Consider the following 72,089-nt stretch of genomic DNA (forward strand, 5'->3'; position numbering starts at 1 on the left):
AATGAAGCAACTGACAAAGGATTAATCTCCAAAATTGACAAGCAGCTCATGCAGCTCAATACCAAAAAAACAAACAACCCAATCCAAAAATGGGCAGAAGACCTAAATCGACATTTCTCCAAAGAAGGTATACAGATTGCCAACAAACACATGAAAGAATGCTCAACATCATTAATCATTAGAGAAATGCAAATCAAAACTACAATGAGATATCATCTCACACCGGTCAGAATGGCCATCATCAAAAAATCTACAAACAATAAATGCTGGAGAGGGTGTGGAGAAAAGGGAACCCTCTTGCACTGTTGGTGGGAATGTAAATTGATACAGCCACTATGGAGAACAGTATGGAGGTTCCTTAAAAAACTAAAAATAGAACTACCATATGACCCAGCAATCCCACTACTGGGCATATACCCTGAGAAAACCATAATTCAAAGAGTCATGTACCACAGTATTCATTGCAGCTCTATTTACAATAGCCAGGACATGGAAGCAACCTAAGTGTCCATCAACAGATGAATGGATAAAGAAGATGTGGCACATATATACAATGGAATATTACTCATCCATGAAAAGGAACGAAATTGAGTTATTTGTAGTGAGGTGGATGGACCTAGAGTCTGTCATACAGAGTGAAGTAAGTCAGGAAGAGAAAAACAAATACCGTATGCTAACACATATATATGGAATCTAAAAAAAAAAAAAAAAAAAGGTCATGAAGAACCTAGGGGCAGGACGGGAATAAAGACACAGACCTACTAGAGAATGGACTTGAGGACACAGGGAGGGGGAAGGGTAAGCTGGGACAAAGTGAGAGAGTGGCATGGGCATATATACACTACCAAATGTAAAACTGATAGCTAGTGGGAAGCAGCCGCATAGCACAGGGAGATCAGCTGGGTGCTTTGTGACCACCTAGAGGGGTGGGATAGGGAGGGTGGGAGGGAGGGAAACACAAGAGGGAAGAGATATGGAGATATATGTATATGTATAGCTGATTCACTTTGTTATAAAGCAGAAACTAACACACCATTGTAAAGTAATTATACTCCAATAAAGATGTTTAAAAAAAAAAAAGGAAATTAGGAAAATTTAAAGTTTTTTGGTAGTATGTTAATTCCTACATCTTTCTGACAATTTAATCTTGATTAAACTGATGAGTTAATCAAGAATAATATAATTTTAAAATTAGAAATGTGCTTCTCTTAGCTATCTAAAGCATATAGCAGAATAAAAAGGATTTTTCATTCGTGATAGGACACATAATAATTGCACACATAGGGACTTCTCTGGTGGCGCAGTGGTTAAGAATCCACCTACCAATGCAGGGGACATGGGTTCGAGCCCTGGTCTGGGAAGATCCCACATGCCGTGAAGCAACTAAGCCCGTGTGCCACAGCTACTGAGCCTGCGTGCTGCAACTACTGAAACCTGCAAGCCTAGAGCCCATGCTCCGCAACAAGAGAAGCCACTGCAGTGAGAAGACCGCGCACCGCAACGAAGAGTAGCCCCCGCTCGCTGCAACCAGAGAAAGCCCGCGCGCAGCAACGAAGACCCAACGCAGCCAAAAATAAATAAATAAATAAATTTATTTATTTATTAAAAAAGAAATTGCGCACATAAGAAGACACATAATCATTAAAATTTCTTATGTGGTTTTTGGATTTTTTTGTCTTGAATTTCTGTGTACTTTCAATACTGTTGAAAGCTACATTTTCCCCTTGGATATTAAAATTGAATTTCAGTAGATTAGTATCTGCTATTCAACTCTTATATGTGCTGGTGGGATTAGAAATATGATCTGTCTCAAGGGCAGTTCAACAACATGTATCAGAAACCTTTAAATAAATTTATATTCTTTACTTCATCAACTTGAAATCCATGGATTAATCCTAAGGAAATAATTGGCCAAGTGTGTAAAGATTAATGCATAAGGATGTAGCCTTGCTTGTAAAAGTGAAATATTGGAAACAACCTAAATATGCAACAGTTAGGGATTAGTTAAGTAAGGTGTGTTGTATTCATACTGGAATATTATGAAGCTATTAAAATTATCATGTAGATCTATAGTTTTAATTTGGGAAAATTATCATGATGTAGTGTAGATATATTGCCCTGTTGTATCTTTGTTTTGTCTTTATTAAAATTGAATCCCCCTTCCTTGTAATTGAAAGGCACTAGAACCATTTGTCTCTTGAGACCACTCCCATTTTGTTTATTTTAAGCATATAAAATGATATTTTACCTTTCATTATTTACAGCAGGGATGCATATATCTAATTCATTAAAAATATCATTATACCATTAAAATATAAATATATAAAAAGAAGACTGTCTATGATAAATTTCTATTTTGTACTACTTCATGCTGATATTTGATCCACTTATCCTTATTCTGGATGTGGTATTGGACTGTAGAATTTATAAGAGCCTTAAGAGCTGGGGATTTCTAGTAAGCTTTTACTGTTAGAGCCACTTTATTCCCACCAGTGGACTGCTCAGTGCCTGGGCCTTCTGGATCTCCAGCTTTCCAGCAAAAAAGTTGTAGCCTTGTTTCTTGAGAGAGAGCCCGTGTTCATTCTCCCCAGAAGCTAGATTTTCTGGCCTTCAACCCCAGTCTCCATTGATTGGACATTTCATGGCTATAGCCGGACTACTGTGAGGCAGAACACCTGGTCTTCCTAATAAGCATAGATGGATGGGCATTGTTTGAGTCCTTGCCCAGCCCCTCCTTGGCCAGAATCCCTCACTTTTGGGCTGCAAGAGATCTTGTCCTGAGATTAGTGCCTTGCCTGTCTGTTTGATACCCCATTTTGAGGTCTACTTACAGACATGTGTCTGGAGGACTTGCCCCTCCTTGACAGGAGTGTTCTCACACCCTTGGACTCCAGATCCTTGTCTTACCCATGGAGGCCTGGTCTTCTACTACCATCAGTGTTGAAGAGAGCCCAGGGAAGGAAACTGACTTGAAGTGATTGAGTTGGAAAATCCAATATGCAAACTCACATTGGTACAATTTGGATTAGGAGAATAAGAAAGAAGTGAACAAAAAGGTAAGGAAGGAGGATTGAGGCCAAAGTCGCCAGCCCTGCACCACATGCTTAACAAGTGTCGTCATTGTAGTTTGAAACTAAAAGATGGCAAAAGGAGGATCAGGATTGGAATCAGAAGTGGTAGAAAATTAATCTCTTGGGGAAGCCATTTGGTCATGTGAAGAGTAACTCAACACCTGTTATCTGGGCAAGAATGTGCCTGGCATTACCAACCTGCCCTTGATTAATGAACAGAACCTATAAATAAGAAATGAGCTGGAAACCACCAGGAGAAGCCTTAACGTGCTATGCTATAATTGTTACCAATGCAGGGGGGATTATTGCAAGGCTCAGAATATTTGACCTATTCCTGCCTCCATGACCATTCATTCATTCAGCCAACCAGCCAGCCAACCATTCAGCAAATACCTGTCTTGAGGCAGCCAGGGCAGATGGGTCCTGGGGTTATCATGGTGAACAAAATAGACACAGACCCTCCCTCACTGCGCTTGCACCTAAACTGGGAAACAGACAACGATGACTGATACGATATAAATGCTGTGATAGGTGGTCAGGGGCCAGGGTCCTGGAGCAAAGGACATGTACACTGAGATTTGAAGGATTAACAGGAGTTGACTAGAACAAGGGGCTTAGCAATGGCAATTGGTGGTTTAGTGATTGATTTTTCCAAAGAGTGATATTTGTTTCTTCTTTAAATTTCTTTCTAGGATGTTCAGTTCTTCTCCACAATGAATGAGTGTTACTATGATAAGCAGATGGACTTTTTTTATAATAGGAGCAACACTGACACTGCCAATGAGTGGACAGGAACGAAGCTTGTAATTGTTTTGTGTGTTGGAACATTTTTCTGCCTGTTTATCTTTTTTTCTAATTCTCTGGTCATCGCAGCAGTAATCAAAAACAGAAAGTTTCATTTCCCCTTCTACTACCTGTTGGCTAACCTAGCTGCTGCAGATTTCTTTGCTGGAATTGCCTATGTATACCTGATGTTTAACACTGGCCCAGTTTCAAAAACTCTGACTGTCAACCGCTGGTTTCTCCGCCAGGGGCTTCTGGACACTAGCTTAACAGCCTCCCTGACCAATTTGTTGGTTATTGCCGTGGAGAGGCACATGTCAATCATGAGGATGCGAGTCCACAGCAACCTGACCAAAAAGAGAGTGACGCTGCTCATCTTGTTCGTCTGGGCCATTGCCATCTTTATGGGGGCTGTCCCCACACTGGGCTGGAATTGCCTCTGTGACATCTCTGCCTGCTCTTCCCTGGCCCCCATTTATAGCAGGAGTTACCTCATTTTCTGGACTGTGTCCAACCTCATGGCCTTCTTCATTATGGTCGTGGTGTACCTGCGGATCTACATGTACGTAAAGAGGAAAACCAACATCTTATCTCCGCACACAAGTGGGTCCATCAGCCACCGGAGGACACCCATGAAGCTAATGAAGACGGTGATGACTGTCTTAGGTAAGAGGAACCAAGTCAGCCATTATTCCCCTTCATTCAGCAAATATTTGTTGAGCACCTGCTGTATACAAGGCACTTGCTAGGTAGTTGGAATGCAGCAGTGAACAGGAACAGACATAAACCCTCACCTGCCTGGAGCTTATACTCTAATAGGGGAAGACAATATAAGTATTCTAATGGGGGCGAACAAAATAATTTTATAGTACATTTTATTATAAAATTTGTAAAATAAGATGTTGAGTGGTCTAATGGGGAAAAATAAAGCAGGGAAGAGAGATAAGGAGTGCGCTAAGCAGGTACAGTTTGCAATTTTAAAAAGTGTTGTGAGGGACAGCTTCACCTAGAAGGCGACGTTTTAGCCAAGATGGGAAAGTGGTGAGGGAGTGAACCATGTGGGTGTGGGGGGAATGGTGTTCCAGGCAGGAGATGCAGTGAGCGTAGGAGGCTGAACAGCAAGGGGGCCAGTGTGGCTGGAGTGGCGTGGAGAGAGGGGGGGAGGTGATGAGGTCAGAGAGTTGAGGTGGTAGAGGTGGAGTGACTCAGATTCAGTCAGGCTGCACAGTTATCATAAAGCCTTTGCTTTTCTGAGGGAGAGGAGGAGAAGCCTTTGGAAGGTTTTGAACGAGGGAGTGACGTGATCTGACTTGAATTTTAATGGCATCTCTCTGGCTGCTGTTTTGAGGAAGTACTGTAGTGGGGCAAGGGTAAAAACAGAGAACTGCTTAAGAGGGTATTTCGGTACTCAAGAGAGATGGTAATGACTAGGACCAGAGGGCATCTAGAGGTGATGCAACAAGGCTGCATTCTGAATTTTTTTAGATGGTAGAGTCAATAGGATTTGCTGAGCGGTAAGGTATGAAGAAAGGTGGGAGGAGGAGGGGAGGGTGGAGCGCGTCATTTGTGGAGATGCGGAAGACAGAAGAGGAGATTTGGGGGGAAGGTTAGGAGTCTGGCTTTGGACTAGCTAAGTTTAGGATTTTATTAGACAGTGAATTGAATTTCTCCTGTTGAATTGATCCTATTGAATCAAGAGTTGAGGATTTAGGTCTGGGCTGGAGATCTATATTTGAGAGTCGTTTGGGGAAAAAAATGGTATTTTAAACCGCAAGACTGGAGGAGCCCACCATGGAGGTGAGTGTGGATGGAAGAGAGAAGAGGACCGAGGAACAAGCCCTGGGGTCCTCCAACGTAGGGAGGGTGGGAAGGCAGGGAGCAACGTCACAAGAGCCCAGGAAAAGGAGAAGCCTGAAGACCCAGGAGAATACGATGGCCTGGAAGCTGTGAGAAGGAAAGGGTGTATCAGCAATGTTAATACTCCCGAGAGGTGGAGTCAGATGCGGTCTTAGCAGAGTGGTAGTTGTTTGGTGACCTTGAGAAGATCAAAACTAGTGTAGCCAAGAGGCTGATGAGAAGGAAATGAAGAAACGGAGGGAGCAGAGTCTTTAAGACAGAGTTTAAACAGCTCTGAGGAGTTTTGCTCTCCACTGTGAGCCCAGGACCAAGAAGACACTTTTGGGGCAAAGAATTTTCCCTTCATTTTGTTTTCTCTATGGCAGGTAGCCAGTTGTGCCCCAATTCCAGTCCCGGGTTACAGGTAGAATTTGTGATATGTGGGCAAACAAGAACTTTTGTGGCTTCACAGGCCTTGTGTTCTACGTTAGAGAGGTCATTTTCTCACCATGTGTGGTGGCTGCAGCCATGGGGACCATTATTGAGAGAGAGCCAGGAGTATATTCCTTTTAATTCCCAATGTGAAGGAACTATAAAATGAATTCTTGGGAAACAATTCATAACGGAGGATGCAGGGTATATATGGTGTGGTATGGGAACCATCATGATGTCTGCAGGTCCTGAAACTGCTAATAAGATTTGGAGGTCAGCAGACACATAGTGTGATGGTTAAAATAATTTCAAACTGAGGATTTATTTTAGTTAACAAATATTTATGTTGGGTTTAATATGTGTCAAACATTGTCCTAAGTGTTTTACAGATATTAACTTATTTAATTCCCATGGCAACCCTGTGAGGTAGGTGCTACTGTCATCCCCCTACCAGATGAAGAAACTGAGTGGAGAGTTTAAGCAGTATGCCCAAGGTCACTTGTTATTAATGGTGGAACCAAGGCTGACCAGTTGGCCTTTGGAGTCCACATGTTTATTACCACACTCTGTAGCTAGTTTTGCTCTATTTGGACTTTTTACTGGCCTCCTCTTTGTCCTGTCTTCTGCTTTGACCACTGCATTCTCCTTTTAGTGTCTTGACAAGAACATAGACAACAGTAAGAAAAGGAGTAGTCACATTAATCCATTTTTCCACTCTTGAGCTAGAGCTGTTGCTGTTTTTGGTATTTATTGGTAGTGTCAACAAACTCTGCTGCTTTCCCTGCTTAACTTGCAAGCATAATCATTTGCTTGGCTATGTATCTTGAGAAACGACCTGCCTAATTAAAGAGAAAACCTTTTTTCCAGCATGTTCTATATTATATACAGCATGAGATGGAAAAAAAACTTCTGTCATCCTAGGTAGGACTTTTTGTGAGATGGTCATCATGGTCACCAGCTTCAGTGTCATATGTAACTCTGTCTGGAATGTATGGAAGGGCTTAAAATGAAAGAGCTATGTGGTTTGGGCAGGTGTGGTGTTGGATAAGGGCAAAACCAGAAGAAACAGTGAGATTGCCGAGTAGGTTAAGAGAAGTCAGGGCATCAAGATGAAACAACGTTGGGGAATTGGTTAACATCAGGAAGACAGTTTGGTGTGGAGGACCTGGGGAAGTTCCTCAGTGGTGAGACAGAGGGATCTGGTGGAAGACAAGAAGTCTGGGGACAGGGGAAATGAAACTGAAGAACTAGGTGGTATAAGGTTTTTAGGCTTCCAGCTCCTGACTCCTTCAGATAACAGATTTGGGTTTTAGCCCCACCTCTGTGATTTTCTACAGGGGTGATCTGAAGCATGTTAGCTCACCTTTTCTTGGTTAAATTTCCTCATCTGAGGTTGAATAGGTAAACTTTAAATTCTTTCCAAGTTATGAAATTCAGTAATCCTACCATGACAGTAAGTAGCCAAAGCCAACACAGAGTTCGTGGATTGACTGTGTTCAAAGCACAGAGTCCCCTTCCATGAGAGCATCTTTCATGGTGTTCCTTAGGAAGGAAGCCCCTTAGTTGCTCTATCTGGTACATGTAAGAATTTGGTTGCCTAATACAGGAGTCTCTCGTATGATAGTATATGCATTAGAAAAATCAGCAGGGCTGGCAGGACCTACCATCACTGTAGTCATTGGTTCTGAATATATGGAAATTAATAGCTTAATACTAATTTCATTAATGATTACCTGATTTAAATATCTTCATGATAAAATGCTAAACCTTTCTATTTACTCCTTGATATATATTTTGTGGGAAAGGTTAATTTAAGATTAAAGTTTCTTATATACGTAACTTCTTTTAAGTCTTAGAAAGTTAATCAATAAATATATATCAACTGTCTGTTAAGTAGCATCTAAGAGGCAAAGGGCTGCATGTATTCAGTGAGCTTAATCTCATTTCAGAGAAGGAAGAATGGATAATTAGGGGCTGTAGAGTTTGGGGAAGGCTTCTTAGGGAGCTTGGGGTGTGATCTGGAAGGATGGGTGGGATTTGTGTTGGCAGGAGGGAAAGAATTCTATGTAGGAGAAACAGTATAATCAGAAGTGTGATGGCAGAGACATGTACAGCTTGTGCAGTAACACAAGGAAGGCCCCGTGGAACTTAGATGCATGTTGAGGTACAAGGGGAAATAACTCAGCTCTGAGCCAGAAAAGTTTAGTTGGCTGTCCTCTTTGGAAGGAGAGGGGTAGACCAGATGACCTTTGTGTTTCTTTCTGGCTTTAGGATTTTGGTTGAACACAAAAAGCATACAGAGCCGGATGGGGAGCAGATTCTTTCCTGTTTGAGGGAGGTGGTGGTAGTGATGATGGCGATGTGGATTTTAAATCTGTGTGTGACTGGAAAGGCATCTAGGCATTGTGTTCCCATTTCAGCAGCCCTGAGGCAGAATGCTGCTCACTTCTGGGTTATAATGTGTGATGGGCCCTTTACGTGAAAGAAGTTGCTTATTTTTTTATTTTATTTATTTAATTTGTTTATTTATTGGCTGCGTTGGGTCTTCGTTGCTGCGCATGGGCTTTCTCCAGTTGCGGCGAGCCGGGGCCACTCTTCGCTGCGGTGAGCAGGCCTCCCATTGCGGTGGCCTCTCTCGTTGCGGAGCACGGGCTCCAGGAGTGCGGGCCTCTGCAGTTGCAGCACACGGGCTTAGCAGCTGTGGCTCACGGGCTCCAGAGCTCAGGCTCAGCAGCTGTGGCGCACAGGCCCAGCTGCTCCGAGGCACGTGGGATCTTCCCGGACCAGGGCTCGAACCCATGTCCCCTGCATTGGCAGGCAGACTCCCAACCACTGCACCACCAGTTGCTTGTTGAATGTTCTCATCGAAAAGACATTGGAGACATATGATCCTACTTTCCACAGGGCACCAAGACCCTGCCTAAGAGAGACTCCTGTATTTTGAAATCTTACTTGTCAGCCAGCCTAATCAGCCACAGCAACCCCAAACACACAAGATGCCCCATGTGGAAACCTCTTATTTATTGTCAAACAACATACTATGTGAACTGTGCACACATGGATGTTTTATTTTCAAGGAAATAGGCTGGGCTTTCTTTTATTCTGCAGTATCTTAAAATGCAAAAGAAAAGAAAGATTCAAAGGATTTGTGAACCATACCTTTGAAATCGTTCATAAACCTTCCTGTCTCTTAGGATGGTGTTTTTCAAATTGCAAGTTGTGACCTACTAGCAAGTAGTGAACTCAATTAGGAGATTGTAACTGACACTTTTTAAAAAATGACATAAAGTAGAAAAGAAGAGAAAATATCAGAGTGCATTGCATATAGTAGGTATAAGTGTATTTCATAATGTTTGTGTGTGTGTGAGACTGGATTATGGTGTGTGTGTATATATATATATATATATATATATATTTTTTTTTTTTACTATGGGTTATAGTGAAGAACACTTGAAAAGCCATGGTCTTAGGGTCCAGGTTACTTTTTTGGCCAATAAGGATAGAGCTTTTCAAAAATATGAGCAACATTACAGTTAAGGGACTTTGAAAAGGTTTGTGGTCATTGAAACAAAGAGCCGGAATTTTTTATTTCTCCCTTCTACTTTTCCACTCAGATCGACACTGAATCCACTTTGCCTTCTCTCAGGGGAGAGGGGAGGGAGACAAAGCGGTGGTAAGAGAAGAAACAGTACCAGGAGTTCTCATGCTAGGAAATGGGTGAAAATTTAGTGCCATATAAGCTTTGCTAGAGTACTACTAATAACCATACATGACATTTCTGCGACACTATGTCTTTTTCAGTGTTTTAATACATTATTCTCATTTGGTCTCATGGAAATTCTGTACGGTAAGTGGGGAAGATAGCATTATCCTATTTTCTTGCTACTCCCCTAAATGCACCCTCTACTCAGCTATAAGTAATTATTTACAGTTTTTCACTTTGCATTGCTAGGCCTTTGCTTCAGCTGGAATACCTTTCCTCTTGTTCTGCCTGGGAAACTTGCATTCGTCTTGTAAGATTCAACTCAAGGTCTTATCTTCTCTGAATCTTGCGTAGATAAATCTGATCCTACCTCCTTTGGGCCACTCTCTATCTTGTCCATACCTCAATCAGTGTACTTCATTTGTTTACATGCCTTTATCTTGAACTAGGGTGTACACTCTTTGAAGTTGAGGTCTGTACCTTATTTATCTACCTTTGCATATCTAACATGTAGCACGCTGTCTGGAACACACTCGTTGAGGTTATAACAGAAGGAATAAGTGAGGAAATCAAGGTTTAGAGGAGTGGCTTTTCAAAAGCTGGAAATAAAAGTAGAACCCAGGTTTCTTCATGTGCAGCCTGACCTTTGGCAGGCTCTGGCTGTGACATGCCTGTGAGGTAAACAATGGCATGAGGGGAGTGAGTGGGTATCCCATTTCATAGGGTGGGAAACTGAGGTCTCTCTTGGGAAGAGGAAAACAAACGAACATTTTTTAATTGCTTACTATGAGGAGGTCTGCATCTTACACGCTTACAGGATTTTATTTCATTTAACCCTCATAACAACTCTCTGCAGATCTGTTTAATAGATGAGGAAACTCGGATGGACTTAAGCATCTTCCCCATAGACCCATACTGGAAAAAATAATAATAGTTGATATTCACTGTGTGCAGTACATGGTTCTGAGACACGTTTTATTGCATTTAATCTTCATGACAACCCTATGAGGGAGGTTCTGTTATTATTACCAGGAAACTGAGGCCCAGAGAGGTTCAGTGTCTTGCCCAAGATTAGCAGCAGAGCTGAGATTCAAATCCAAGCAGATTGGCTCCAGGAACCAATTTTTCAAGGTTAATTAGCAGCCTCTTGAAAGTGATAGGGCTAGAACAACATCTACCCACGTAATGACGTTTATAACTTGCATCTCCCTTAATTTCTAGTTATGTTTATTTCAGTAAAGGTACTTGATCTCTCGATGTTTACCTTGCTCTTGATTTGTTTTAAAGATTCTGCAGCTTGGTGACAGTTATGACAACATCTCCCAGGAAATGACAGCTCCACATTCTTCAAACTTTATGTTCATTAAAGTAGATGGCAAGAGTAGGGGCTTTGGAATAGGGAGGGAACCAGATTTAAATCCTGGCTTTGCAGCTTCCAAGTTGCGTGACCCTGAGCAATTCACCTGACCTCCCTGTGACTTAGTTTCCCCATCTGTAAAATGGGGATAATATCAGTACCCCTGGCATGGCAAGTTTTTACAGATACAATGAGACAATGCACATAAAACACCTAGTGTAGTGTTTGACACATAGAAAGTACTAAACAATTTACATAGTAAGTACTAAGAAGAGTTAGGTACTCTGAAGAGCCTTGCCCTGTATTCAAGCAGAGTGCTCTTGTTTCCCCAGTAATGTCGCAGGTACTGTGGAGAGGGGGACTAGGGACCTACTGTTGGCGCCATCATAACGGCAGCTTTTGTATTGTGGACATGTAGCCAGGAGGAAGCTAACTGGATGTGCTTTGCAAAGGCTATTCGACAGCAGACCAATGGCACCAGTTCAGTTCCTGAAGACCCAGGCCAATCTGAAAACACGGTCACCACAGATCTGAAAAGCTCTGTCTTGCAATGCTAGTCCCTATAAACCGTCTTCTACCAACACCCCGCCCCCCGCCCCCAGTGCCGGTGAAATTCTGTTAATGATTCCTATCTCTGCCAAATGATCTTTGCATTAATAATTCATTTTGCTTTTGCAACATTTATGAATAAAACATGGTAAGTGAGACCCTGACCATCAAGTGTTAGCTTAATAAGAATCCTGTAATATAGCACCAACATCTTGTGTGTGGATCTGGAAAACATTCCTCATGAGAAACTGTCCCCATCTTGCTAATGAATCCTACCAGGATTCCTAGTTAACCAAGTACTATTACCACCTTTACTAGGATTGGGAAATTTGCCCTTTGTCTGAAAAGAATTGGGAACACACACACACACACACGCACGCACGCATGCACGCACACACACAGAAACCAGGAGTGAAGAGAAACTAACTACAGTCCCCAGGAATTCTGAAACGTTTGTTTTTAGCTTCTGTGACCTTGTAGTGGCTTCTACATCACAGAAGCCTGCTTTCAATGTTTGCTGCCTTGCATGCCTTTGTAATCAAATATCTGTTAAAAAAAAAAAAAAAAGAAAGTTAAAGCTTTGCTTTAAGAAACGCTGAGTGAAACGATCAGATTTTTGGCACTCAAGAGTTTGCTTGTTGCTGTGCAGTCATATCAGAATGACTAATTCTTTTCAGAGTCAAGCCACCCAGGCACCACTACTCAGTACGTCTTGTCCAGGGGTGTTTGTACTTTTGTCTTGAAAACAGCTAATCAAAGGAGCACCTTTGTGGCAGATGCTTTTCCTCTGGGCTTCATGTCATTGCAGCAGGGGCCTTCGGGAGAGGGACCTTTGCTTCCAGGCAAGCTGTAAATGAATGAGGGCAAAAATATCATCGCTTCTCAGGTGCTGCCCCCAACAATACAGTGTGACAGACCCCTCCATTCTGAGGGGGAACGTGGTGATTGAGAAAACCTCAACGTCTGATGTTAGAGGGAAGATAACTTCAAATTTTAAAAAAATCCATCACTCTATGCCTCTCCATCCCACCTTTTCAAATTGTCTGCACTTCTTGATACCTTTTCTTTTTTTTCTTTTTTTTCCAACTTTAGGGTTTCTTTACTGTAGATTCTCACACAATGGTATTCCCTCCATTAATGTAAATAACTCCATTTTTAGTGCTCATCTATTTTTGCGATAATTTGATTCATATCTGTGTATGACATAGTAAGCATTCATTAATGTTTGAAGAGTGGATGTCTTTCTTTTTCTTTTTTAACATCTTTATTGGAGTATAATTGCTTTACAATGGTGTGTTAGTTTCTGCTTTATAACAAAGTGAATCACCTATATATATACGTATATCCCCATATCTCCTCCCTCTTGCGTCTCCCTCCCACCCTCCCTATCCCACCCTTCTAGGTGGTCACATAGCACCGAGCTGATCTCCCTGTGCTATGCGGCTGCTTCCCACTAGCTATTTTACGTTTGGTAGTGTATGTATGTCCATGCCCTCCCCCCTCCCCGTGTCCTCAAGTCCATTCTCTAGTAGGTCTGTGTCTTTATTCCCGTCTTACCCCTAGGTTCTTCATGACCTTTTTTTTTTTTTTCTTAGATTCCATATATGTGCGTTAGCATACGGTATTTGTCTCTCTCTTTCTGACTTACTTCACTCTGTAGGACAGACTCTAGGTCCATCCACCTCACTACAAATAACCCCACATTTTTAGGAGTCTGTTCCTCCCCTTCTGCCGCTGCTGTATGTGGCCCTTTGTTATCTCAAGTCTGGCTTTTGGTTCTTTTTTTATTTTTTTCCTGCTTTACTGTTTCAGATGCCTTCCTTTGCAGTCAGTTCAAAAGTCATTTTACCAAATCTTTGTCGTCGTTTCCAGTGTAATCACTGCTCTGCCTTCTTCCTGCTTCTGTTTCCTCCATATACCCCTTCAGTTCTGTTAATCTAAATCCATTCAGCTTCTTTTATTTCCCTATCACACTCTCTCCTTCAGAATGGTTTTTTTCTGGTTTTTCATCTTTTTAGAAACCTGAAACCTTCCTCTTCAGCCGGAACAATTATTGAATATTTCCTGAGTACAAGGTACAGGAACACTTCTCAAGTTCTACCTCTTTGTTTTTTTTCCCCCAACTTTATTGAGGAATAATTGTCAAATATAATTGTATATTTTTAAAGTATACAACATGATGATTTGATAGACATATACATTGCGGAATGACTACCAAGATCAAGATAATTAACACATTTCATCTGTCACATAGTTAGCTCTGTTCCTTTTTTTGTGGTGAGAATGCTTAAGAGACACTCTCAGAAACTTTCAAGTATACACTACTGTATTATTAACTACAGTCATCATGCTATACATTAGATCCTCAGAACTTACACTTCTTCTAACTGAAAATTTGTACCTTTGACCTACATCTTCCATTCCTCCTCCCCCTGCCTCTGGTACCCACCATTCTGTTTCATTTCCGTGAACTCAGCCTTTTGTTTTTTTTTTTTTTAAAGATTCCACATATATGTGGTGTGTACAGCATTTGTCTTTCTCTGTCTGACTTATTTCACTTAACAGAGAAGTTTCATTACCCAACTACATCCAACTGTCCTGCACCCAGCCTCCTGGAAGGATTAGAGTTCCAGAACTCAGTCATGCCCTCTCTCAGGGCCTTGACTTCTGCCAAAGGAGAATGTGGTTGTTACCTGTCACATCACTTGACTAACTTAACACCTGGAATAGCATGGTATATGTTGATCCATGGTAGAATTTTTACCAAATCCATGTGAACATTGTTTGTACTTTTAAAATGTCCACTGGGGACTGCATTCATTGTGTAGCTAAAGCAAACATTTTGGGGAGGAATTAGGAGTAAAGGGTGTTTGCTGGAATCACAGCCTGTCACAGACCTAGGGGTCAACATGGAAGCTGGTATAAAGCGTGGGCAAACCAGGCAGTATTGGCGGGGGTACACCAGATGGGCAGCCCTTCCCCCTGCTGTAGTCCAGGTACCTGTTCTTTCCCCCTCCTCACCAGACTGGTATCATAGCTCTGCAGAGTGTGAGAAGGAAAGATCCCATTACCTAGAAAATCAATACCTGTTGAGAGATTTATCCAAGTTCATCTTGTAAATCATTGCTAGTGTTGGGGCCAGAGCTCCAGATTTCCTAGTTTCTGCTTCTTCTTGTGGGTCTCTCTTCTTGCTTTGGTGAAATACACCTGTGCTTGGGTGCCTGAGTGGCAGTGATAAACAATAAGTTGTTTATTTCCATCAAGTCAGAGAGTTTACAGTGGGCCTGTTTTATCCTTTACATTTTCTTAACAAGAAGAGATTTCTGCTTTTTATACTTTCTCATCATAAACATTTATTGAGTACCTACTTGATTTTAGGCAGTATACTAACTATAAGACATGGCCTCTGTCCTGAAGGCTACGAATCTGTGCTGCTCTGATGTTTTATGGTTGTCAGGAGATAGCCGTGGTTTGAGTCAACGGTTGGGTTATGTATGAGATAGATTACACAATGGCAGATCTGCTCTGTGTGGCTTTTTGGGCGAATGACTTATAGGGAACCCTATTTATAGGCTTATCTGAGGAACGAAGAAGCTTACCAAAACAAGATAAAAAGAAATATAGAAAAAAGAAATATAGATAAAAAGAAACAAAGAAATATATACAAGAGCCAAGTGAAGGGTCCAGGCAAATAGTGCTGTGGGTTTGGATGGTCTTTGGAGGCCTCCTTGAAGAGAGGGGATATGAGTGGATCTCAGTGTGACAAGTAGAGAGGAGAGGGTAAGGCCTTACTGATAGGGGGAAAGATAGGGTAGGAGACAGGCATACATACATCTAGGGAGACCATGCCAGGGCCGGGACAGGGAGGAGGTGGGGGACAGGGCAGTCAGATTTCTGGAATAAGGGCTTTGCATGGTTTGAGAAGTGACTGGACCAGAGATTGGAAGGCGTTGAATCCTGAGATTGTGTGGACTTTATTGTCAAGTGTCTACAGAGACTGAGTAGAACACGTTGGTGTGTGGATTGGGCCTAGGGTAGGAATAAGGCACTAGGGAGGGGTGGCACCTGTGGCTCACTGGACAGTTCAACTTTTGTTAAAAGCCCTGCAGGCTAAGTTAAATAGGTCTGTGGCCAGTCATAAGCCCATAGCTAAGTTGCCTCATCTGGCAGTGGAGAGCCCCTGTAGGATCTTGGGGTATTGGTGGGTTGAGAAGAAGGTGGGAGTTGCGAGGTGGGCTGGAGAGGGAGAGATCACTTAGGGGACTGCTGGGATTGGCCCAGGGCTCTGTGGGCGGTAAGTAGCTCAGATGCCCGAGAGAGACGGAGCTGGCTCGTCATAGTAGGTACTGCAGGAAAGCACATCTGTCACTAGCAGGCCCAGTCTACACGGGGAGGGAGGAGCAGCCAGGGAGGACCAACGGGGACTGCAGGGGAGCAGAAGGGGAGCAGTCCAGTGGGGCATGAGCTTGTGGAAATCTGGTAGGAGACAAAGGTGGAATAAGCAGTTGGCCAAGGTCAGAGAGATCTGGAAGCAGGAAGCAGGGATCCATCATGGGAACTAGGATTCAGGGGCAGGGGACTGGCAAAAACAAGATTGGACCTAATCAAACTTTTCCCACTTTCCTTGAGGCTTTTGAGCTTTGCCCTTTTCCCCCTCCCAGCTGACTTCTCCTTCCTTGCTTCCTTCTAACCAAGAAGATAGAAGTTACCTGGCATGAATTCCCCTAATTTCCCTCCCTTCACAGGCTTAGCCAACCTACAAAGGCCACCCCCCTGTAACCTTCTAGCTTTTCTGTGAGAGTCATTTCCCACCTCCCCAGGAGCCTCATCCTTATTCTTGCTCTCCTGTGCTCTATTTTTGGTCATTAAAAAATATAACCATTGATCTTACCTCCCTTTTCTAACTACTGCTCTGTCTCCTTCCATTTATTATCCTGTTTTCTTAATACCTTAAACCATGAGAAGCTAGCTCTGCCCCTGCCACTGTACTAAGACCGTGCTGAAGCCACCATCGCCATTCTGTTGCTTAACATTGAGTCTGTCTGGATTCCTTCCTCCATGTTTTCCCTGCCCCAGGCCTTCCTCCATACCACCAGCTCAGGGATCTTCCTAAAAAGCACAATTAACTCTGATCTTTTCTCGCTCCTCCTACATACTACATAAAACTCAAATTCCTTAGTTGGAATTGCAAGGCCGCTTTCACAGCTCTGTTCCCAGTCTTCTTTTCCAAATGCCTCTTCACCCCCACCCCCCAGCCCATGCTTCCGTTGTGTCAGGCTTCTCACCACCCCTCTGGAGGAATGCAGGGACGGCTTGATACTCCTTGTGGTTTTTCTTAGCAGGGCAAATTCCTATCCATCTTTCAGGATCCTCCTCTGTGATATCGTCTGACTCTCTCAGGCAGAGTTAATTATGCAGTGCTTCTATAGCACACTATTTATATGCATAAAGGTATTTAGCTCACTTTATTACAATTTATTTGCTAAATGCCCTTACTTCTTACTAGACTGGGAGCTTGTCAAGGTCAGGACTGTGTCTATCTTCATTCTGCAGTGCCTGGCACACAGTAGGTACTCAACAAATGTTTATATAATGAACTAACAAACATATTTACTGGATGGGTCACTGGGAGGCGGCTGCCCCAGCCTCCATCCTTGTCCTTGTCATAACCACAGGGATGGTCCTACTGTCACTCAGGATCCTTCTTACTAACCTAGGGTATCTTAACATGATTTCTTCCTGGAATGCAGGCCCCCTATGTCCTGCTTCTCACCAGTGGTCTTGTTTTGAGCTGGGGGAAATTTGAAGAGGGTAGCAAGTAAAGCTGGGATGGGAATTGACTTGTGTGAGGAGTGACCCTCAAAGGCATCAAAGGAGATTTCTTTGGGAGGCATGGGACTAGAGGTTGAGGGAGCTCCAGAAAATACCTGGAGTTTATGTTACTTGGGAAGCAATTACATCAGGGCTGCTGACAGGTCCAGCTACGTAATTTGTGGACCTCTTGTAAAAGAGGCAGGAAAGGGGAGGATTGAGAGTGGATTGAGAGTTTAGGGTTAGCAGATGCAACCTATTATATATAGACTGGATAAACAGCAAGGTCCTACTGTATAGCACAGGAAACTATATTCAATATCCTGTGATAAGCCATCATGGAAAAGAATATAAAAAAGAACGTATATATAAGTATAACTGGATCACTTTGCTGTACAGCAGAAATTAACACAACATTGTAAATCAACTATACTTCAATAAAAAAAAATTTTTTTAAATTATAACAAAAAGGCAGGGGAAAGAAGTGCTACTTTCCTTTCTTCTGCACATCTCCTCTACTCACACTCGTGCTCATTGTACCGTCAAACTTCACTTACAAAAAAATAAGTTCAAAGGTACACTTAGGATTTCAAAGCTGCAACAGCAGAGCTTTAAGCCAGGCGCGGGGCCCTTGTGAGTGACTTGTGACTGCACAGGCTTCATGCCCACGAGGCTGGCCCTGGCTGCTGAGTTTGACCCCTTGGCCTTAACTAGCCCAGGACCCAGCTACTGTGATGCACGGCACTTTGAATGACTTAGGTCTCATTTAATTTGCTCCTTCAGTTTTATGAGGACCAGCCATGTGTGTCGTTTCATGATGTCTCCTCGATTGCGAGAGAGGTGTTTTCTTAGAGGCTTCCTTGTCTTCACTAGGGCCTGTGCCTGTTTCCAGGGTGAGGCTCCTTATCGCCAGTCTTGAGCACTGACGGGAGGTGGAGTGGGGCTGCGTGGCTGAGACAGGCCCAGGGCTCCCGCTTAGAGCTTATACGTTACTGGGCTTTCAGATCTGGACTCGCCGATGAGTCAGGGAACGGTCTGTTCCTGCTCTGTATCTGCTCTGAGTTGCCTGTCTGGGTCCAGGGCAAAGCTTATGAGATAAGTGCTGTATTCAGAGCACTCCACCTCATGACTGGGTCACCTCAAGAACCCTGCAAATGGGCCTTGTGCGAAAGGTCAGAACTTGTCACTCGAACAATTCCTCCTTTGAGAGGTCCGTGTTTTCCTCCCCAGGACACGTTCCAAGCTCCTCGATCCTGGGGCTCCTCATCGCTAGGTCTGACGTTCTGTGGAAGGCTCTGGGTTCCAAAGGAGTTGTAGTGAGTTTATTCCTGAGGGTCCAGATGCTGGAAAGCATGTAGCCAAGTTCCTAGGATCTGCATGGCCGCTTAGGTGTCTTGCTGTTTCTCCAGAGACACATGGCAAGCCTTTTTGTTTAGGCTTACAGACACACATTTATTTTCTCACAGTTTGGAGGCTGGAAGTCTAAGATCAAGCAGGGCTGGTTTTTACTGAGACCTGTCTCCTTGGCTTGTAGATGGATGTCTCCTTGCTGTGTCCTCACATGGCCTTTTCTCTAACCATGACATGGCAGACTTTTGAATGCCATCTCCGAGTGGAGTTCAGTGCTGTCACTGAGGCTAGGGAACATAAGGATGTTGAAGTGGCACAGCAGACCTGAGTGGTTCTGGGCGCTCCATTGGCTCTCTGTGCAGCTTGGAAGCTGAAACTGTGTCTCTTCAGTAGCATGGGATGGACCCTCAGAAGGACATTGACGTGGTCCTACAAAAGGTTAATGCTAATTTATGGGGTAATAACTGGACTCCTCATTTGGAGGGGAAATCTTGTTCCTCTGCTTTAAGGCAACTTGCAGTTCAGAGACGGCAGCATTGGCATGAGCCTGGAGAATCTTTAGGATTCCTGATACTTCTTTGTTGGCCTCTGTATAATAAGGGGCCATGTAGACCCTCCTGACTCAGGGAATCTCTCTGAATGCAGTCCCCAAGGACAATGCCAAGAACCAACCCCTGGATTCTGGATTTCTGTCATTTGGGAGAAATATTGGCCAGCCTGGGGGCCCTGCAGGGACAGTCTGGAAGTTCTTAAGTTGAGGGCTTTCTTGGATTCCCTCAATCTCAGGAATGAAGTAACATAGGAGACTTCACTGTTAGGTGGGAGAGTCAGGCCTGAACCTCCCCAGATGGAAAAGTGATGCTTGGGCTCAGCCTGGGGGTGGTCTCAGTGATTATAGAGTGGAGGAGCCGTGGCCTTCAGGATCTGGCAGAGAAGGATGGGGATCTCTAAACCGAGGAGTTCCCTGGGATCTGGCTCTGCAGCCCCTCCAAAGCCCCCAGGTTAGGCTCTGGGAACCTGGGATTTCAGGGCAGCCTCAAGAAGCTTCAGGGTCTCAGGAGAGAGTGGCCTCCTTGGATCGTTTAGAGGCACTGGCCATTCAGAGAACACAGCCAAGCCAGAGCTCATTGGCCAGAGGCAGCCCTGGACAATGGAAAAGAGAGTAGGCTAGGGTCCGAGGGTTCTGTAGGAGAGGCCTCTTTCTCTTAAGGTCCGTTGAAGACTTTCTGGAGCACAGTAATGCCTGTCCCATGTTTGTCAGTCAAGGGCATAGGCTGAGACCACCCTTCCTATGCTGAGCAAGAAAGGCTGGGTGCAAAGCTCGCTGAATTCATGTCTCCATGGGAGATAAAGTTCTCTAGCAGCTGTGGGCTCCTCTGGAGTTTCCTAGGGAGCTCTCTGGGCATTCCCTTGGCATGGGAAATGGATGCCTGGAGACCTGAGAGGACAGATGGCCCCCTGCGGTCCGGTGGCCACCTAGGTGGAGCTTTTCCCACAATTCCAGACCAGGATAGGCAGGAGCCCCCTGTAGGGTTCAGGAAGTAGTGCAGGTGGGGGCTGGCCACGTTCAGGTGGAGCTGCTACTGTCCGAGCTCTGCAGCAGGTGTAGGCTGGGGCGGCTGGCAGGTGGGGGCTGGGCTGTAGGGGTCACAGTGGAGGGAGGGAGCTGGCTCTGGGCAGGCTCACAAAGGCCTGTGCCTGCTGTTAAAGGAGGTACTGAGGGAGTGCCACACAGTAAAGTGTAAAGTGGCGGGTCCTCAGTGACAGCACGGGCCCGAGAATAGTGCCCAGGAGCCACCAAGGAAGGGTTTGGGATCCAGCCAGGAGAGCTGGGGACAACAGATGCCACTTCCTGCAGCAACCAGGTACAGGCAGCCCTCTTGGGAGCAGCAGTTGGAAGTCAGGGTCAGGGAAACCTGGCTGTGGATAACGGGAACCTGATCATCGACCCAGGCCCAGCTGGGATCACGATGGGCGGATGGATGCACGATGGGCGGAGGGCCGGACGGTCCCTGAGAGACTGACAGGAGCTGGGGGGAGGCCCAGCCTCAGCAGACCTTGAGTGTCAGGTCACTATGGAGACCTAATTAGTGGGGCTGGGATATAAGGCAGACACCAGGGTTAAGGCTGAACTGAGGCTTGGGGCTCCTCAGATTCCTCCCGATCAGAGATGGGCTCTAACTGGTTGCAAGTGCTTGGTTTGGAGGGTTGAGGAAAGAGGGCCCAGACAATTCATTACAGAATGTGGTGCTACTTTGCATCAAGATCCCCCGGGGAACATTTTCCACATATGCGGAGCTCTCTCTCCCCTCCTACACACACACACCAGCTTCTACTTCAGTGGTCTGCTGGCACAGCCCTGACATGCATACTTTGAAAAAACTACCAGAGTGTTCTGAATGCCCTCATCCCATGCATAAACACTTCAGAGGCAAGAGTTCCTGTGATAGCAGTGAGAAAAGAAAAGGAAAGATGGAATTAAAAGACATTAAAATGATAGATGTCTCAGAAGGTGGAGACGTATCGGCATGAGGGGAGCAGCAAAAGGATGACTTCAGCTTCAGAATTTTACATTTGGGTGACTGAAAGAACAAAGCAAATGGTGGTTTAGAGATGGAAGAACTTCAGTGAAATAGAGAGACCCAAACCCAAATCTCTGATATAAAATTTCATTTCTTTAAAAGCCTTTAGAAAATACGTGCTCCCCCAAACCCAATCTCTAGGAGAATAACCTGCAGAGTAGACCCTCACAACTTCCAGATACCACATCAAAGCTACATCATTTGCTCTGATAGGACCCATCTATTTAATACATTTCTTCCCTTTTGCCTCTATATCATGGAGACTTAACACATTTTTTGTCCTTGTCTTGTTCTTTTCGCTATAGGAATAAACTATTTTGTTAGGTTGAAATTAGCCAGTGTGAATTTGTGTCAGATCTCATTTGCCCTGACACAAATAACCCCTTTGTGGGTAATGAAAACAATTTAATGGTGTGGTCTAAAGGAGAAGACAATATTACTCAAGCGATTAACACCGGGGGGCTTCTCGCTGACCTCTCACAATGACCTGCAAACTGTGCTTCCAGTATTATTGCACTCTTGAGGAAGTATGGAGTGAAAGCTTGCCCCCAAATATTTTAGAGAATGCTTTATGTGGAAAAAGTCATAAAATAAAGGCAGAGAAAGATAAGTAGCTATAAGTGAGAGGGGAGAAGGGACTTTGGGAATTAACCTGATGACAAGGTCGACTCGTTTGGAGCAGCACGTCTTCAACACCAGTGTGTCTGAATTGGGCACAGGACCCCGTTGCTATAGCATCTTGAAGATAAAAATTGCACGGGGTTCTGCAATATTGCGTTTTGCGATTCTCTAATAGGACTGCAACTTTCAACGAAGTGCAAATTAGGCCTAGCATCTCTAGCCTTAATTATTTTTTTTCTTTTAATATTTCTTTATTTTATTTCTTTATTTTCTTTATTTTTTTGGCTGCATCGGGTCTTAGTTGTGGCACGTGGGATCTTTCATTGTGGCGTGGGTTTCACTGCTCTTCATTGTGGCCTGCGGGCTTCTCTCTAGTTGTGGCGTGAGGGCTCCAGAGCGCGTGGGCTCAGTAGTTGTGGCGCACGGGCTTAGTTGCTCTGCCGCATGTGGGATCTTAGTTCCACCACCAGGTATCGAACCCGCATCCCCTGCATTGGAAGGTGGATTCTTTACCACTGGACCACCAGGGAAGTCCCTAGCCTTAATTCTGAGTGTCGGGTGAACGCCTTTGAGGCAGGGAGTGGTGCCTCTATCTTGTTCATCTTTATATTGTACTGTGAAGTACACACAGTTGGGCTCAAGAAATGTTTGTTGAGTTGAATTATCCAAGCAAAGAAATCTTTAAGAAGACAGTCTTTTCCTGCCTTGAGACATGGATGATACTCCCAAGGAAGAGAGGAATAATAATTATTATTTAAAACTAATGTCTAGGAGCAGTGTAATTGGTAGTTGTCTACTGTTTCAGTTATATAGCTGAAACATCTTTAAAATGCCTGTTTTAACACTTAGGAAACTTTATCTGGGAAGTCTTTTTGACAATCTTTTATGATCAATAAACATACTATCTCAAATTTGGTTTTTAGACCCATAGTAGTGGGAAATTGATAGAACTTCGTAACATTGATTAAAATTTGCTTGCTTAGGCAGAAATAGAGATACAGATGTAGAGAACAAACGTATGGACACCAAGGGGGGAAAGCGGGGTGGGGGGGTGGGATGAATTGGGAGATTGGGATTGATATATATATACTAATATGTATAAAATAGACAACTAATAAGAACCTGCTGTATAAAAAAAATAAAATTCAAAAAAGAGAAAAAGCAGAAAATCTGAATATACCAATAACCATGTAATAAATTGAAACACTTGTAAAAGAGGTATTCTCTGAAAAGGTATGAAGCTCAGATGGTTTTAGCAAGAAGTTCTTCCAAATTCTGAGAAGGAATGATATTTTTGTCCTGTTGAAACTGTTATAAAGCATGGAAGACATGCAAAATGTCACAGTTCATGTTTTCAAATTATGTTGCTGTTCTTTATAGCTACTCTTCCCCACACCCCACTCAGCCCCAAGCTTTATGATTTGTAATCTGCTGCCTCAAGGATTTTTGAATGGTTATCACTCCTCTTTTGCAAAAACTCCACTGAAGAGATCAGTTTAAGTATTTTCATGGTGGAGACCAGTTTTTCCTTAGAGGAAAGCCAAGAAGAAGTTCCCTTGAACTGGTAAGAAAGAAAGATTTATAATTCCCTAAAACATCAGGGACCTGTACTGTGTGCTCTGGCATATTCTAGAAAGCAGTAAAACCTCTGGGGAAAATGGCAGCACAGGGATGTAGGACTGAAGAATAGGTGGCTTGGGAGCAGCTGGGGAGCAGAGATGACTGATGACAAGGGTTTCCTCCAATGCCTTGGTACTTTGTAAGACCCCAGAAACTTTATACTACCTTAGTAATAGGAAGGGGACTCAAGAATAACTGACAGTGAATTTCCTGCCAACCTAGGGGCATATGTGCTTGAAGTTGGAAGTAAATTGATTTAAAAGTAATAAAAACTGTGATATTTCTGTCACAATTGAGTTTGTACATCAAGATCATACCCACTACATACAGATTAAAAATATTTTAAAATATATTTCTGGTGAATTAAATCTGGGGGAATAATAAAAAAAAATCACACTGGGATAATTCTACAAATGTAAGAATGGTTAGGGGGCTTCCCTGGTGGCGCAGTGGTTGAGAGTCTGCCTGCTAATGCGGGGGACACGGGTTCGAGCCCTGGTCTGGGAAGATCCCACATGCCACGGAGCAACTAGGCCCGTGAGCCACAATTACTGAGCCTGCGTGTCTGGAGCCTGTGCTCCGCAGCAAGAGAGGCCGCGATAGTGAGAGGCCCGCGCACCGCGATGAAGCGTGGCCCCCGCTTGCCACAACTAGAGAAAGCCCTCGCACAGAAACAAAGACCCAACACAGCCAAAAATAAATAAATAAATAAATAATAAACTTAAAAAGAATGGTTAAATATTGAAAAAAAAATTTTGCTTGCTTGAGGGAATTCTCTGGCTGTCCAGTGGTTAGGACTCTGCACTTTCACTGTTGAGGGCCCGGGTTCAATCCCCGGTCAGGGAATTAAGATCCTACAAGCCGCACGGCACAGACCAAAAAAAAAAAAAAAAAATGTGCCTGCTTGAAGCTGAGGGAATTGGAGCCCACACACCTTATTTAGAAGTGAGCCCTCTTATTTGAAGCCTTGGCAAGAGTTATAACTTACAGGATGATGGCTGGGTGGGACAGGTAAGACATGTCCCGCCCACTTGTTTGTACACCCTGTTTGTATATAACAGTAGCAGTGCCACAACAAGCAAACCTTCAGAAACTTCCCAGTGACTGAAGTATCCCTTTCTGCAATTTGGTGGAATCAGTGTCCCTGCTTTTTTCCAAGTCTTATTTTTCCTCCAGGTAAATGCATGTTTGAATCAAGACCTACATTTTCTTCTTTTTTAAAATCCTGAATATTTATTCTGAAGAAGTTTTCCTAAACTGCTCTGGTTTTAGGTGCATAAAAGCATTTATTTGAGCATAATTCAAAAGATTAATTGGCCTTGGTGAAGATGGACCAACACACTTTGCAGGAAAAGAAACATACAGGGCTTTTTTTGCTGCAGTTGTATTTTATTTTATAGTTCCAAAGGTGCTTATTACTGCTCCTGACTAGACCCAGTCCCTTTCACCTTGGAGGGAATCATAGTCTACAGAGTCTATTCACCTACCTTCTCTCTGGGTAATGCATGGGATGAAGCGGGGGTTTAACGTCAGAGCATTTGATTCTAGTTCTGCAATCTACGGGGGAAATTTAATTTCTCTCCGCCCAAATTTCTTCACCTAGAAAAGTCATAACACAGATCCTTCCTAGAGCGTATCCTTAGGAATAAATGATAGCATGCTAACAAGAAGCTTAAACAATATACATAATGGCTTCTTGGAATTTAAAATGTTTTTAAAACTCATGCCATCATTTTGATTTAGCTGCCCAATAACCCTGATCAGTAGCCGCATTTTATGGGTCAGGAATAAATAAAGCCTAGAGAGGTGATAGAATTTGTTAATCTGAATGTCGGCGACGAGAGCTCAGAATGTAAATAATTTTATCAATATTAAAGTGCTCCAGCTCCAGAATTTAAATGATGTTTAAAATCTTTATTATTTTTGTTATTAGGAATGTGGCATTTGCTTGTTGCTAAAATGTACACATGACATAAATGTATTATATTTAGAAAGTGAAAGTCCCACTCAGCCCTCTCTTTAGAGCAGTCAGCACCACTGTTAACAGTTTGATGTGTCGTCTTGGAGACATTTTCCCTGCAGATAAAAGTGTGTGATACACACATATAGTGATGATTTTTGTACAGAAAGGTGTTCTTGATACTCATAATAGTTCTCTAGCTTGCTTTGTTCCCTGGACCATAATATCTTGGATTTGTTTTTTTGTTTTTTGGGGGTTTTTTGGTCATGTCAGTATCAACATATGTATCTAATTCTCTTTGATGACTATATAAGATTACATTGTATTCCACACTGAATTGTTGGTATTTTACGGACTACTTCTAATTTTTCACCCTTATCAATAATGCTGCAGTGAGCACCTTGTATATACATCTCCGAGGATTTGTGGGACTATTTTGTGGACTATATTATTTGAGAATTAACAGGTCAAGAAAATACCTGTTTAAAATTTTGTTAGATATTTCTAAATTGTCCTCCAATGGATTATATCAAACCGCACTCCCACAAACGGTGCAGTATTCTTTCTTCTCATGCTTTCCATCAATGCCAGGTTTATATAATTCACATACCTTTAAATGAAGTGTTCCTGCTTTAGCACAAGACGTGTGAAAGGGTGAGAGCTATCCATATCCCAACTCCTGTCAGCAAACCAAGGGCAGAAAGCACAGAGTAAATCAAAGCTGACAGGGAGCTAGAAATGGAGAGACTTGGCTTCCATTCCCATTCATTCATTCAAATAGCCTTTATTGAGGGCCGTTATGGGCCAGGCCCTATTTAGGCCTTGGGAATAGAGTGATAAAAAGACAAAGTACCTACCTTCGTGAACTTACATTCTAGTGGACGTGAACCATAAATCAGAATATTATCTCAAATAGTGTGAAGCTCTCTGATGAAAAATAAAGCAGGGGAAGGGATAAAGAGTGGCAGGGCGGAGGCGGGCGGTGGGGAGAGGGGGTGGTCCTGGAAGTTTCTCTGCTGATGTGATGCCTGAATAGAACCCCCGATGCAGTGAGGGCTGAGCCCTGTGCTGATCAGAGAGGGTCCACCCAGACAGAGCTGGCAGCAGCAAGAGAAAAAGCCCAAGAAAGGAGCAGTTTGGTGGGTTCCAGAAATAGCCCTAAAGCCTCACTGTCTTTTGATCTTCCAGAAGAGGATAAATGAGCTCCTTACTTTCTATATAGAAGGCCATGTTCAGGTGAAGGAACTTGGAAATGCTTATGTCTCTTTAGAAAAGCAGTGCTCTTAGTGTAGACTGGGATTCTAACCACTAAAATCCACCAGCAAGTCTCTGCCAGGGTCCAGCAGATGTGGAGTTTTCACACAGTCTCTCTCCCTAGCAGTAAGACCACCTGTGTTGAAACATAAAAGTGTAAAACGGACCCACTGCCCCTCCAGCCTGGAGAAGTTTAGACCAACACACTTTTATGACTGACATAGCCTTCCTCTTGCCTTCTCGCTTCATAAGAACCCAGTTCTTTGTTAAAGTGTTTTAACACCGCCGGAGAGAAGAAATCACAATCAAAAACCAAGTTTGTTTGGAAGATGGTTGCAGAAAGAAGCTTCCACTCTCCAGGCCTAGGAAGTTACTCCTGTGTCTAAGGATGGATCACCCCCTCCCCCCTTCCTCTGACAAAGGCAAAGGCTGAGGGCGGCAGCCAGGAGATTGAGGGGTAGCTGTGTGGAGCGTGAAAGAGGATGTGCTGAAAGCAAAAAGGCAGCTTTAAATGTGAGGATGAAGGCAGGAGTTAAGAAGAGCCTCCATAGGCACTGAACTTCTGGCTAATCCCTGACACACACCCTAGGCTTGAGTTCCTTTTAGTGATGTGAAGACTGAGACAGGAGTTTACTTCCTCGTCAGCACTTGGTCCCCTCCTTTTAGAGCTCATCTTTTAAAGAAAGGATGAAGCCGCCTGGCCATAAGGCTTATGGGGCCAAAGCCTTGCTTATTGGGTGGTTTATGTTGCCTGCGTCCCAGCTCCTCCATGTCTCAACATGTGGCGAATCTTTTTTTTTTTTCTTTGCCCTTCTCCAAGAGTCTTACGTAAGAAGGCTCAAACAAGAAAAACCTCCCTGTGAACAAAGCAGCACCACTGGAAGATTTTGATATTCATGCCAAATGTGATACTGAACTTGAAATTCAAACATAGGACTGTTATTATTATCTTCTACTTCTAAAAGGAACTCCCAAGTCTACCCTCATTTACCTGCATAAAGAAAAAATGTGCTTACTCAGAAGTGCTTTAACAGATAATTTTTTAAATGACAAGTTGGTAAGAGTGCTATGAATAAACAGACTGATGAGGTGTAAAATCTGCACGAATACTTTGCATTTTATAGGAATGAAAACTAATCTACTTAAGTGCATTTCTTTAATACATCTCTTCAAAGCTCTAACTTATGAAGCTAAAGGAAATGTAGGAAAATAATTTCTGCAAGTTTATTTACATCACTAAAACCACTTGTGTGGCCATACATTATGTTCCCCCCATCCCAAACTCTTTGGGAACTTTTTGGCTTTTGACCAATGACTGAACTCCTTTTGTCTGCGACTCCAAAATTACAGCAAATGATTGATCTGATTGTGGTGGTTATGAAATATCTGGAAGAAACTATATATTTCAGTTTCCAGCCCTATGCTTAAATTTAGAGTTCCATTCATTTATTAACTATCCTCTTAATTGCAAAAACAGGGACCAACTCATGTCAGCTGAAGTGAAAAAGAGAGGAACAGGAGTGCCATAGAACCAAGAATGTGTAGATCACCAGACCTAAGGAATGGCCTGGAACCAGGTCTTGGAAAGCCCTGTGTTCTCCAGGAATTCTATTCCCTTTTCATCTGAGTTTCTCCTATGTGCTTATTTTATTCTTATCTCCCTCTGCAAACTGCTTTTTATTGTGCAGCTACTTCTATCTAGATTGTGCAAAATATAGCAGCCAGTAGCTCCTATGTGTGTATATCAAGGTCTCTCTCTCCTATTGACATATTCTCTGGGATGGGACTCAACTGGCCCAGTTTGAAATCAGATGCCAAACCTTAGACCATTCACATCTGGCCGGAAGCTGGGGTCTATGGATGGGATTTTGATTGATCCAGTCTAGGTCAAGTGTTTCAAAGGAACCAATTTTGGTCAGGAGTAGAATCAGGTATGCCAGGAACCTCACCTGTGTAACCATGTGGATGGAGTGTGTGAAGGAAAGAGAGTGAGAAACAAAGAGAGAATGACAGAGAGAGATAGAGACAGAGAGGGATAAGGGATGTGATACTTAATTACTACAAATCTGAGACACAGACAGAGAGATTAATTGAGAGGGGTATGCAGTCACCAGAGAAGAGGGAATCTTTGACTTGTAGGTGTCCATTTTAATCCCAAAACATGTGCCCTACACACTGCATAACTTGAAAGTGTAGAGGTGGGTACTTGGAGAATGGCAGAAAAGCCACTGAGAATTTCCTAGAATCTTACTGGGGGGGCGGGGGGGGGGGGTTCATCCATTTTTCTTTACCACTAAAGGACAAACTCCACTTCAGTGAAATCTAAGGACTCTCCAGATTTTTAGTTGTAATGCGGTTTTGTTGTTACAAAAATTTTTTATTACATTAATGAATAAAACAAACATTATCTGTCATAAGGCACCCTTGGTTGTTCTTCCAAACCTCTCAGGCAAATAAAGAATTTCATGATTATGCTACATTTTAAGTAGGATTTAATCTCCATCACAAAAATGGGAAATGGAGTTTCAGGAATTCATTTTTGACTTGGGATCTAGAAAGAAAAGATAGGAACCTCAATGAATACTGTATTATTTTCATTGCCAAACATTGGCAAAGAATGGATCATTGTTGAGAACTGAAGGATAACGTTTATAGTAAAAGTTCTGGTTGCTGTTTGTTCACAAGGAAATTCCAGTGAGTATTTAAATGGGTCACGGACGTGAGGACCAAGGCTTTGGATTGCTCAGCAGAGGGTCTACTCTGAATGAAACTTTTCTATATTTATGTGTCTCTTTTGGTGAAAACCAGCCACTGTTTCAGCAAATGGGGTCTCCATTACAGTATTCTCTAAGCAAAGACACTATCCCTAACAAGGGATGCAATACTCAGTTACTCCACAAAATCCTGGCACAGTGTCTATTCCTTTGGTTATATCTTTTCTTAGATCAAATTATTGTTCTAATAAGACATCTGCTTTGTTTTTAAGAGCACACAATTAAATCCCTGTTGAGATCTGAGGATTAAAGTTTTTTCACTGTCAGTGAGTAAATTGTTCAGGAAATTTTCCCCGTAAAATGGAATTTCTTTGGTCCTAACCATTCTCACAAATCTGAGCTTGTCCTATAAGTTAGTCTTAGGAAACATTTCCCAAAAGCTTTCTTATAAATTTGCTCCTCATATGTAGGAGTTTATCTTTTATGTAAGTAAGTGGTGTGCTCTGAAACTTCTAGATCATTTCCTCTTTAGAGTTGGTTAGAGCCGACTCATTCATCTGCTGTTTTTGTTAGTTAGTTGTTTTTGTTGTTTTTTGAAAAGTCTACTGATGAGATTATTTTGTAAGGAATCCATCCTTAAGCTATTTCCTTGATGCTTTGTAACAAGTATTTGGGCAGTGATGTTTAATTCTAGGATGAGCATATTTTTGAGGATTGTCACTTTATGTTGGTTTCTCTTGCCTGTAAAGTTGAACTGATGATGTTCATTACATTTTACAAGTGCTTTTAGTTTCTTCATTAACATGAATGCTAATAATAGCAAACACTTGTACAGTCCTTATATGTTCCAGGAACTCATCCAAGCACTCTACAGCTATCAGCTTATTTAACTCTTACATGAACTGTGTATTATCATTATCCCCATTCTCGGCAGAGAAGTTAAGTAACTTGCTCAAGGTTACACAGTTAGTCATTGGAAGAGCTGAGATCTGAATGCAGATTGCTCCTGGAATGTGCTCCTAACCCTATACCATATTGCCAAGCACTGTCATCACTTATTAATTCAGCAATCATTCACTGAGCTTCATCTAGGAGACCACCAAAAGTCAGACATGTCTTTCCTTCAGGACCTGCAGTCTGCGGCGCAGAAAATTGGGAAAATAGATAATTGTAAGTTTTATGATAAACACAGGGGGCTCTGGGAGCACTTAGAAGAGGCACATAACCCAGCTTTGAGAGATCATGTGATCTCATCTCTAAAAGGGGAACATGATAATCCCTACCTCAAAGGGTTGTTGAGAGGACTCAATGACTGGATGCATAAAAATGCCTTGAACAGAACCACTCATATTAAGTGGAAGCCACTGTTTTTATTAAACGGAGTACTGGAAGCTGTGGAGTTGTGTGAGGAACTGGCTCATGGATCTTTAAAGTGTGCTGGAAGCAGAGGGAGCTTCAGGGACAAAGACCCAGAAACGAAAGACGACATGGCCTGTTCAGGGCACTGCCAGTAACACAGAAGGTAGGAACGAGGGGTGAGGGGAGCAAGGAGGCTGGCGGGTCAGTCAGGGAGAGGTCACCAGGGACCTGCTGGTCAGGCTGTAGACTTTGGACTCGTCCTGAAGATGTCCTAAACAAGGAGACGGCTTTGTCAGACTTGACTCATATAGAGATCGCTGACCACACTTTGCAGAATATAGAGGCGGGAAGGCCATTTGGAAAACTATTAAATTAACCCAGGCTTGGGATGATGGTGATCCGATCTAAGGGAAGCATAGGATGGTTGGAAAGAAACGAATGCATTAGAGGGATATTAATGAGGTAGAATTGACAGTACTTGGTGATCGTTTGCATGCGAAGGTGGGAGAAGGGAAAAGTCCTTTGGGATGACACCCAAGTTCTGGCCTGGACAACTGAGTGGACAGTAGTCCTATTCCCTGGAACTCATGGCATGTAACCCATATATGAGTGCAGGTTCTGGCAGCATTGAGAAAGGGACCATGAGAGATGGTAGAGTACACAGTGAAAGAGGATGACCTATGAAAGAATCCACGATGGATCTGGCGTCAATACTGGGTGGCACAGATTTCTTAACATTTGTACAGAGAGGCTAATAACCAGACTGTTGGCGCAGGGCTGTTGGAAACAGTGATCCTCACCCTCAGCTACCTTTTGCTCTGAGGATCCGCACTGGCCCCCTAGCCTCCAGAGCCTGCCCTAGCAGGAGACGGATGCAACTCGTTTCTCAAGGAGTTGGCCTCATGCTCTTTATGCCCCAATACATGTTAGACCTGTGTGTTATAGAGCTCTGGTGTTCTAGGGGGAATTTTAAAATCACATGCTATTATGCCGGGAGGGACCTCAAAAGCCATCTAGTTCAACCATCCCTGGAGGATATTTCACAAGTAGATGTGATAATACTGAATTAACGTGTATTGTAAGGCTACCGTTTCTGAATCACACCATCTTTCTTCCAGCTCCAAATAAGATTGTTTTCACCCTAGTTTTTGTGCCAATAAGAACATAACTCTCCCCAGCCTCACTACCCTCCTGTTTCTGTATCTTGTTACCTCCATTAGATTTCAGCCTTTCTTTTCAGTGGCAAAGAACCGATATGAATAGTATTTGTGTGTGTGTGTCATATATATGTATATGTATATATACCATATTTCCATGTTTTATGATGAGAAACTCCTGCCTAAGTTTGGCATTTCATATACCCTCTGTTAATTCCGTCAGAGTTGATGTCACTTGGGTTTTTTCTAGACTAGGAAAGGACCTCAGATTCTCCTAACTGGCCCCAACCTGGCTCAGAACCTGCAGGAAAGTGTATCTGCTGACCATGTAGAGTCAACCTGGGGCAAGTTTCTGTCTTTCTTTAAATAAAGTGCTATGTTCATATCAAGTGAGTTTTTAAATAAATAAGTTATAAAGTAAATGTTTTTCTTTCAGGGATAGAATTATTTTTTTCTTAAGAATATAGGGCTTTTAATTTGCTAAATAGATCAGCCTTAATTGTATTATTTGCTGGTAAGATTTACTAACCCCTCTGTGTCTCAGTTTCCTCACCTATGAAATGAAGCAATTAGAAAGCACAGAAATGACTGTTTATTTTGAGACCTGTGGTTTTAAGATTTTGTTCTAATTTTCTAAATAAAGTCCCAAATGAGCAATTATGGTTGACTGTAAATGAAATGTTATTATTCTTCCCTAGGATGCAGTGTATATGTGGAAAAAAATAACAGTTTTGAACTTCAAAATTTTAAATTTCATTTTTCTGACCACCTTTACAAGATCTTTGAGTATTTTACAAATATGAGTAGTTTTGTATGAAGTCAGAAATAAGTCATGAATTTATATTGCGTAACTACTTTAATGTTTGATGAAGAATCTTACATGCTCAGGAAAATTGTAGAATAGATTTTTAATTAAAAAAATAAGAAGTGGTGCTCATAAAACACCATATAAATTAAATAACAAATTAGCTCAGTTTATAATTTGTGATAAGGTTGCTAGGAGAGTAGATAAGAGCATGCTATAGATAGTATGTATATGTGGATGTCAAGATGCCCTTTGTTAGTTGGACGTCGTATTCTGGTGATCAAGAGGAAGTGTGGGCAGGATGATAGAATAGTCAGAAGATTCACCAGTACCTGAACAGGTACACCTGAGCCCCGGTGATTAGGGACAGGCTTGATGTCAACCTAGCAAGAATCTCAAGGATGCCAGAGAACTTTGCGCTTGGTCTGTATTTCCCCAGCAAAGTAGCAGCGACTTAGAGAAGATGGAAAAAACATTACTTGCAGGTGTCAAAATATGTAGGTAGCAAAAAGAGAGAAGAATACCTAATATGTTAGGTAGGAGGTTCCTTATTCAAACAGCTGTCAACAGAGTAGAATGATCTGCCAAAGCAAGCGAGAACAGCACTCTATAAGAATAGATATGGTCGTTAGGTTTAGACAAAACACACACACACACACACGCACGCACACACACACACACACACACACACACACACTGCAGTTATACAACCAAAAAGATAAGGAAGATCTTAAAAACAATATATGTATATATGTTTGGGGGGAAAAAAGAACTAAGGGTTTTTACTGACCAGAAGTGCTGTTGTGTCGAGGACATCACACTGTACGATTGTCCCAAAGGGGAGTGTGGTCATAGGCATGCTCATGGAATGTGAAGGATCTATGCTTAGGAAAGAAAGTGTGCTGCTTTCTCTGGATACAAGGACGTCCACAGTGGTACCGTTAAGGCCAGATCTGGACATCACATTTTGAGAGGAATATTGTCAGTGTAGTCAGCACCTACTGGAGAGTGACTGGGGTTTGAAAGGATCCAGAACAGATGAAGGAACTGGAATTGTCACCAAAGAAGAGAAGAAATGAGGACATAACAGTTATTTTAAAACATTTTATGTGTTCAAAAAAAGGAATTATATTTTAGAAGTTTGGAAGTTAAAGCTAGGATCAAGGGGTAGAAATTAGAGAAAGAATATTTTAACTCATTATCAGAAGAATTTTGTAAAAATTAGAGCTGTTCTCCAATGGAGCTGGCTGCCTAGTGTTACGGGTGGGCTTCCCCTTGCTGGAGGTGCTGGGTAACTGATAGATGACTCTCATGTGTAGTGCTACTTAGGGATTCTTACACAACGTGGGAGGATAGATGGACAAACTGTAAGAACGCTTGTGAATCTCAGAGTCTATGACTCTATAAAAAATGTTTGTTAGATTTATTGATAACATTTTTGTGCAGGTATGGGAAGACGACTTGATCTTATTTGAACTGGGAGCAAGCATTAAATACTTTAGTTGGTTGGGTGTATATCATCCACATAAAGCAAAACAATCTTGCCAAAGGCCTCATGCAGTACATTAGCTCTGGCTGGGCTAATTAGAATTGCCAAGCAAATGAGAGGATTCATAATAAAACCTCCACACGGTGAAAACTAGGTTCTGTGAAATTGAGGTTCCAGGCTATAGACGTCACTCCTGTTCATTTATCTTCTCGCTTGCTGTTGGCTCCTACCTGGTGATGCAAGAGTCAGATTCTGCTCTGATAGGATGAAAAGATCTTCTTGTACTTGGACAAATATCTACATATATCTTTAGACCATTCTTTAATTCACTCATTTGACCACTCACTCATTAATAAGTATTGGTTAAGTGCCTGCTTTATGTCAGGCACTCTGCTAAGAACTGGGAATGCAAAAGTAAATTGGCTGTATCTAGTTGTAATCCTTGAGGTACATATGGTCTAGTAGAGAAAACAGGCATGAAAATGAAAAATATTTGCAGCATTGCTAGTGCTGTAACAGAGATGTACTGAATGGATGGGGCTCTGCAGGCTACTTCTGTCACTCAGGTCTTTTCACTTAGTTCCTCCTGTACAGCTATGTTCTAAAAGACTAAATTTTAAAAAATAAAAAATAAAGACTAAATTTATTGAAAAAAATCATTATCCCTATGGGATTACTTAGGAAATAACAACTAGTTACTGCATCTCAAATAACTCTAGTTTCTTAGTATTTTTCCACATCTTCCCACTCTGGAGTTTGATTCTGACCATCTTTAAACCTGGAAAGCAGGGTCAACAGCAAGAATGACTAACACATCATGTCTCACTCAGTGCTGAGCAATGATCTGGATATTTTATGTATAATCAGTCATGTAGCCCTTACAGCAATCCCAGGAGGTGGGCGTCCTTATTATCTCCATGTTACAGATAAGGTAACTGAGGTACAGGTGGGTTAAATAGGTTAAATAAAAATCACCCAAGGGTACCCCAAAGCAAGTGTACATCTGGGATTTGAACCCAGTAGTTTGGCGCTAGGAGCTGAGCTGTTAAAATGCTCCTCTGACCAATGCTGTTTTAGGTTTTCCAAATATCAGATCACAAAAGCAGTACAAGTAAGAGATGCTGATCACGATGATGTCTTTGTGCTAAATGCTGCACTGAAGGGCCTTATATCTGTTCTCCCAACTGGGCCTCACCAACCAATGAGGGGAATTTTAGTGTCTGTTTTACAGATGAGGAAACAAGGCTTAGCAAGTTTAAGTAAATTACCCGAGTTTACCTTACTAGTAAATCCTTCAGTATATGTATATCATTAGGTTAAAAGATCAAATTAGTCATTGTACCCAGTAATAAATAAACACATTTGCTTCAGGAAAATAAAAAGGTATATGTTGAAAGAGGAAGTGTTTAATGTTTTCCTATGGGAGAGGGGCTAAAGGATAAGAAGATGAGCTTTCTGTTATTTGAGTATCACGATGTCTTTAGTTCCACAGTTTGAGTGAGACAGTATCTCAGACTTTATTTATTTGCCCTTTATTGAACTTAGGGTATTTGATGTGCTCAATATCCTGGACCAAGGTAAATAGATGGTCTCTAGTTCAAAGATAGACTCCTTTAAACTTTGAACAATCTTTCTCAGCATCTATATGTATGTGATTTGGATGTTTCGTCTTCACTGATTAACAATTTATAAATTATTTATTGTCGTTTACACATTTTGACTTATTAATATCATTTGATTAATAGGATAGTAAAAGTAACCTTTTAAACAGAGAGCTCTTTCAAGCTATGATATTATATGGCTGAAATGTGTTTGATTAACCCAAATGTGGAAACACATGGACTGTAAGAAGAACCTCAGACTCTTCTGTTCTAGATTATAATAAACCATCCCAAATCAGAAGAGGAGTCCTTGGTTTCCCAGGTACCTGTGATAACATGGTTTATAGTTTCTCTGGGAGAAAAATGCACGGGGAGTTGTCCCAGCTTGCTGGTATTACAGCACCAAGGTACAGTGCCTGATCTCAAAGGTATTGGTATATTTATATGTCATGTGTGTGGTCAGTAGGTTAGGGACATTTCAGCTTTCCTTTCCTGCTTCCTTGAAAACTGAGCAACTACTAAGCATCCAGCCCCAATCAGGTGTCAGGAATCCAAGGTGAATATGGCAGCATCTCTGCCCTTCAGGTGCTCTCAGCCCAGCTGGCCAGATGGAGGGATAATCTACTAATGGTGTCTGATTTGACAGTAAGTATGTGGAGAGCCTATGGAAATGTGGGATGGGGACATTTGGCTCAGCCTGGGAGGAGTGTCTGGGGAAAGCTGCACACAGGAGGTAACAAGGGAGCTGCTTTCAAAGGAGGAGGAGGAGACCATCAGGCCATCAGGTGGCAGAGGGGAGAATGTGAATCAAGCATGGCACCACAACCGGTTTGCCTCCTTCCTTCCTCCCTTTGGCCTGCCCTCTCTCTGGATTGTGTGTGTGTGTGTGTGTGTGTGTGTGTGTGTGTGTGATTAACTAGTATGCCATCATATTTATTTGGATGGAGGAAGTAAAATTACCAAGAGGTTTAGATACTCAATACCTGGCAAATCAAGTTACCATTAGAGGTTGTTTTTTGTACAGAATTGGAACAATAGAGACATCCCAGCCATGAGAAAGGCTGACCTTGACCAAGAACTCTTCTCCTTCTGAAGAACGACTGCATACAGTCGTTCTAGACATCCCTGGCTCTGATGACATTCTTTCTTCTGAGATGTTAGTGCCTTCAGTCAGATTTCAGAAAAGGTGTTGCAGGTCTGGGAACTATAATGTCTCTTTAAGATGACTTTGGTATAGGGCTGAACTCAAAAAAACGACCTTTTTCCTCTCATTTCCAGGTTCTTACAGTATACTTTGTTGGCATCTCCTTGTACTTGGCACTCCTGGCAAGTGCACTCCTGGCACTCCTTGTTTGCAATGTCCATTGTCTCTTTCACTGTTATCTGTTATACATATTCTATTTCTGTCCTCCAACCTTACTTTGCTTTCTTCTCCTTTCATCCTTACTGTATACTTAAGCCACCCATTTCCTCATATTCCTTCTATCAAGCTTTGAAAGTTTGTTCAATGCAAACTGAGAATATGCTTCCAAATAATGGGTTTTTTTCTTTTTCTGATTACATAGTTTGTTCATTAAGTTATTAAGCAGGTTGTGCTTTACCAATAATTTTCTTTTTCTTCAATATGAACCTGATGGAGAATGGCTTTTCTTAAATTCCTGTAGGCTTACACCATTCACTGTCACCAAATTACATTTCACAGGAGTCCACAGAGTATATCCAAATTGAGACTTTTCCTTTTCAGTGGAAGGATCCCCAAGTGGGATGTAAGCAGATATGGTCATCAAACTTTAAGACCTGGGTTTGTATAAAATCCAGCACTTCACACATTCACCCTGAGCATGAGACTCCCTTGGGGCATTGTTAAACATTCAGATTCTTGGGCCCCACTCCAGGCTCCTGGAATCAGACCTCCAGAAGGTAACTAGAAGGCACTGTATACAAGAAAGGTGTTTGTAGGTGAGTTAAATGGGCAAAGGCCTCACTTTCATGTTTTCTGTCCAACTGGGATGATGGGCAATTAGTAAATGAAGCAACCAACCAGTCAACAAATAAACAAGGTAAGTGCAGAGAGTGATATAAGGAAATCAAACAGAATAATATTTTAGGGAATGGCTAGGCTGGGCTACTTTACATGGCACAAAGGAAAAGGTCTCCAAAGGGTACACTTTGAGCTGAACTATGAGAAGGAGCCAGTGAAGTCAGGAACTGGGAAAGAGCTAGTATGTCTCACCTTATTTACCTGTGTCCTGGGTAATTAACACGATTGTTGGCACCTCTTGGGGCTCAATGAATTTTCGTTGGATGATGCATGCAGTCCTGGGATAGCAATGCTTATATCACAAATAGGATACAAGCAGAATTCCTGAAGAAAAAGAGAAAATGAAGAAAAGTGGGTAAAGGAGAGCATCTGGGATGAATAGGACATGGCTGGGGGTTGGGGAGGGTGGCAGCAGGGCAGCTAAGGAGTTGAGGAATAAAGAAAATTAGAAAACAAGGCTATGTTTGCACCTCTAGCATCACTGTATTGCTAGTTAAAAGGTTAATCAGTAATTACTGCCATTTTCTTGGGATTTGAGTACTGTGCTCTGACTAGCATTGCTTTCTAAATTACAAAGTAAACTTTAAAAAGTCTTTAGAAAACAAAGACAGTGTCACATTACATTCCTTTAAAGCAAATTATGGTAAATACCAATTCCAACAAGCTTAGGGACAAGTTACATATGATCAAAAGTAGTAAGTTGAAGGTATTTTGACAGATTCTGAATGGCGCTCTGATTCATACACCTGGCAAGTTGAAACTATAGATGTTTGTCACTTGGATTCTTTTTTTTCCCCACTTGGTAGCAGAAGGCATAACAAACGCAAAATGAGTTATTGGAGAAGCTGGCTATTTAAGAACTAGTGGGGTGTATTTACAGCAGGCTATCTCCACATCTGCATGTGGAGAAGGACGCTGTAGGTGAAACTCAGAATCAGCCAATGTAGGAGCCAGAAGGAAACTTACAGGTCATTATGGTCCAAATCCCTTAATATACAGGTGAAGAAACTGGGGGCAGAGACATAGAATGACCTTTTAAAATTACTCTAGTCCAGGGTCTGGATTCGAATCAAGATCGCTTACTCCTTCATTTAACAAACTTCTATTAAGTACCTATTATGTGTATGGCACATGGCTTCAGCTGGGTATCCCAAGCTGAAGAAGGTACGAAAGGAATCTCCTCTGAGGATGTCAGTGTAGCAGGGTAGCCAAAATAGGATAGAGTGTAACAGATTTGTGTGTGTGTGTGTGTGTGTATGCACACGTGTACACACAGGTGTGGGCCTACGACAGCGACCGAAGCTTTCACACTTCAGCAAGCTTTCACACTTTCACACGACAGCAACACACCAGATGTGTTCATAAATTGCCTGAGGAAGCACAGCAGGGGACGTGTCCGACACCATCTGGGCAGTCAGAGTGAACATTTTCTGAGTGTCTTCTGTGTTAGGCACTCTCCACCCATTATCGCAGTAAATCTCCCCCAAAATCCTGTCAGGTCAGTATCCTTCATGCTCATTCCATAGCTAAGAAGTGGAGGGAGGCTCAGGAAGGTGAACTGATTTGCCTGTGGACATAAACCAGGATTTCAACTCTGGCTCTGCTTGATCTTTAGCCTATGCTCTTTTTTACTATAATAGGGATGGTAAGTGGATGTCATCTCAAGGGCAAATTCCAGCTGATTGCTCGAGGCTGAGCACTGTGCTGTGAAGGCTTCCAGGCCATATCTGGGCTCAGAAGCACATGGTGGATTAATGATGGCGGCCACGGGCATAGGACGGAAAGGGGTAGCCCTGAGTCAGGACTTTGTACTTCCTGAGCTATACCATGCTGTCACTCTTCCAGGCCCAACTCTCTCTAAGTCAAGTCTCCTACATCCTGTTCCCTTCCTCTGAGCTCAAGATGGTATTTTGTGCCATTTGGGTGTCCAGAATCTTGTCTCCTAATCAGGTCAGCTCCCCTGTGCATTGTCCCATGCTGCAACCCTTTTCAACCCCATCAAAGATATCCCTTTTGCATTGCCTCACAACCCTGCTCCGTGCTGATGACAGCTTATGTGATATGTAGATTATTACATGCCTACAGCTTAATATGTTCATGTCTAGGTAAGGTGCAGGCCTTCCTAATTCAAAGGAGTGACTCCAGCAGAAAGAAGTTCAGATCCTTGGGCAGGCTAGCTGGGATCTGTCAGTCTTTAAGATTATACCAGGCAAATAGCTGCTGACCTCACACCTTTTCTTAGATGCTGGAGAGCCCTTGAAATAATAGTTAGTGAGGTACTGAGGTATTGTAGGTCCACGCATATGGTGCTTAAAGAGGAATCTGGAAGTGGAGATGGTGTTTTCTTACTGTTGCAGTTTATGATTTCCAGCTGTTGCCCTGAGTTAGACACTACAATTAGGTCTAGGCTGTGGTTCTAGCTAGTACGCCTCTGCTTTAAATTTTATCTCATAACCCCTTGGCAGCAAAGAATTTCAACTTTCCAGAGCTGGCCACAAATTTGAAACAAGTGTCTAAAAGCAGTTGTTAGAGTCAAAAGATACAGTGGTAGCAACAACCGTGTTAAATGAATCATCTGTGGAATGCTTAACTGCTCACCATCTATTTGAAGTGTCTCAGTGTTTCTTGTTTTCTGCAGTAAAAATAAGTCAGGTTTACTCAAGGTGTATATTTTCATTCCTTTCGCATATGTGACAATCTATTTTCTGAATTATTGGACTTCTAAAACACTGTGGGTAAACGAGTGTGAATTTGAATGCAAACCACATCTGGAGGTGTTATTTTTAAATTATTGAATAAATTCTTTAGTATCATAAGAGCATTTTCACTTGAATATTCTATTAATATGTAACTTATACATTGTAATACTTCTAACCAAGAATAGCTATTAACTTTAAAATTTTACTTTTAAAATTCTTTTCAAATAAGAAGAGAGCTTCCATAGGCTGAGGTTCCTAGCCTGATTTTTATGTAGAGTTGTAATTTTCTATTTTAGTAAATCAGACAGCCCTGTGGCTTAGTAGGTTAGCATTATTGCTGGTGCCCTGCTGTTTTTTCCTGGACTAAAAACAAAGAATAACAGAGTGAACATATTTAAAATATATCCTCTTGTTTGATGAAATGAGTAGCCCGTGTGCCAAAGTGAGACTATTCTGTGTGAGTGATTGCTTTTATCGCTATGGATGTTTTATTTATGTGCCACTCACATGTCAAGTTTTCTTTTTAATTGTATGTGTGAATTTTTAAACAGAGGAAAATAAGGCTAACTAGATGGAATAGAAAAGTATGAGTCCTAAAGAACAGGAGTCATACAACTTGAGGTCTGAATCTTCTATACATCTTGTCTGTCACCTAAACCCCAAGAACTATCTTAAATACACTGCACTGAGGGCCCCTTCTCCCATATGGATGGTATTCTTTCCTATAATGTGTATATCTTCTTTCAAATAATGTAGCCATGAGGTGTTAACCAGAGTATTGTTTGAAATATTTTGAAAACTTCCAAATAAGGGGGGTGGTGGTTGTAGATTATTTCAGCATAATATTGACTAGGGAGTTTGAAAGATTTTTGATTTCACTTGTCACCAATATTTTCAGTTGCAATTGTCTCTTCTAAAGTGTTAGACATTCCTTAACTTGATGTTTCTGATTACCTTAAATTGCAGTCATTAAATATCATTTCAGTACTTAATTGAATATTCTAGTGTATGATTCACTATACTTTAGAAACTTGTATTGAATTCATGATACTGGTTTTTGAGTACAGCAGTGAAACTAGTTGAATTACTAGAGGAAAGCTCAGTGGTAATCTAATTGGACTACTAGTGAGTCTCTTAAACAGGTACAGAAAGAACATAGAATATCATTAAAATAAAAAAATAATTGCTTCTTATCAACATAACTGACCTATCACGTGGCACTAGAAGGATGTTATATTTGTTATTCAAATGTAATCATCTGGAAGACATTCACTCTTAGTAGCTGGCACATGGCAGGTGGTTGCCTAGTAAGTATTTATTAATGAAAGAACATATGGCTTCATTTCCACCTACTGCCGATGACTCCCAAGTTAACATTTCAATTTGGAGCTCTCAGAGTTCTGACCCACATTTCTGGCTGCCTTCTACTTGTCTATGCCTGGAGGAGCCACAGATATTCTAAGTGCCCGATGCCTAAAACTGAATCACCATCTCTTCCTTCTAAACCTGTCCTTCCTTTCTCTCCCGCTTGGTTATCAGAATCCCATGCTACCCAGTCACCCTGGATTCTTTCCTCTCCCTCACTTCCTAGATCCAGTTGTTTATACATCAAGTCTTACAGGTTTTCCTCCTTACCACCTCGCTGACCTGGCTACATCTCTCCAACTCCATCAGATCCTTAGACTTTCCACCTGAATTTTAGCTCATCTTCAGAGGAGTCTCCATGCCTAGATCAGTGGTCCTATACTTCACCCTACTAAAGCATTCCCCAGGGAGCTGGTTAAAACCGGAGATGCCCAGATCATACCTCCATCAGTTTCTCATTTGGTAGGTCTGGGTGGGACCCAGAAATCTGAATTTCAAGCAGTCAGCCCAGGTGATTCTGATGCAGGGGGAGCGTCACATACCTCCATTCCATCCTGAGCACTCAGACACAGCTTTGCTTTAAAATATAAGACTTATCCATGCTCTTGATTAAAAATCTTCAAAGAACTACCATTCTACAGCGGTCATTTTCAAACCTAGGTCAGCGAGGTTCCCAGGGGTTCCTCAGAGGTGCCTCAGTGTATGTATGTGTAGGGGGCGGGGGGAGCACTGTAGTGTGAAGATAGGAATGAATTCTCCATGAAGATCTTTAGTCAACTCCCCCCACCCCATCTCCTTCTTTAGTCAGAGCAGCTCTGATATTGAAGTTTAATAAGAGATTTTCTTTGGGAAGTCATCCTCTACTTAAAAAAAAAAATAATGATCTATAGAAGTAGGTTTCAATTTTTATTTTTTAATCAGGACCCCACAGTGAGAAATAATGTACATTCTCTATCATGACCCAATACATACACATATTTTTGTGTGTAATTGAAACAAGTTTCATGAAACATACCATTACTATACTTGATGTATCCTGATGTTTTCTGTTCTATTTTATTTTTTAGAAAATTGCTGGTTGCAACCTACTAAATTGATTTCACAAGCCACTGATGAGTTGCAACTGAGCCTGAAAAAACCTCAGCTCTTAACCTTTCTCATTAGGTTTCCTTTATGAACCGTGGGACCTAGAAATATTTTCTTAATCCTCCCATGATGCTGTATGACTCATACCATTCTAGGTGCTTGGAAGAGCGGTTAATTCATTACATACCATGGATACCTGAGGGCATTCACCTGATGAACTCCCGGTTGAAAAAGGCTTATGGGGTGTGATCTATACAATAAATCCAAACTCCTGAGAACTGCCCACAGGGCCCTTCCAGGTCTGACCCATGTTCATCTTTCAGACTTCATCTTACTTCCCTAGTCACCTTCCTGGGTTAAAACCATCCTAAACTGTTTGGAATTCCCCAAGTACATCATGCTATTTCTCACCTCTGCACAGTCATTCTTGACCTTCAATACTCAGCTCAACTGAGTGTCATTTCACCTGGCACCTTCCTGGATAGTAATCAGAATCATCACATCCTGTTTCCCTGCCTGTCAGTGCCCGAAGGGCAGGACAGCACACCGTTTGCATCAGCAAGTGCTGCAGCTAATGCGTTACCTGGCCCCGTGTGGGCTCTTAATAAACTTCAGTTATGTTCAATGGACTCATCTTCTCTGCTACTGAGTATGGAGCTCTATACTTCATGCTGAGGACACAGACAGGTATGAGGCACAGCCTACATGCTTAGGAAGCTTGCAACAGGCCCGAGAGACAGGACGTATGTATTAAAAACTACCTCAGAATAGCACAACGCTCAAGAGTTTGCATGGGGGAATTAGGCCTGGGTTCAAATTCTGACTTTTCTATTTGTTGGCTTCTGACTCAACCTAGGACAAACTCTTGAGCTGTTCTGAAGTTCAAATTCATCATATGTGAGACGGAAAATAAGAGTGGCAACTTCACAGGGCCATGAGTTTTAAACAATGGGTGTATGTAAAGCTCTAAGCACACTGCCCAGCCCAGAGCTCTTGGGAAATGTTAAAGTGGAATTAAGCAGGTAATATGCCCAGTGCTGTGTGGATGTTGTAGGTGGAAAATGCCACAGGAGTTGAGAGGAGGGAATGGTCACTGTGGGTTGGACATATGGGAAAGGTCCAGTGGAGGAGCTAAGCTTAGAATGAAAAGTAGACCTTAGATTAGGAGCCAGGAAGCCATTCCTGGCAGGGCGAACCAGAGCGCCAACCAAGGCCAGTGGAGGACAGTATATGCCTTGCCTGTAGACTAGTTTCCCTGCTAGTGTTTGTACATTTCATTTATGCATAAGATGCACTCAAACATTCTTTCCAAATAGAAGCTGAAGGTATTGATCTGAAGGTGATTTTCTTGTTCTAAAGAATTCTGCCCCCTTTCTCTTTTCCATGACTTTTTGCCAAGTGTGTATGGAGTCTACAATTTTGCTGACAGGATCAGCTTGATTAAACCATTTTGGTCAGCATAGAAAAATGGTTTGTAAAACTGGCCATGCATCATAATCATCCAGGGAACTTTTTAGTCCTACAGATTTCCATGTACCACCCCAGAGAGTCTGACCATTGGCTCTGATCTAGGACCAGGGGATCTGCATTATTAAAAAGCTCCCCTGGGAATTTGGTGGCCAGCCAGCTTTGGGAACTGCCAGCTCAGAGAATTCATCTTAATCAGTTTTTAGCCATACTGTCTGATAATGGTGTCTGGGAAACCAATACGTCGAATTTGTTTGAATTTTATGGGGAGTTGGAACTCATAATTTGTAGAATTTAGCAGTTTTCTACTTGGAAAAGAGTTCAGAAGCCACTTAACCCTCTCTCTCTCATTTAGGAAAAATCTCTTCCCTTTGTACATCTCAGGATGATCTGGGCAAAGTAAATACCCTGGCCAAGGGAGGCTCTCTGTCTGCCGAGCAACAAATTCCTCTCCTAATAGCTTCATTTTCTTAAAAAGAAGTCTTACATTCAAATTCTGCCTTTTGGTACTTTTCCATTTGTCTCAGGGTGACCTTCACGATAAGTCATGCTTCTCTCTATGTGATGGCCCTTCAGGTCTTTGGGAACAGTTAACATAATGTGGTTTTCCTTTGCCTTTTCTTTTCCAAGAGAAACATGCTTAATTTCTTCCATCAGTTCCCAGATAGATACCTTTAGATCTGCTCCTATTTGTTAATGCCTGATTTAGGGGGGAAAAAAAAAAGATCCAGGCTTGGCATATGTCTCTTTGAAAGCCTTGTTTGGTCCCAGCTGTCTTGGTCTGAGCATTGAATTTAAATACTCAAAAAACATTCATCTTAGTTTTTTCCTCTAGAATTTTTTGGAAATTGATAAGAGACTGAGTGATACATATTTCTCAGGATGTACCCTCTGCCCCTCTTTTAAGAACTAGGACAGACAGAAACATTTGTATGTTTCTGACATCTCCCACATTCTCCAAGAATTCTCCAAAAAGATGGATTCCCAAGGCCAAAACCATTCCTGACATTTTCTTCTCTTTTAAATGTTTTTGGGGACCTCATATCTGCTGCTGCTGACATACAGTAAAAACCCCCAAGGAATGAGCTGTTTAGATAAGCTGTGCCCCCGCTCTGAGATGTGTTTGGAGGTAGAGCTTGGCCGCCGGTGGAGGAGTTGGGGAGCTGCAGTTTCCCAGGGTTCCTGCTGGGAGTGCAATCATCACCTCAGACAGCACCGCTGAAGCACCCATCAGCAGCGCAGCGTGTGGAGGCTGTTCTGTCAGAGACTTGCCTGTTGTTCTTGGAAACGGTGTAAACAAAAGGTCAGAAGATTTTTTTTTTTAATAAATTTATTTTATTTATTTACTTATTTTTGGCTGCGTTGGGTCTTCGTTGCGGCGCACGGGCTTTCTCTAGTTGTGGCGAGCGGGGGCTACTCTTTGTGGTGCGCGGGCTTCTCATTGCGGTGGCTTCTCTTGTTGCGGAACACGGGCTCTAGGCACGCGGGCTCAGTAGTTGTGGCTCACGGGCTCTAGAGCTCAGGCTCAGTAGTTGTGGCACAGGGGCTTAGTTGCTCAGCGGCACGTGGGATTTTCTCAGACCAGGGCTTGAACCCGTGTCCCCTGCATTGGCAGGCGGATTCTTAACCACTTCGCCACCAGGGAAGCCCCAGTTCAGCAGATTTTTGTTGCTCTTCTTACCTGTATTTTTGTTGAAATTCTTTCTCCTTTCTTTCCTCCCCTTCCCTTCCTTCCTTCTTTCCTTCTTCATCGTTTTCGCTTCCTCCCTCCCTCCCTCCCTCCCTTCCTTCCTTCCTTTGCCAGAAATTCTGTTAGCAAAGCAAAGAATGACTTGGTTGTGATATACTATATGCAGTTTCACAGTCGGATATGATATTCTATGAACGGGACTTTAAAGGTCAGAAGTACCCTCCCCCCTTCCCCATCACTTACTTTAGAAATAGTATCCTTTCCAGCTCACTGCTGAGCAGCCTAGCACTTGAACAGGAGCACAGGCTCTGGGGCCAGGCTGCCTGTTCAAATCCTGGCCCTTCCACTTATCATGGCTTTGAGCAGGTTACCAATTTCTCTGTGGTTCACTTTCCTCAGTTTTAAAATGAGGGTTTTATATATATAAATGAGGGTTATATATATATATATATATATATATATATATATATATGTAATAGTACCTATTTCCAAGGGATGCTATGAGGATTAAATGGTTAATTCATATAAAATGCTTACAACAGTGCCTGGTATATAACCATTGCTCAGTGAAAAGTGTGTCAGTGTTGACTGAATGAATTATTTTATGGAATTCAATTCAAAAGGAAAATGTATGTGAAGTACCACATTATGACAAACAGGGCATCAATTTGAAGATTTATTTAGAATGTTTAGGTCCCCTGATTAATCCAAACTAGAGTTTTATGCTAGGGAAAAAAGCTTTAATGATTTTTAAAAATCCAATTTTAAAAACAGTCTTAAGGAAAACATATTGGCAATTTACTTTTATCCTTTTTTCTGATGTGTGTGTGTGAAATATATCATTCAAACAAAATTATATAAGATATATGTACAGTTTAAAGAATAACACTTAAAAGAATATTAAAAATTTAAAACACCTGTGTACTTGCCACCCAATTTAATAGAACATTATCAGTGTGTTTAGAACCTCCTTTGTGCCCTATCCTGGTGGCCCCCTCTCTCTTGTAGAAATAACCATATTATAAATTTCATGTTAATCATCTTGCTTTTCTTCATGGTTTTATCACATATGGTTATAATGTTAGACATCAAATTATTTAGATTCACTTTTTTAACTATACAATTAACATTGATTTTGATTATTAGTATACCATTGACCCTTGAACAACAGGGGTTTGAACTGAGCGGGTCCATTTATGTGCAGATTTTTTTCAGTAAATACATGCTACAGTGCTACATAATCTGATCTGAGGTTGGTTGTATCTACAGATGTGGAATCATACATACGAGGGCCAAATGTAAAGTTATATACGGATTTTCGACTGTGCAGGGCCCCTAACCCCTGTGTTGTTCAAGGGCCAACTTATCTGGATTCATTTCCAGCATCTTAATTTTTTCTTTATCCCATTTTTCTCTGTTTCCCTCCTTTCTTATGCATTGAGACTTTTTTTTCCTTTCCTTTACTTGCATCCTTCCCCCTCCATTGGTTTGGAAGTTATATACATTATTAAATTTTGACATGCATATTTAACTAAGTATAAAGTTTATCAATATTTCTCCCTCCTACCCATTAACACAAAAACCTTGGAACACTCCCACTAGGATTTCTTTGGAATTCTGCAATCTCATACAGAAAGGACTCTTCACATCAAAGTTGGTAGCTACAGCTTTTGATGTCTGCTTTGTTTAGGTCTCCCCTCCTGACAACATAGTAACCCTGTCTCAGAAATGGCAGAGAGAACAAAAGTGTTACTGTTATGGGAAATACAGACCATTGGAGCTGGATGCGGCCTTAAAGGTTATCTAAATTAGTGTTTTTCAAACTTTTTGACTAATCCCAACAGTCAAAAATAATATTTTATTTTATAACCAATGCACACATAAATATATAAAACTGAAACAAAAGTTCATGAAACAATACTTCTCTTGGTCTGTGTAATATACTCTGAGCTATTCCATTCCATTTGCATTTCCATTCTTTCATTAAAAAAAGAAAGAAACTTTTCCAAATTCATTAAATTGATTGCATACTCACTAAGGTGCCTTGGCCCACAGTTTGAAAAACCCAGAACTTGCCTAACATCCTCAATTTACAGTTTAGAAAGATGAAGCCCAGACCAATGACATGGATCTCCCGGAGTTGTACAGTAAGTGAAGAATTAGGACCCAAATCCCTGATATTTTATCTCTAAGTTCACTTCTTTCTTCACGTATGTCAGCCAAACCAAAAATAATACAGGATGGAGAAAAAAGGGAGCCATTGGAGAGCTGTAGTTATGAAATGGGAAATGAAACCCCCTGAGAACTCCTGCACATCTACTTTTGGCAGATGTCTTTGACAAAGCATCTCATGATAACCACTGCTGAGTGAACCCAACACGGGATTAGACACCACTTTTCATTACCTCTGACTCTTAACAACCACTTCGTAAGTCGGGATCATTATCCTTATTAAATAAGGGAATGGAGGCTCAGAAGAGTAATTTGCCTTACTAGCAGCGTGTAAGGTGAGGAGCTGGGCGTAGCTGTCTGACCCCATAGCTCACAGAGTTTCATGGCCTCATACTGCCTCTTTATAATTCTTGATTGACTTGCTTATTATTATATCTCTCAGAAGGAAGATAAAGCACCAAGAGGAGTACTGTCCAGGTCTGACTCTAACCAGGAAGAGTAACTAGTTGGTGATACGGTTCACAGACTTGCTTGTTCGCTCTATCTCTCCCATTAGCACTTTTGTTCCCGCACCGCATGGTCTTCGCCTCATTCACTGTCTAGTACAGTTCTTGGCACATTGAAACCTCACAATGACTATTTGTTCAGTAGATAAGTAAGGGCCTTCAGAAATCATAAGGACTTTGGGAGAAAGGAACCACGTCCCAGTATGGAGGCAGGTCCCATAGTGGCCCAGTGTACAGCCTGTGGAGGAAGACTGCCTAGGTTCAAAATTCAATGTCCCTTACAAGCTATTTGCCTGTAAGCAAGTTACTGAACTTCTCTTGTGCCTCAGTTTCCTGAGGATGATAATGATGTCTATTTCAGAGTGTGGTTCTATGAGTTAATAAAGGGAAGCGTTGATGTGTTAGCTGTCATCGTTATCTGATGTTACGATGACTAAGTAGGGAAATATTGAACATGTGTCTCATATTTTAGGAAAAACATACCAGAAAGTTTGAGGTAAACTAAGTATGATCATATGGGTAGAGACTCAGTACAGACCCCCCCTTCATGTGCCATTGGTGCTAAAATTATGCTAAATAAATAAATGTGCTAATACAAAGCACATCTCTATCTCATCATGAAAGAGAAAGATTTATTTCTGACAAAAATATCTCAGCCTAGAACAGATTATTAGGCAGATGGCCTATGAATAGGTCAAAAAGAATTTAGTGCTTACTCAGCATCAACATGGATTTGTAAAGAATACAGTTTTTGAGCGGGTGACTTGATTAAAAGACTAGGAGACTCCCATAGATGCAATGCGTCGTATTTTCAGGAAAGCATTTGGAACGTCTGATTTGGAGAACAGCAGAGTGCAGGGTTAAGTGTGTGAGGCTTCCGCACATAGACCCTGGGATTTGGCCTCAGTCTTCTCACCTGCAGAGTGTGGCTAATGACCGCACAGCCTCCTAGTGTGATTCGGAGAACAAACAGAAATGAGGTCCGTGTCGTGCTCAATAAGTAAAAGATACGCGTAAGCCCCTAATTACGGTACCTGGGTAAGCAGATAAGAAGGTGAAGTGGAACGTGGTTAATAGCCTGTTTGCTTCTAACAAGCCCAGTCTCAAATGCTCAGAGGAAGGCTGGAAGTTTGCTTTGCAGTTGTCAGAACAAATCCTCAAGGTCCCTTGACACCACTGACCGAAGACCGGGCGAGAAGAAACCCAAATAATTAGCCTGAGGTCTGAGTGCCTGTTGCTTCCTCTCTCTCCCTCCAGGGGCCTTTGTCGTGTGCTGGACACCAGGTCTGGTGGTTCTGCTGCTTGACGGCCTGAACTGCACGTGGTGCAACGTGCAGCATGTGAAAAGGTGGTTCCTGCTGCTGGCGCTGTTCAACTCCGTCATGAACCCCATCATCTACTCCTACAAGGATGAGGACATGTACAGCACCATGAAGAGGATGCTCTGCTGCTTCTCGCAGGAGAAGAACCCGGAGCGGCGGCCCTCCCACATCCCCTCCATGGTCCTCAGCCGGAGCGACACGGGGGGCAGCCAGTCTATGGAGGATAATAGCGACCGAGGCCAGGTCTGCAACAAGAGCAGCTCCTAGGCTGCAATGCCCCTCTGCCTGGCCCAGCCTCCTCTGGGAGAACTGTTCAGAATGGTTACCTGTCTCCAACTAAGCCCACGTACAGTGTTATTTGAGCTCTGGATGAATCACTGGGAGATTTTTTTACAAATTGTTTTTCATCATTTAAAAGCATGGGCAGGAAAGAGAGGACACAATGCATTTAGAGAAAACGCACAGAAAGAGGGAAGGCAGCGCCGTGGATTCCTGCCTGACATCCTGTGAACCCCTTGGAGCATCGCCCACCAGGCCATGCATCCTGGGCTCTGCCACCATCTTGTAGCCATTCTCTTTGTGTTTCCAAAGGATGCTGTTAAAGGGCTTAGGCCAAAATAAATAAAAATGTTACTTGAGCCACCTTATGTAGCTGCTTGGAAAACCTATGTAGTTCTTTCTGCATACATTTGAAATTTTAAAAAATGCTTCAGCAGTGATGTTTTTCTCCTCAAACAAATCATGGCCAGTAGCTAGGTGTTCAATAGGAATCTCAGAATAACAAATCAGTCAGGGCTCCAGATTAATTAACTTGATTTTTAACTGAAAGAACATTCTGAGGAAAAAGATTTACTTTGAAGTAATAACAAAAAAGGTAAATGTTAAAAACTCTTCTTGCAGGAAAAAAAAAAAAAGAGGCCTTGATGTGGTCCTCTCAGTGTGCGTGCGTGTGTATACACACCTGTATATTTACACACTTCAAATTTGTATTTAAAGACATCACAGACAGTGATGGTGAAATAAATTCACTGACTACCTAGACTTTCCAGTCTAGGACTACAGTTGTAGAAATGACCTGTTGTGCTCTAAAATAGAAAGAGGTGATTTGTTTGAAAACAGACATTCAGCAGAGTAAAAAAGTATATTAGCATGCGGGCTGAGTTCCTTGCATATAGGATCAAACGTGAGCTTAAATGAGTCTTCCTATCCAGTTCCTTCCATGCCACTGGTGACTTGTCAGATTTAGTATTTAGAATAATTTTCACACCTCATATTTTACCCACAATTATTGACATGTTTCCACTACTTGTTTTACTTGTGGACTGAATTTTGATCTGGGTTCTATTTAAAAGTTTTCTCCTTCAAAGACCTAAGCAGGCAACATGAAAGGCAAGTCAGTAAGAAAAAAAAAAAAGTTTTATATACATAGGCTACTGACCAGAGTTTTCTATGTAAAGCATATAGAATATCTTCTGATTCTAAAATGAGAATAACTTCAAGGCAGATATTATAGTATTTATGTAGTTTGCAAAAGAAGTTTACATTTTTTTTTGCTATTGTGGTGTAACATTTATGTGCGAGAACTACTTGTAATAAAAGGATTTGAGAAGTCATGCTTTTAGATATAATGGCCTAAAATAGAGAGTAGTATGATTTGAAGGTATAGATTTCACAAACTGTGTAGTAAGTGGGTCTATCTGAAGCTTATACCAAAGCTACCTATAAAATAAAATAAAAAAAGAGGATCTGTTTTCTATTGTTGGAGGTGCATTATTACTTTGTGTATTTTCTAAGTAAAAATACAGTTTGTGGTAACTATAGCACACGTTTCTATTGCAGAAGAAAAATCAGATTTGCCAGGAAGTACATACTCTCAGTGTTTTATGTAAGCATTTTGAATCTACAGCTGGGCAAAGGGTGGAGAATTGAGATTGAATTCCCATCCCTGAATAGCTACTAAGGGATCTTTAAAGGTTTTATTTTGAGCAAAGCACCATTCTTAGTACCCTGCAGCAGAGTGTCATGTTCAGAATGGTGTCTGGAGGGGATCCAACTATGGAGACTCGGGGTGGAAATATATAGCTTTTGTTTTTATGCACACACATATCTCAGCACTGGTGCAAGAGTAGAGGAGTCATGTATATTTGCAGATGACAAGTGCCAGCCATCACAGGGCTCACCAAGAACACAGCAAACCCATATCTTAGTTGGGAAAAAAAACCAAGAAAAGAATGTTCCTATTCAAATCCTAGGACCCCGAGTTTATCTGCAAGTCATTGTGATGATGGTGCTACAAATTTGATCTAGACCTTTTCAGACCAGCCCTTGACTCAAAGCATGGGCTACTCCCGAGCCAAGCAAGATTTCATTTTCTCCTTAGATTTGTAGCACTGTCCAAGGTGTTCTGTTAAATCTATGTGGGTGAGAGAATTTAGTCCTTCATGAAGACTGCCTGCATGGAAAGAGAGAATTTTTTGGAAGTAAACTGAAGCTTCTTGGTGAAATTTTTTTTTAAGTGACTGGTAGACTTGAGGCCATAATGTAACTTTTAGAAGCCCTAAGCACTGAAATGATTATGCCTCCATTTGTGTAATTCCAAATAAAAACAGTACTTAACCATAGAACAAATGTAAGCCTTGAACAAAACTCTAACTTCCTTCACAGTTAGCACTTTGATGCTTTTTATAAATGTTGACAATCAAAATTTAGCAGTTTCGATGCCCCTGCTGCCCTGGCACCCTGAGTTTGGATGGCCCAGGATCAGGGCCTGGGAGGGCCCAGCAACAGCAGCATCAGGCAGTGGGGGGACCGGGGAGGCATGGGGGGCGCAGCTCTTTTCATCTGCTGGTGCTGCCCCACATAGACTACAAGGCATGCCATGCCCCGTGCTTGTAGACTAACTGTAGGAGGTTGAGAGTGTTTTGTTCTTATTAGCTCATCAATTCTCTCATCATTCAGGGAGTGGGGGCAATAAGAATGCTTGGCCCTCTTTTAATTGATTGACTAGGCATAATGAAAGCAAGCCCCATGAAGACATTCATGAAGGTGACTTAACGACAAACACAAGCCCTGTTAGAACCTGGAGTGAAAATAACCAGAGCGTTGTTCTACACAGTGATGCATCTCACGGCATACTAAAAAGAATTTAAAACACACAAAAACAGATCTGACTTCTGGGATGTTTACCAGAGAATTCTATCCCCTTGGTAGACCACTAAATGTGAGCTTAAATTGGAAACTCCTAGAGCTTCCAACTTTACACACTGTCTTTCAGGCATAGGAGTTGGGGTTAGAATCACTTAAAGACACGAAGGAGCTTTAAGAGAAGATGCATTTTGTGAGGGATGCTCTCCTGAACACATCACATAATTTACAATACTCATAATGTAGGACTGGTTTTCACAGAGGAGTAAACATTAGGATGGGAGATGCTGTTGCTGTAGGGTTGGTTTTTTTTTTTTCTTTCTTTTTGGCCCTAATCCTCTATCTATTTTTACATCATTCTCTCTAGTGCCTTTTAGAGTGTGCTCTCTCCTAAATAAATAGATGGTAAAGTTTTAATGGCAGTGGTTAAGGGTTCAGAGTATTTTATTATATATAACTTCTGAGCTAAAGGTTTATGGTGCAAACAATAGTACAATGGTCACTAAAATCACATGGGGAGATTCCGGTACACGTGAATAAGAGGGTGGGTCATGTTATGCTATATATATAATGCAGTACCTCTGCATGTCAATCCATGAACATGGTTTGCAATTTACTGGGTCAGCCAATTTTGGAATTTGCAGTTCTTGCCAGCTTTTTAGAGAGTTGCAACTTTATAAAAAATTTTCTGTATTAACAACTTCAAGTTTACATAATTCAAATTTCCACAAGCTGCATCTGTATTGTATTTGTTACTGAGATTAGCACTTACACATTCTTTGTTAGTCGTAAGGTCGTATTGAAGAAAAGGGAGTGGCACCTGTCAGAAGTCCATGTTACATCTTTGTGCATATTAGAAAACACTGTCCCTTCCTCAAGACACTTTACCTGCATCTATTGGAAAGCATCTAATACATTTTGTATTAGAACTTTTGTTAGAACTTTACTACTACTTGTCAGACAACTGTCCTAACACATATGATTGTTCACAGTATGATTGGCACACATAGAGTTGTTCAGTTCACCACTCACCCAAATGTAATGACAACCATCTTAAAGAAAGCACAAGATTGAAATTCAGAATACCTAGGTTCTGAGTTCTGTTCTGTTCTGTCCTAAACTATGTATGAAATTCTAGATATGATTGCTGATCTCCTAAATGATAAGCTTAAATGATCTGTAAGGGCCTTTTCAGCTCCAAAATTCTGTCATTCTATACATCAGCTCCCAGATGTGAATCATGGAAAGAACCCCAAGTCTTTGGATTCATTGGGTTTTACTCCTTGCATAGGGATTTCAAATAAAAGGAGCTCTGTTTTTATTTATTGCAGTGGTTCTCAAGCTTTAGTGTATGTAAGGATTACCTAGGGGAGACCATTTAAAATCTATGAGATTGAGGCAGGTGTGAAATGTGTAACTGTAAACCCATCATCAATACAAGAAGGAATTTCTGGAATACAATGGAACTGCTAATCAAAATGGAGAACCTAAGAGACTTGAAGATCTGCTTATGTGTGCTAAAGTGAACTTAAATTCAAAGTGTGTGAGTCAGTGTTTACTCCATCAAGGCAAATGGGAACCCACAAATTTACTTTTACATGTAATTTAACCAAAATCTTTGAATAGTCCCTAGGTGCTAGGGAACAAACAAGCAAAAAGTCCCTGCCATTAAAAGAATGAACAAAATCATAAATTAAACATACACACAAGTAATTGAAGGGAAATAAAATGAAAGGGAGCTGAAAATATTAAGGATGGACATATGTGGAGGTAGCCATCCTCCAGATATCACTTGGAACATTGTTTGATATTGGTGTTGTATTTTTTAGATCCGGCCTCTGTAATATAATTCTTAATATAGAATTCTCCAAGACCTAGGGGAAGAAAAAGAAATCACATAAAGGGGCTACTCTGGGGGTTAAAATCAGTTTACAATTTATGGGTTGGGGATCTGGTACTGATCATCTAAACTAGACTTGTCTTTTTCTTAAGTGGACACCTGACCACAGGTTTATATAAATTAAGAGATGGGATATTTCAGTCAGTCTTCAGTTTGTAAAACAGAAACCGCTCTGGGTACTTGAAGCAGGAAGGTATTTAAAATAGGCAATTAGGTGCTTATAAAATAGTTGGAAAGGCTAGAGGAGCAAAGGTGAGGGAAGCCCATTGTTAGCTCTCAGGTTTGCAGCTAACCTGTAGGGAATTATTGCCACACAGGTCAGGAACTTGTGCAAGCTGCTTCCTGAGGGATACTCAGAGGCCACTGCAAAACCTAGCATCTGCTGCTAGGGGAAGAATATGGCTTCTGCTTCCCTTCTGCCCTCCTCATCTCTTGTCTTTGGCACTGGCAGAATCTAAACTGGGATATTTGCTGGCTTTGTATTCTGGGAAATAGAATTGCCAGGCTTCCAACCTTTCAGATTCAGGGGAGAGCAGAGAAAGGACCAGCAATCCAGCTGACTGCTGGCAGACAATACAGCAGATGGAAAAAGAAAAAAGGAAGGGAGTGGGTCATCTTGGCTTCTGAGACTTTTGCCTTTCGGAGATATGGGTCCTATTAGTTTATCTTGACGGTGGGTAGAAGATAATATAACTAGTTCTAGAGTAAGGGATGAAAATTCTCTAAAAAGTAAAGTGTTGGTATGTGTAACTTACGGGTTCCCCCTTATAGTATATGGATCTTCTGAAGGCTGAATGGGTAAATAAGACAAAAAAGAACATAAGAGCATTGTTTACTTATTGGCTATTCATTATCCAAACCTGTGATATCAAAACTGAGATTAGAGCATGAGAAATAAAATGTGTGGTCACAGTTGATATACAGCCATGGCAAATTTAGTACTACTTAATCTTTCCTTTCGATTTCCAGATGATGAGAAGAGGACCTTGAAACAATAATGAGTGAGCCAAGGTAGGTGTAAAATGCAGATGTGCAAAGTTATTTAAAAGTCAGAACTGTGTGTTCCATGGCCTTAAAAGATGCAATGGATCAAGCCTTTTCTAGAGTTGAATGGTAATAGATCTAAATTTCAGAGTTTGTGGTTTTTTGGGGGAAAGTAACACTAAAGTTTCTTCTTTTGATGGAAATAAGGGCCTGATTTATGCACCGTTGTGAGGAAGTTGTAATGTAGGGATTATCTTGATTTTACAAACGAGGAAACTGAAGACCACAAGATTGAATGAGTACTTAAGTGACTGAGTCAGGATCAAACTTAGCTAGCTAAGTTCTTCTTCAGAGGTTCTTCTCTATTAAGAAAAAGTTTCCTACCACTGTATATAACTTCAGATTTCAAAGAGCCAATGTTTACTAATAATAGGTTAGCCATTTTAGGGACTGAGAACGTTTATGCTCATTGAGCAATTCAACTTCTAAGAATGTATGCTAAAGAAATGATTCTAAATTAAGAAAAGGTTTATTACACAAAGGTGATCAAAACAACATGATTTATAACACTCGAAACTTCTAAACAATGTAAATATTCAAGCATGTGACAAATGTAAGGCATTGTAGTCAAGCCTATGGACTCTGGAATCAAATTGCCTGCATTCATATCTCAGCCATTTCACTTACTAGCTCTGTGACTTTGGGCAATTCCTCTGTGCATTAAGTTTCTCACCCATAAAATGGGGATCAAGATTCTACCTCCCTCACAGAGTTGCTGTAGATTCAATAAATTATATGTCAAGCACTTAGAACAATGCTGGGCACTGTGTAAGTGCACTTATTGTTATTAATGGAATGCTATTTGGCGATTTTAAGTTATGGGTATGGATAATCTAATAACACTGAAAAATGTGTATGATGTAGGATATGCCAATGGATTGGATATGGCAACAAGAGATTTGTCTTAAGACAACTTCAAGTGTTTTGATCCAAACCACTACAAAAATGGGATTTCTTTTTACGATGGAGAAGGTGGTAGGAGCAGCAGATTTGGGGATGGGTAGGAATCAGAAATTCAGGTTCAGTGTGATACTAGATGTTGCAGAGGTACATGCAGGTGGAGATGTCGAGAAGGCAACTGGAGAAACAAATCTGCTGCTCGGGGAGAGGTCCAGGCTGGAGATATTAATCTTGGAGCCGCCAGTGTATGAATAGTATTTATAACCACGAGGCTGGACTAAATCACACGGAGAGTAAGTGTAGATGGATTAACAGATTTGAGAACTGACCCGTGGGCATTTGCAATGTTGGAGGTCAGAAAAATGAGGAGTCAGTTGAGGAGACTGAGGAGGGGCAGCCAGTGGTGTAGGGAGAGAACCAAGAGTCAGTGAGACCCGGGAGTGATCAACTGTATCAAATGCTGCGACTTGAGGCTTGAGAAGTGACTGCTGATTTGGCCTTGGAGGTGTTTGGTGACCTGACAAAGCTGTTTCAGTACCGTGGTGGTGAAAGCCCACTTGGAGGGGGTTCAAGAGAGATTGGGAGGAGAGGAGAGGAGACAAGTGAGGACTGTTTTTTTTTTTTTAGCCACGCCACGCAGTATGCGGGATCTTAGTTCCCTGACCAGGGATCAAACCCGTGCCCACTGCAGTGGAAGCACGGAGTCTTAACCACTGGACCGCCAGGGAAGTCCCAGGACTAGTTATTTTTAAATTACTGTTTTTATTTTCCTAAAAAGACACCAGAGAAATGGGGCAGTAGCTGGAGAGGTATGTGAGGTTGGGGGGCGGGGTGGGATTTATTTTCAGATGGGAATTATTACAGCTTATTAGCTGCTGGTGGGAATGCTCCAGTAAAGAGGGAGTAAGTGATGATTCGAGAGAGTCATGGTGATAATTGCTGAAAGGAATGGGCTCCAGGATATAAGTGGAAGTTTTGGCCTTTGACAGCAGTGGGGACATTCCATTCATAGTCAGAGGGGGGAAGGCAAGGTATGCACACAGGGAGCTGGAAGATATGTTGATGGGGGTGTGTTCACTTTTTTCCCTATCTTATCAATGAGTGAGGGCTTCACATCCTTAGCAGAGAATAAAGATAAGGCAAGAGGAGCTGGAGGTTTGAGTAGAGAAGAGGAGGTGAGAAATCACTGTCCAAGGGAGTAGGCCAGTGAGTGGACCAGGGGATTTAGTAGGGCTGCTGGACCAAGGCCCACCCAGTGAGATTTAAGACCATTCAGAAAGTTCATGTGTTTCCCTTCAGCCTGACTAGTTGCCTGGCTGCAGTCGTGGTGCAGACAGAGAGTTGAATTGTTTGTCATGTCTGGGCTCCATCCTAACCAATTAGATCAGAATCTCTGGGACTTGGCCCAAGCCGTGGGTACATCCAAAGTGATTGCCATGTGTAGCCAGAGTTCAGATCCATGGATTAAAGCAAGAAGGTGAAGGGAAGGTTCACAGAAGAGCCTGAGATCCAGGACATCCTGCTGTGAAAAAATTCAGCGTCTGTTTAATAACCTAACTCTGGGCTGAAATTTTAACTGAGAAAAGAAGGCAAGATAGGGGAAACTAACATTGATGGAGTACCCATTATGAGTTAGGAATTGTGTTGTGCCCTATATACTTAGTACCCAGAATCAGATAAGAATTAGATAAGAATCTTGGAGATAAGAATTTTAACCTCTACTCTATAGTAAATAAGCTGAGATTTAGACAGGTGATGTGAGTTGCCCTCAGCTCCACTGCTAATAAGTCGTCAAGCCAGGATTTAGATCCGGACCAAATTTACTCTAAAGTTTTGTGTTAAGATTTCGTGGAAGATGTGAGACTTGAGCTGTGTGCTACAGGAGGAGTATGGTTTTGATTTTGGAGAGGCAAGAAGGCTTCCCAGCTAGAGGGATACTGTGAGAAAAAAGGGCATGGAGTCAAGAAAGAACATGATGATTACAAGGAAAATTCAGGAAGAAAGGCGCCTCCCATGGCCAGGTGGGTTGAAGTAAATGAAGGAACAAATGATTCAACCAACCAACCAAGTGAGGGAGTGTCAGACAGCTGGGCAGCCTGCCAGCATACTTAGGGCCCCAGGAAGTTGCATTGCAGAACTGCTAAACAAACGTTCCCTGCATTGTTTGTACAATTCATTATTTTTAAGAAATGTTAGCTGTTGGGCTCCACTGAGATGAAAGATGGCCTCTGAGTATAATCTCATTATCATCTGTCACCCTGGCTGGGGAGCTTTATGTGTCTGCAGAATCTTAGAATCTATACTTCTCTAGCTTTAATCTCAGGGTCAATATCCCAACACAGCACTGCTCATAATAAATAGCTAGTAGTAAATGATAAAGTAGGCTACTGTGTTTTATTTTATTTGGCTTTCAAGCCAATCAGTTTTATAGCTGTCTGTTTGAGTGCTGAAAAAGAAAGTCTGGAGACAGCAAAGAATCATATGAAAAACTAGAACACACTGACAAAAAGAATCTTTATCTCCCCTGCCTCCCCCATGGAAAGAGGCCCTAGATAGACTGTTGATGATGCATCTAATAAGGCGGCTACTCACGGAAATGGTCCTTTTGATTGGTTTGCAGAGTAACTATTTTATGCCCCTTTGGCCAGTAATACAGCTTCTCATAGGCACCTGTGTGGTGTACTCGGTGATGACATTGGTTTGCTTGCCTTCTCATAGAGATTTTTTACTTTGAGGATATGAAAAATCATAATTCCTGAAGTGGTAGCAAGAGAAAAAAAGAGAGATATGAAAAATAAAATAGCATCTGTCCTCAATAGTAGTGCTGATTAGAAAGCTGAATTTCTCCTCTCTCTGCCTAGTTATTGCTTTTGGAAATATATGTGGTTCAGATAAGGTGGAAAGTATTTTGCCTGCCCTGCAGTGGAAACAAAAGTATAAATGATCCAATCAAAAAGAAGGCAATAAATTCAACATATAAGGCCACATTTAAGTATACTTGTTATGCTCATCTGACTTTCAGTTTCTGACCAAGAAAGTTTTTTTATTTCAAGTCATTCATTAATGCAACATGCTCTCACTATTCATTCATTCACTGAGCATACTTTCAGAGTATCTACCTTAAAGCAGACAGTGTGCTGGCTACTGAGAAAGATACCGAGGAAAATGAGATTGACTCTAAGCTCAAAAAGAGCTTACATTAGTGACTAAGCCTCTTCCAGTAGATATTCATGGGGCAAGAAAGGGGCTAAAATCGGTGGTTGCCCACACTGTCCAAAATGTATCTCCAGAGTTATACCCAAAAGTGCTGTATGGATTGCCATTGCACAACTTACAGGCTATGGCATAAAATTCACTGTTGTTATGGAACTAACTGGAATTTTCCTAAGAACCAGTGACTGCAAGGGCATTTGCATGTGATGTGCACATTTTATATAGATTATGTGAACAAGTTATAGGCATACTTTAAAAAAATTATTACTGCCATCCCAAGGTGTATTTCTTGATTTTCATTTCCTTTATTATTTTTAAATTATTAAAACCCATTTGATTTCCCCTACAGAAGTCTATGCAGAAAGTTAAAAGGTGTCTAGCTAGAGAGGAAGAGTTAGAGGAAACTGGGAGGGCTACGACAGATGTAACCTGGACTGTTAAGGGGCTCACTGTCATCGAGTGGAGGGCATTTCAAGTTAAATACCGACTCTAGCACCGTTGAGGATCAGCTCCTTGCTTCCATGACACCAAGTCTCTTGGTTGCCCCTTCTCAGTCTCTTTTGCTGGTTTCACTCTTCTCCCTGGCTCCTCAGTGCTGATGGGCTCTGCCACCGGTCCAGTTCTCTTTTCTATCCACCTCCACTGTGTTGGTCATCTCATCTAGTCACATGGCTCTAAATACCATATATATGCCGACAGCTCCGAAATTTTTATCTGTAGCCAAGACCTCTCTGTCTCTCTCTCAAACTCTAAACTCATATAGAAAATTCTCCCTCGAGGGAAAGATAAATTAGGAGTTTGGGAAACATATACACACTACTATGTATAAAATAGGTAAACAACAACAACCTACTGTATAACACAGGGAATTATACTGTACTCAACATCTTGTAATAACCTATAATAGAAAAGAATCTGAAAAAAGATATATATGTACAACCGAATCACTTTGCTGTGCACTTGAAACTAACACAACATTGTAAATCAACTATGCTTCAATTTTTAAAAATTGGGGAAAAAAAAGAAAATTCCCAGGACTTCCCTGGTGGCGCAGTGGTTAAGAATCCGCCTGCCAATGCAGGGGACACGGGTTCGAGCCCTGGTCCGGGAAGATCCCACATGCTGCGGAGCAACTGGGCCCGTGAGCCACAACTACTGAGTCTGCGTGCCACAACTACTGAAGCCCGCACACCTAGAGCCCGTGCTCCGCAACAAGAGAAGCCACCACAATGAGAAGCCCGCACACCGCAAGTAAGAGTAGCCCCCGCTCGCCGCAACTGGAGAAAGCCCCCAGGCATCAACGAAGACCCAATGCAGCCAAAAATAAATAAATTAATTAATTAATTAAAAAAAAGAAAATTCCCCTTTGAATGTCTAGTATACATTCACTCCCACCCCACACCTGATCTACTCACAGCCCACCCTGTCTCAGTTGATGGTAACAGAATTCTTCAGGTTGCTCAGGTCAGCAATCTTAGTGCCTTCCTTCACTTCTTTTTCCTTCACACCCCACATCCAATATGTCAACAAATTGCCTAAGCTCTTTTTATCATAAAAGCAGAATCTGCCCACTTTTCACCACCTCCAGTGCTACCTCCTGGTCTGAGCTACCTTTGTCTCTTGCCTAGATTCCTACATAGCCTCTGATTGGTCTCCCTGCTTCTACCCTTCCCTTCCTCCCATCTATTCTCCACACGGTAGCCAGAGTGATCCTTTTAAAATTCAGGTTAAATCATGTCATCCCTCTGCTCTTAACCTTGCAATGGCCTCCCATCTTATTAAAGAGATGCTAATGACCTTCAAGATCTAGCCCTGTCACCTCTCTACCTCTTTCCCGTCTACTCTCCCCCTCGCTTACACCACTCCAGTTACATCATCTCTTGCTTGTCCTTGAACATGTCAGGAATGCTCCCACCTCAGGGCCTTTGCACTGTTGGTTTCTCTGCCTGAAATGGTGTCTCCCCATATATCTGCATATCCCTCACCTCCTTCAAGTCCTTACTCAAATGTCTCCTTCTTCATGAGGTCTGCCCTGACCAGGTATCTAACGTGCAGCCCACCCCACGCCCGGCACTGCCCTTCCCCCTTCCCCCACTCCATTTTTTTGGTGGTACTTATCCCTTTCAATAAGGCTCCTTCCACTAGAACCTAAGCTCCATGAGGCAGGGATTGGTGCCTGTTTTGTTCAGTGATCCATCCCAAGCACTTAGAACAGTGCCTGGCAGATAGTAGATGCTCAATAAATATTTGAATATAAATAAAGATGAATGAATGTATTATATGCAGGAGGAAACCTCCTTTTACGGACTATATCTACCACATTTGTGTTCATATAGTCCTAAGGGAACATAGGAACACTCTTCTGAACATCTGCTAGACACACAAATTCTAGTATTCTAAACACTAACATTTTTTGGCGTGTTTGTTATAAACTGGGCACCATGGGAAGTACTCTACATGCACTTCTCTTTTAATCCTCACAACCCAATGAAGAAACTTGGAATGATGTTACCTCCACTTTATAGACAGGGGTACACCAGCTCAGAAAGACTAAGTAATTTTCTCAAGCCACACAGCTTATACATACAGAATAGTTTCTTAACCACTCTACAAATCCACCTCCTTTAAGTAAAGACCTACTGTCAGAATTCGCTCTTTGAGATTCATTTTTCAATGATTTGTTTAAAGTCCTAAGAGGATTCCTACCCAGCTGTTTGAAACTGGCAGTGGAAAGACCTTAGAAGTGGGACCAATGAGTCAGGCAAAACCGTAACAAGAATGCCAGAATTCAATTGGGTACCATTTTAATCACTAACCCTAAGAGTTGATGAGCCTAACAGATTGAAAGGATATGAAAAGAATCCAGGATTCTGAAGTTCAAATGTCTTTAGAGATAACCAGAAAATATATTTTTATATGTTGAGTTAATAAATGCAAAACTTCATCAAGAGAAGTGTGTAGTCCATGTGAGAGGAGGGTTGGTGCAGACTTCTGTGAGGAGTTAAACAAATTCAGTAAAACAGAATGTAAACTCAGGGCTCGATTATGAGGCAGCCTCATCCAAAGGGCATTGATGGCAATGCTATAAATAGAACTACTATGTCCCAGCAGTGTTGCCATCAGAAAGGCACCCTTTGACCACCTCTGGGCATTACCGCGTGATTCACTGGAATGACAGCTCCTTTGTGCAGATAGTGGGTTGAACGGTGGTCCCCAGAGAGACATGTCTATGTCCAAATCCCTGGAATGTGTGCATGTTACCTTATGTGGGAAAAGTCTCTTTGCAGATGTAATAAAATTAAGGATCTTGAAATGAGATCATCCTGGCTGGACTACCTGAGTGGGCCCTAAATCCAGTTGCAAGAGTCCTTATAAGAGACAGAAGAGGAGACACACAGAGAAGGTGAAGTGAAGATGGAGGCAAAGATTGGAGTGATGTGGCCGCAAGCCAAGGAATGCCTGGAGTCACCAAAGCTGCAAGAGGTGAGGAAGGATGCTCCTCTCCAGCCTCCGGAGAGAGCAGGGCCCCGCTGACACCTTGATTTCAGACTCTGAGCTTCCAGAACTGGGAGAGAATAAATGTCTGTTGTTTTAAGCCACCCAGTTTGTGATCATTTGCTACAGCAGCCCTAAGAAAGCAATACAGACCTTAAGCATCACTCAACCACAGGCTGGTTTAGATTTAAGTATGGATGTGTTTAAGGAAATCAGCCTGTGGTATATTAATATTTTGTGTGAAGGAGAAGCATATATTTGGTATTTCATGTGCCTGCAGTGTTTAACACAATTTGGCCTAATTTTTAAATTACCAGATTTTAAATTCCAACTTATAATGTGTGAATAATTGCTTTCAATTTTGTTATAATTTTACTAAGTTTATACACAGTATTGAAATATTAAAAGAAGTTAAGGTCAACCTTATTTATAAGTTTGAATTATGATGATTCCTTGTTATTTGAATACTCAGGAAGGTTGTTAGTTCAATCAAAACATGGAAATAATAATTTAAAAAAGAAATAGAATACATTGATTTATAAATGCAATTTAAAATGCTTGAAGGTGTTAGTTTAGCTAAGCTTAGAAACAGGATCATATATTATTCAAAGGCCTTTGACATAGTTTTAAAAAATATGACAGGATATATATAGTATACAATGAACAATAATATTTGATGCAGAACTTAAAAGCTTCAGAAAAAAAGTTTTTTTTAATCTGTAACTTCAATAAATTGCATGTTAATTTTTAAAAGCAACATTAACCTCTGAGTAGTTTTTACTGCCTCAAAACCGCTCGAGGGCACCAAAAAGCTCACATTTAATAGAAGCGGCATAAAAGAAACTTTCTAACTATGGCATTGTTCAGGAGCAGGGCCCGAGGAGGCAGTCAGCAGAGTCAGTCGGTGTCTGGATAGTGTGAAGGTGATCTTTGCTGTTGCGGGAGCTGCAGAAGGCCGTGAACTTCGCTGGTGGGCGCCTTTGTTCTGAGTCAAAGTGTTCCTCGGAACACAGAGGAACAGCAGGTCCAAAGGCCTCTAGTGACTGAACAGTTAACGTGAGCTCTATCAAAGCTCAGCTCCGCTCATCCCGGCCTCTCCTCCCCAAGACAGCACGGTGAAGGTGGCATGCAGGCAAGTGTTTGATTTCTGTTTCTTTATTAGCTTAATTTGAGGAACCAACTCTGTCTCCACAAAGAAAACCACAGAACGATCATTTTGAAGTGGTGGCCATTTCTGGCTTTAGTCTTTTAATTCCCATCACTGCTGCACGTATCATTGGTTTCCTCATGTGTGACTGCTGGTCCTAAAATTTCCAAGTTGGCCCATTGGTCAGGTCTGGGTGAGAGAGCCCTGGGCAGATGCTGCCATGACCTGGGATATCGAGTGTTGGTCTTAACTTTACCATTATCAGTCCTTAGAAGAACCACAGCAAATGACTTAAGGCCTGTAACACGGAAACCATAAAGAAACTCTAAAGAAACAGAAATGATTTTATATGAAGAAAAACCTGAAAGGAGAGTTGCTAATGATCTTAAAATGTGTAACCAGTTTTAAGACTGTCCTTGGTTCTGTCCACCTCTCTGTTTACTTTACTAAGTTCTCAGCATGCTCCAGGGGCTGGGGGTGGAGCAGTGGGAGAAGCAAGGTGGTGGGGAGGAGCTTGAGGCCGGCACCGCGGAGATGGCATCGCTCAGCAAGCCCTGCAGAGAGGTGCATCCCAGAGCTGCATGCCGTCCAGACTTGGACTGCAGGAAGCTCAGTGCCCTTTCTCTGCTCTGGGCCCTACTTGCCAGGTCCAGGAAAATAGGCAACATCCCACTTGCTACTTCCCACTACCTCCTTAAGAGAACAAAGACTCTGGTTTTTACTGGGTTGAATGAACAGGGTGTTTTTGTGTTTATCTCCATGGAGATTATTTGGTAGGAAACTAAAGCATAGTATACCAAAATTTTTATTATTGTATCTCCTTAGAAACTGTTCCTGAGGGACTTCCCTGGTGGTGCAGTGGTTGAGACTCCACGCTCCCAATGCAGGGGGCCCAGGTTCAATCCCTGGCCAGGGAACTAGATCCCACATGCATGCTGCAACTAAGAGTTCACATGCCACAACTAAGGAGCCTGCGTGCCACAACTAAGGAGCTGGCAAGCTGTAACTAATGAGCCCCTGAGCCTCAACTAAGGAGGCTGCCTGCTGCAACTAAGACCTGGTGCAAACAAACAAACAAATAAATAAATAAATAAATAAATTTTAAAAAGAAGAAATTGTTCCTGAAGTCTCTTTAAGGAAGTTGAGTGTCCATCTGTAGCTGAGAAATAAGGAGGAGCATCCAGGTGCCTTCTCTGAGAAGTCTTCCCCAGGCTACCCCATGTGAGCCAGCTGTGCTCCCTTCTTCTTCCCATTTATTTGACAAACACTTGTTTGGCACTTGCTATACTGGGGATCTAGCAGTCTCTGACTTCAAGGAGCTTTCAGTTTAGTAAAGAGAGAGAAAAATAAACAGATACAATGCAGTGTTAGAAACACTATGATGGAAGTGGCAGGCCTGCTGTGTGTGGTTATGTAGGTTGTGTGTTACACAACTCCAGGTGGGGGCAGGGTGCCTTTCACACTGCAGCCAGGGGAATGCACAGCCACATGTGGCAGCCTTGGTAGCTCTGGAGGCAGATAGGAGGGACAGGTAATCTGGTGGGATGAAGAAGAGCAAAGGGTGGTAAATTCTAAAGTGGTTTCTGTGCTTCCAATCTCCCATATTCACATCCTTCTGTCACTCCTTACCCCTAGAGTGTGGCCAGACCTGTGACTTCATTTTAACTAATATAATATGGCAAAGGTGATAGGTTGTTGCTTCTGGATTTTGTTATATAAGACTGTAACATCTCTCTTGCTAGGAGACCCTCTCCTTTTCTGGCTTTGAAGAAGCAGGCTGCCATGTTATGAGCTTCCGTATAGAGAGGGCAACATGGCGAGGAACTGAGAGCAGCTGACAGCCAGCAAGAAACTGAGGCCCTCAAACCCACAAGGAACTGAATGCTGTCAACAACTATAAAAGCTTAGAAGTGTATCCTTCCCCAGTCAGACCTTCAGATGAGAACCCAGCCCTGGCTGATACCTTGACTGCAGCCTTGTGGGAGACCTTGAAGCAGAGGATCTAGCTATCATGCCTGGATTCCTGATTCCACAGATATTGTAAGAAAATAAATGTGTGTTGTTTTAAGTTGCTAATTGTGTTGTAATATTGTTTTGCAGCAATACCTAACTAATACAGGTGTTTCGGGACAGCATCTCAGGTCACATATACACTATGTTCCCATGGTACATTGGAAAATCCTCAGAACAGCATATTGCAAATGTCCATCTCCTCTCTTGAAGCTGTTGACCATGTCTTATTCACCTCTGAATTTCCTCATCTGTAAAATAGGTTAATAATAGTATCTACTGCTTAGAGCTGCAAATTAGATAATTTAAGCAATGTGCTTTACACTGTGCCTGACTTAATAAGTGCTCATTAAATACTACCTCTAAATCTTCAGGGCGTAGCACAGTACCTGGCACATGTGTTATAAATGTTTGTTGAATAAATGGTTAAATGCAAGAATTGATGGAGAAGTCCAGTGTATCCCAACCTTATGGCAAAATGAAAAGTGTCAGAATTTTGGCCATGATCCCTCAAGGTCTGCCAGAAGAAACCAAGGATGTATTCAACAGTGATGCTAGGATGACTAAGCAAACACAGGCAGAAGCAGGCTCAGTTACGATGGCATCTATTAGAAGCTGCTTCTTTGGTTCTGCCCACTCTGGACACCAGGTTCTTGACTGAAATAGATATGTGGTTTCACTCAGGGGTTCTTTCAATTCAGGCTTTATGAACCCACACTTTGTATTGAGAACAATAAACAGTTTACATACTGATACACAATGCAGTATATAAGAGATTCAGCAGATTGTGATGTGACTTTTTAATTCCTCCTTTCTAAGGATCTGATATAGCCTTTAATCCTCCCTTTGCTACTTCTTTCATTCATGATGCGTTTATGCATTCCACGCACAAATATTTACTGAGGATAACTCTATGCTGGTCGGTGGGTTAAGCACTGGGACTACACAGTGAGCAGAACAGAGCTGCTTGCAGTCCTGGGGCTTATTAGTTGCACAGCTGCTTGGAATCTCTTCTGTATGTCCTGTCAGCCCCCATACTACTCCCTTGCTGTTTGTGCTATGCTGGAAGGTCCTACTCTTGTTTTAGTGGTCTCAGTATTCTTTGTAGTCTTTACCCATTGCTTATGCACTTGCTTCAAGAAGAGTCTTTAGATATTGAGTCTTCATCAATTACATTTTATGGAAGGCTTTCTTCCCTCCAGCAAGCTCCTTGCCATGGGACTAGGCAAGTGATTTTGCAACTAATAGCCTCTTTAATCTGAATTTTCTTTGTGATCTCTTTTCTGTGTTTTCTCTGAGGAGCAGGGGAGATTGGAGGGCCCTTTGATGGTTAGAAAATCTTATGGCTTGGAACATGAGCTTAAAGTGGATCCTGCATTGAGTAACACCCAGACACTATGAAAGCAAGATGGCGGGATGCCCTATCTAACCGACTCTAATAGCTGCTATTTAGCTGTGCGATGGGGTGCAGTAATCACCAACAGAAGCACAGTGAGAGCAGCAAGGAGAAAGCCCAGCCACAAGCAATTTGGTGCATCCCGAAGAGGCCAGGAAGGATCAGCACCTGATGCCCCAGCCCAGCCTACAGCTGCTGCTGATTTTTTAGCCAAAGCTTTGGGTCCACCAGGTAGAATTATAAATCATGACAGACTTGCTTTAAAGTTTGTTTGTTTTTTAAAAATAAAACAATAAAATGAGCAGTCATGAACCTATCACCCAACTTAAGAAATAGAATGTTATAAATATCATTGAAACTCCCTGTGAGTAGGGTTGCCAGATTTAGCTAAAAACAAACAACAATGAAAAAGGACACCTAATTAATGTTCTTTTTATTCTTTTTTCTTTTTTTTTCTAATTAACTTTAAATTTCAGATAAGCAATAGATAATTTTTAGTGTAAGTACACCCCATGCAATATCTGGGATATACTTATACTAAAAACGTTATTCATTGTTTAAATTCAAAGTTATTTGGGCCCCTATGTTTTATCCGGTAACACTACCTGTGTTTAGTCGACCCCATTATATCACAGCTTTGCCAGCACTTAAAATTGTCAGACTTTAAATTTGTACCACTCTAGTAGGTGTAAAAATATCTCTCGTGATTTTATTTTGCTTTTCCTTGATTACTAATGGAATTAAACTACATCTTGTGTATTGGTTGGCCATTCATGTTTCCTCTTCTGTGAAAAGCCTTTTTATCCCTGTTGCTCATTTTCTATTGGGTTGTTTTTAATTTTTCTTACTGATTTTTAGGAGTTCTTCATGGATTCTGTTAATTATATGTGTGGCAAATATGCCCTCTCAATTTTGGCTTGTCTTTTCACTCTCTTTATGTTGTCTTTCATTAAAAAGAAATTCATAATTTGAGTTTTTAAATTTATCAGTCTTTTCCTTTATGATTTGTATTTTCTGCATCTTATTTAGAAAATACTTCCTTACCCAAGGTCATAAAATATTCTTCTATGTTGATATATAAAAATTTTTTAAGTTTTTTCTTTCACATTGAAAGTTTATTTTACCTGGACTTTATTTTATATATGATGTGAGGGAGGAATCCAGAATCATTTTTTTTCTGATATGGATAAACACTTGTTCCCACACTATTTATTAAACAGTCATTTCCACCACCCCCCTACCCCCAACACACACTGCTCGGCAGTGCCAGTGAATCATCTTTATATATTTATGGTTCCACTTCTGGGCTCACTATTCTTTCCTTTGGTCTATTTGTCCATCCATGTTTCAATACCACATTGCCTGATGTACATAGATTTATGAATCTTGCTATTGACATTTGCCAAGGCAACCCTCACCCCCATTCCATCACACACACCCCCTTTTTCTTATTCCTCAAAAGTATCTTGACTGTTTGTGAGCCTTAGCTCTTCCATGTAAAATTTAGGATCAGATTAATAATGTCTATAATAAACTATTGAGATATTGGTTGGAATTGCATTAAATTTGGGGAGAGTTGACATATTTATGATATTGAGTTTTCCTACCTATGGACATGGTATGTCTCTTTATTAGTTTAGGTCTTCTTTAATGTTTTTCAATAAAATTTTTCTTCATAAAGTTCTTGCCTGTATTATATTATAGTTTTATTTCTATTGTAATGGTATCTTTCTTTTTTATTTTGGCTGCACTGGGTCTTCGTTGCTGTGCACGGGCATTCTCTAGTTGCAGCGAGCGGGAGCTACTCTTCATTGCGGTGTGCGGGCTTCTCATTGCAGTGGCTACTCTTGTTGTGGAGCATGAGCTCTAGGGCACACGGGCTTCAGTAGATGTGGTGTGTGGGCTCAGTAGTTGTGGCTCACAGGCTCTAGAGTGCAGCCTCAGTATTTGTGGCGCATGGGCTTAATTGCTCCAGCATGTGAGAGCTTCCGCACCAGGGATCGAACCCGGGTCCCCTGCATTGGCAGGCAGATTCTTAACCACTGTGCCACCAGGGAAGTCCCTGTAATGTTATCTTTTAAAAGTTATATTACTATAATTTTTATGGCTGATGTATGGAAAGGCAATTGGTTTTAGTTTACTCAGCTACTTTGCTAAATTCCCTTCTTAATCCTAATAACTAGACAATAGATTCTTTTGGATATTCTCTATAGGCAGTCATAGCATCTGCTTAATGATGGTACAGTCTTATAATGATTATTTTATTTCTTCTTTGCAGTTTGAATACCTTTTAGTTATTTTCCCTTTTAAATTTTACTAATGAATCATGAGAATAATGTTGAATAGAATGATAGCATCTTCAGCTTGTTCCTAATTTTAAAGGGAATGCTTATAAATTTTACCAAGAAGAATGATATTTTCCATGCCTTTTGTTTTAGCTTTTAATTAAGAAGTTACCTTCTTAATTATAATTTTCAGGGTTTCTATCACAAATTAGGTTGCTTTTTCTCAAATGCTTTTTCTGCATCTTTTGAGATGATCAAATGGTTTTCCTTCTCTAATGTGTTAGTATAAGGAATTACGTTATTTTTATGATGTTAACCCAACTTTGCTTTCCTGGTATAAACCCAGCTTGGTATGATGGAGTGTCTTTTTCATATTCTTCTGGATTTGGTTGATAATAGTTTGTTAGAATAGTTTGCTTTTGCAACTTTGGTTATGAGTAAGAGTGACCTATAAAGTTTTCTTTCTAGTCATATTTTATTTGATTTTAGGATCAATGTTATACTAATCTCACAGGATGGATTGGAAGAATTTAAGATTGGTGCAAGAGGATGCTCAACTAAGTTTCAATTGAAGCACCAAGATTCAAAAGATATAAACTTCCAAAGTGAGATGATAGGACAAGAGAGCCTTTTCAAAGGAAATAGCCAGGAATTAGTTCCTTGACATCAACTCCTCATCCTCTGAAGCATGTAAATGACTTGAGAGAGTGGAGTTTGATGGAGATGTCTCTATAAGATTTTTCAATTTTTTCCTTTGGAAAGTGTTACTGGTATGAATTGAGCCAATTGAAAAGGGATTCAATAATTCCCCTTGGAGAACTCCATATGAGTCCTCTGCAGCTAGGCAGGTCCAGTGGGCTTGTGTCTGGCTCCTACCTAGAACACAGAAGGCAAGACCAGAGCTGGCTAGAGTGAAAGAAAGGTGCTGCTGGGCTTGAATCAGCTTGCATTCCCCAAATTTGCCTGGGCAAAGAATGCATGAGTCTTTCCTTGGCTCACATACAGCCAGGTATGCACAAAAGAGCTGGCACGGGGTCCTCCCAGATTGTTTCAAATAGAGCCAGGTCAGCTGGAAGGTGAACAGGTTTCATTACAGGGGAAGCTGGAGGTGGATGCTGGGGTAGGGAGGTTTGGGGCATTAAATGGGTGTTAA

At 41.7% G+C, this 72,089-nt stretch overlaps 1 protein-coding gene across 1 annotated transcript; it reads left to right on the forward strand.

Annotated features, from left to right (window-relative positions):
• The first annotated feature begins 3,769 nt into the window (after positions 1 to 3,769).
• LPAR3 (lysophosphatidic acid receptor 3) lies at positions 3,770 to 51,035 on the forward strand. The gene is made up of 2 exons (XM_061186395.1): positions 3,770 to 4,520; positions 50,338 to 51,035. Exons 1-2 carry the CDS (start codon positions 3,785 to 3,787, stop codon positions 50,667 to 50,669), a joined length of 1,068 nt encoding a protein of 355 aa, XP_061042378.1. The 5' UTR covers positions 3,770 to 3,784; the 3' UTR covers positions 50,670 to 51,035.
• Positions 51,036 to 72,089: the final 21,054 nt, after the last annotated feature.

This window comes from Eubalaena glacialis, chromosome 3 (genome assembly GCF_028564815.1).
Source record: "Eubalaena glacialis isolate mEubGla1 chromosome 3, mEubGla1.1.hap2.+ XY, whole genome shotgun sequence".
Classification (NCBI taxonomy): Eukaryota; Metazoa; Chordata; class Mammalia; order Artiodactyla; family Balaenidae; genus Eubalaena; species Eubalaena glacialis.

Bases quoted from the DNA above. Each gene is read 5' to 3' on its own strand.
- LPAR3 (XM_061186395.1), top strand. From the start codon at position 3,785: ATGAATGAGTGTTACTATGATAAGCAGATGGACTTTTTTTATAATAGG. The intron at 4,521-50,337 runs GTAAGAGGAACC...CTCTCCCTCCAG, and splicing joins GACGGTGATGACTGTCTTAG to GGGCCTTTGTCGTGTGCTGG.